The 72,089-nt window shown below is 42.2% G+C and overlaps 2 protein-coding genes across 2 annotated transcripts; one reads left to right on the top strand and one right to left on the bottom strand.

Moving 5' to 3' along the window:
* The first annotated feature begins 19,481 nt into the window (after positions 1-19,481).
* On the top strand, positions 19,482-53,435 carry GUCA1B (guanylate cyclase activator 1B). The gene is made up of 4 exons (XM_075264204.1): positions 19,482-20,287; positions 33,291-33,440; positions 37,567-37,681; positions 52,507-53,435. The coding sequence occupies exons 1-4, from the start codon at positions 20,087-20,089 to the stop codon at positions 52,632-52,634; spliced, it is 594 nt and encodes a 197-aa protein (XP_075120305.1). The 5' UTR covers positions 19,482-20,086; the 3' UTR covers positions 52,635-53,435.
* Positions 53,436-62,795: 9,360 nt separating this feature from the next.
* Positions 62,796-67,473, bottom strand: GUCA1A (guanylate cyclase activator 1A). Its single transcript, XM_075264091.1, has 4 exons — positions 67,068-67,473; positions 64,439-64,588; positions 64,245-64,335; positions 62,796-63,274 (listed from the first exon to the last, which is right to left on the bottom strand). Exons 1-4 carry the CDS (start codon positions 67,263-67,265, stop codon positions 63,096-63,098), a joined length of 618 nt encoding a protein of 205 aa, XP_075120192.1. The 5' UTR covers positions 67,266-67,473; the 3' UTR covers positions 62,796-63,095.
* Between the last annotated feature and the right edge of the window lie 4,616 nt (positions 67,474-72,089).

Raw genomic sequence — 72,089 nt, 5'->3', positions numbered from 1 at the left:
ATCACTTACTAGTGCCCAGTCTGTTGGCATCTGCTCAGAATACTTGACATAATTGACAGTTTGCCCCCGCCACTCGTGTCACATCCTGACACATAGATTTGTGGGAACACGCCTATGGATTTTCTCAGCCTTTTATTATCCGTTTATGGGTTAAACAATTTAACATAATTTTAGGGTCTGTGTGGTGATCCTGTAAGTGTTAAGTCTTTTTAAGGTTGAGTAACTGGTATGCAAATCTAAAGACTTTCAAGAGGTGTAAACAGTCTTTGTTCCTAAGTAGCCTAGAGCCCAACAAGACCTCTTAACATATGTAAAGAGATTGACAATGTTATTAAGATCTTTGTGGCTTCTCAGGCATGTGAACTGCACAGCTGATGTTTAACCTATTGTTTTGCAGATTACTCAAAATTCTTTAGTTTGATATGTACAATTAGAACAGTAACAATACTACTGTCCTCCCTAACTAGAACTTTCCAGGGAGGTATATGTAAAATAGTATGTTACATAGAGGATTGAGGCCAAAAATTCCCACGTGATTCATCTAATCTAGTCTGCCTTTATATTTCCTAGGATAGACACGTGTTTTCTCAGGAGCACTTACTGTCGATTTCCCAACTACATCTGCTGGAAGTTTGTTCCAACCTTCAACTACTTTTTCAGTGAAGTAATATTTCGAAACATGACTTCTGACTTCCCCCTCCAACTAGTTTCAGATTGTATTTGCTTTTTATAAGAATCCTTCAGTAACAAAATCTATTTGACTATGTTGCTTATTGTATTGCATTTTCAGGTCTTTATTCTTTTAAAAAACATAAGTAGCTTTACCTTTTTTCCTTAGGGCAGTGGCGTAACTACCGCCATAGCAGCGGAGGCAGGTGCCACAGGGCCCGGGACATTAGGGGCCCGGTGACAGCCGCTACCGTTGCTATCAGTATACTCGGGGGTCTTTTCGGACCCCCAAGTATAATGATTGGCGGACCGGGAGAGGTAAGAAACATAAAAAAACATGTTACTTACCTCTCCACGATCCTGCCAGGCCTCCTTCCTGATGTCTCCGACGTCACATGAACCTGGCCTGCATCCCGGGTCATGTGACGTCCGACGTCATTGAACAAGGACAGCAGCGCAGAAGACAGCGGAGAAGACCGCGACCAGGACAGGTAAGTAACAGTAGTTTTTTATGTTTTTATTCCCCTGGGTCTCCAATTATTATACTCTGGGGTCTGAAAAGACCCCAGAGTATAATAATTGTTTATGGGTGTCCACTATGGGGTATAATACTGTGTGCAGGGGACACTATGGGGGATAATACTGTGTGCAGGGGCCACTATGGGGGATAATACGGTGTGCAGGGGCCACTATGGGGGATAATACTGTGTGCAGGGGCCATGGGGGATAATACGGTGTGCAGGGGCCACTATGGGGGATAATACTGTGTGCAGGGGCCACTAAGGGACATAATACTGTATGGAGGGGCCACTATGGGGGATAATACTGTGTGTAGGGGCCACTATGGGGGATAATACTGTGTTAAGGGGCCACTATGGGGGATAATACTGTGTGCAGGGGCCACTATGGGGGATAATACGGTGTGCAGGGGCCACTATGGGGGATAATACTGTGTGCAGGGGCCATGGGGGATAATACGGTGTGCAGGGGCCACTATGGGGGATAATACTGTGTGCAGGGGCCACTAAGGACATAATACTGTATGGAGGGGCCACTATTGGGGATAATACTGTGTGTAGGGGCCACTAAGGGACATAATACTGTGTCCAGGGACCACTATGGGGCATAATACTGTGTGCAGGGTCCACTATGGGGGATAATACTGTTTGCAGGGGCCACTAAGGGACATAATACTGTATGGAAGGGCCACTATGGGGGATAATACTGTGTGTAGGGGCCACTATGGGGGATAATACTGTGTTAAGGGGCCACTATGGGGCATAATAGAATGCGCAGAAATGCGTAGGAGGGGGTCGGTCGAGGTCTTCGGTGTCGGTCGGGGGGGAGGGGGGCCCATGTCAAAAGTTCGCCACGGGGCCCCACCATTCCTAGTTACGCCACTGCCTTAGGGTATAATAGATTTCCAGTTTCCAGATTTTAATATCTGCAAGTCAAGCAATTCATTTACATTGCCACAAGGTATTTATTTGTGTACATCATGATACATCACTCAGTATGGTGTATGGAGTCTACAGATAAGATAGATTGCACCTATTTATAAAGGTAGAATTTCCAACTGTAAGAATAAGTTGTAACGCGTATGTTCACATGTGCATTGGAGGCTCCATAAAGGGAATCTGTCACCAGCACAAAGCTTATTATACACAGTTAGATAGGTCAGGCTCACTTGAATGTAAGACCGTCTTATTCATGAAAATGTGTGCCCCAGTTGCCAAAATATTGATTTTTTAACAATATGTAAATGAGCAATATGGAGAAACGAGGTTGGTTCCATTGGTCTAAACTGCTGCTGCTGCCACGCTGCTCTATTAAATCGCAAACACAAAGGCCCTGAACACAGAGGGCAGAGATCATAGGTCCATTGCTCTATCACTCAATGAAGGAAGGGTGAAGAATGGCGTATTAGAGCAATGTGGAATGTAGTCGTTTGGGGCAACTGAGCCTCTGGTGGTGCCCAAGACTGCTCATTTGCATATTGTGAAATAAATGAATATCTCAGCAACTAAATCACAAATCTCAATAGGGGAAAAAAATTACATTCATCTAACACTGACAATCTAGCTGTATTGCTGGTTTAATATTCTTAACCTGGTGATAGAGTTCCTTTAAGGAACCTCTGTCAAAAATTCTGTAAAAAATTACAGACACAATAACAGATACCTGACTAACCCCATTATAACCAGTGAGTCCACTGCTATCGTTGTGTCCATCGTATGATAGATCCATCCCATTTCTGTTATCAGATCCCAATGAACCTAGCCCGATTCTTCTTTAAAAATGCATGTGCTGATATTTTATTATTTAAAGGGGTTGCACTGGATTAGAAAAACATGGCTGTTTTCTTCTAGAACCAGTATTACATCTGTTCATAGTTTGTGTCATGCTGCTCAGATCAATTGAATTAAATGTGAAAGAACTATAATATAGCACACAATCCATGGACATGTATGGCACTGTTTGTAGAAGAAAGCAGCCATGTTTTTCAAATTTTTTCTAATCCTATACAACCCATTTAACATTGCCTTTAATTGAGTTTGTCATGCAAAATCACATTATATTATTGTTTATTTGTAAGAAGTTTCTTTGTTCTTCATCAGATCTTTCTGCAGGAATAAGTAAGTTTATCACTGACGGGTAGTTACTCACATAAAGACTAAATCACTGTAGGAGTAAATAAAATGCTATTTCGCTCCTCCGTCCCCCCGCCGCTGGCTTCATGCAGGGCAGGGCAGCGATGTCTCAGGCCCCGGCACCTGTGCCAGCGTCTATCCCTCCCCGGCATCCGCCTCTCTAGTACAGCGGATGCCGGGTCAGTATCAGCGGCCGCTTCTCCCCCGGGGCCGGTCCCCACCGACCCCGTACCTGTGAAGTTGCAGGCCGGCTCCTGCGCGGCGATATCGCAGGAGCCGACCTGTTCGGGTGACAGCCGGGAGCCTAATGAGTCTCCCAGGCCTGTCACTGCTATATATTAGTATTGCGGCTGGTCTCTATGACCAGCCGTAATACTAATAGACAGAATGTCCCATAGACGGCAATACAGTTGTATTGCCGTCTATGGGACTTGCAATCAAGTGACCGCAGGCTCAAGCCCCGGGGGGGGGGGGGGGGGGGAATAAAATAGTAAAAAAAAAAAAAAAAAAAGCTTTAATTTAATAATTTAATATGAAATAAATAAAAGTTCTAAATCACCTCCTGTCCCTAGAATATATATATCTATAAAAGTAGAAAATCATATATCATAAACCACCGTTTTTTTTTTCAATAAAAGGTGATCTAAGCAATAGATATTCCCCAAAATGGTATAACTAAAAGGTACTTCTGGACCCGCAAAAAAAAAAACACTCTATGCGTCCCCGTACAGCTGCAGGGTCACCTGTCAATGTGGCCTTGCAGCTGTTGCAAAACTACAACTCCCATACATTAAATATTTTACCAGTTTTTGCTTCAAATTTTTTTTTCCCTATTTTCCTCCTCTAAAACCTAGGTGCGTTTTATAGTCCAGTGCGTCTTATAGTCCGAAAAATACGGTAGTTAGTGGGGGACCAATACCCAACACCCATCCATCAAGTGTTTGAAGATACTACAGTGTTTTTGCTTAGGGTCTCTTCAACTTAACACCAAACAGACTTCATACATTGTGTAGAGATGTGTTTATTATTGCAACTCAGCCCCATTCACTGACCTGTAAACAGGTCATTTGACAAATGAATGTGATGTCACTAGTCTGTGAACAGTAGTCACTGGCCTGCAACCAGTAGTCACTGGAGTGCCACTGCCACTTCAAGAAACTGATTTGCAGGGGTTTTAGGTGTTTGAACCCCATCTATCAGATACTGTGGACCTATTCTAAGGGTAGGTCATCAGTATTCACCTTAAGGAAATCCCCTTTCATATCTTACACATATCTTACACATATCTTACACATTTACCTGTGTTAATTTAATCTCCAGCTGTGTATTATCTGTGGTATGCTACATATAGCATTAAACTGTGATGTTAGACTCTGTTCAAAACGATTTTGGTGTGTATGTGTGGCATAAATGCCTCGAGTATTCATCCATAGCTCTTAATAGACCTATGTCATCTCAGTGACCTTTCGGCATGGGTGTGAACTTTATGTAGAATTGTACATGGTGCTCAACATATAGTGTGATCTTCTTTTCCAGCTTTTAGTAGTCTCATAGAGCCATTTTTGTCACCTGGTGTACCTTGACAATTTCCCTTTCTAATGTGTTAGGCTACAGGCTGGCTATAGCAACAGTCACTGACACCCAGTAGTAAGCGGACACATGGTAATGGATCAGGTAATTGACTAGTGAGGAAAAATGTGACATTACACCTTCCTGGGTGGTGGGAAGTGAGAAATTGCAAGGAGGTCACCTGGCAACAGAAGCCGTAAACTGTGACATAACAAAGTCCTGATCTGATGTGTCCAATGTGACAATGTAAATAAAGCATATTTGTATATTCAAGTGAACCTTCTAGTTTAAACGCATATCACACATATGGTATATCACATGTATGCTATAGCTTTCTTTGCATAACCCTTTCTTTATTTCACTTTTATGATATGTAAATATGACATGTTATAAAAGTATGATGTATGATACACACACACACACAAATGCTCACTATAAGGGGGCATTCACACTACGTATACTGAAGCTTATTCTGAACGTAAAACACGTTCAGAATAAGTGGCGTATAAAGCAGCTCCATTCATTTCTATGGTAGCCGGCATACGAGCGCTCCCCATAGAAATGAATGGGCTGCTTCTTTCACTGTGAGCACTCCCATTGAAGTGAATGGGAAGTGCCGGCGTGTACGGCTCGGAATGAGCAGAGCTTGCCGTATACGCCGGCACTTCCCATTCACTTCAATGGGACTGCTCGCAGTGAAAGAAGCAGCCCATTCATTTCTATGGGGAGCGCTCGTATGCCGGCTCCCATAGAAATGAATGGGAAGTGTTCGGCAGCCCTGCTGTAACGCCGGCATGTACGGCTGTGATACACGCTGGCGTTACGTAGTGTGAATGCCCCCTTAGAGATGAGCGAACACCGTTCGATCGAATAGGTATTCAAACGAATATCAGGCCGTTCAAGGTATTCGATTCCAATCGAATAAAACGAGGCAAACACAGTAAAAATTTGTATTCCCTCCCACCTTCCCTGGCGCTTTTTTTGCACCAATAACTGCGCAGGGGAGGTGGGACAGGAACTACGACAACGGAGGCAGTTAAAAAAATTGAAAAAACCCATTGGCTGCCGAAAACATGTGACCTCTCATTTATAAGAACGGCCGCCGGCATATTCGCCATTTTTGCGGTCAGAGATAGGGAGAGAGACATAGCAGCTGAGGGCTAGATAGGGTTTAGCTTCAGATAGGCAGGGAAAAACCGAAGAAAAACAACAGTTCTTTTCAGAGCTATATACTAAAGGGAGAGGAGTATATAGATCTTGCTATATACATTCCAACCAGCTTTTACTGTATTAAGGGTGTCCACACTCAAAATAGCAGGCATCCACAGCAGTTACTTCTTGCTATATACCAGACAAACAGCTTTTATTTGGGGTTCCCACACACACACACACAAAAAATAGCAGCAATCCACAGCAGTTAATTCTTGCTATATACGTGACAAACAGCTTTTATTTTGGGGGGCCACAATAAAATAGCAGCAATCCACAGCAGTTAGTTCTTGCTATATACGTGACACAGTTTTTATTTTGGGGCCCCCCCCAAATTAGCAGAGATACAGAGCAGTTACTTCTTGCTATATACCAGACAAACAGCTTTTATTTTGGGGGGCCACAACAAAATAGCAGCAATCCACAGCAGTTACTTCTTGCTATATACGTGACAAACAGCTTTTATTTTGGGGGTCCACAACAAAATAGCAGCAATCCACAGCAGTTACTTCTTGCTATATACGTGACAGTTTTTGTTTTGGGGTTTCACCGCCCACAAATTAGCAGGAATACAGACCAGTTACTTCTTGCTATATACGTGCAAACCAGCTTTTCAGGATGTGTAACCCCAAAACAGGGATACAGAGCAATTAGGTCAGGCTATGTATGCTCAATCCAGATATCCAGGGTGTGTACCCCAAAAACCTAGGTGGGAGACACCGAAATTCAGTCCAGCTATGTACGCTCTCTGCTGGCAGCTCAGCTTAAGGGCCTGTAACTTAATTTGGAAGGGCTCACGCTAAGGGCCATAAAAGTGAATTTTGGAAGGTCTTACCACATCACACCCACACACACACATCCACAATGACAGTTCAGGGTGGGTACTGTTGGATTTCCCATTGCCTATTCCATCTGTGGAATGTTCATGGGGAACGTGATTTAAAGGGGTGCTTGTTAATGTTTCTTTAGCTTGAATTTAGGTTTCTGTCCAACCAATTGGGGAAGAAAGAAGGTTTCCAGGTATTTTCCCACTTTGATAGAGGTTTTTTTGAGTGTGGAAAGTGTGTAGTTGATTGGCTGTGATGGTGGGGTAAAACTGTGACTTGGGCGTGTTAGATGCCCCCAGGCATGCTTCCCCTGCTGTCCCAGTTGCATTGCAGAGGTGTTGTCATTATTTGCTGAGGTGTCATAGTGGACTTGGTGACCCTCCTGAGTCGAATGGTGGGATCCCCTGAAACGAAGTATTTTTCCCCATAGACTATAATGGGGTTCGATATTCGATCGAATAGTCGAATATTGAGCAGCTATTCGAAACGAATATTGAATATTTTACTGTTCGCTCATCTCTACTCACTATCTAATTTTCTCACAGCTGGCTCTTACAGATACACAGATAAGCAAACACATGCACACCCACATACTAGTAAATATTACATTGCATACAATCCAAGTGTTTATGACCCGTGGGAGGGAAGCGAAGCAGCTGTTACCATTGCCGTATGACCATACAAGAAGAACATAAATGTTACATGCATATGTTACTCCTGCAAGATCTGTAATCAAACACATCAGACTGTTGGGAAGTAGAACAAGTGTCTTTACAGCATAGTCTTGCATATGATTATCATCCAGACAATGGTGGTGCTTTATGTTTCTGCTTAGTTATACCATAACACTCTCCCTGTACTATAAACCTTTCAGGAGGAGTTCCTGATTCTCACATTGTGCTGCACACGTCTTGATCCAATGTGTCCTATTAAAACTGTCCCAATCCTCTTACCAGCAGAATCCCATTTAAGTCCTTGGGCCATTTATAGAAATGGGTCACTTTTTTGCCACCTGACTTGAGATATGATATCTTATCCTATTTTAGTACTATTGATACGTTTACATAATTTCTTTACATAACAATTTATAATCCCTTTCTTGATTCTATATTGTAGTTACATTAAAACAATGTTATATAATAACACTGGATTATAGTAGATCATCCATATTATGTGTCCTAGTATAGGTATTTGCATATAAGAATTTCTGTCATTTGCACCAAATTTATCAAAGTCATACAATGTTTCAAGTCCAAGGTCTCATGCACACGAGCATTGAAAAAAACAAACATTAAAAATGAAATATTGTTTTTAACATTTGTTCATCCATTTGCGTAACATATTTTTTTAGCCATTTCCTGGCCTTCTGGTAATTTTTAAAGGGACTATCATTAGAATACCCTTTTTATAAACTAAATACCCCTAGGAATAGCCTTAAGAAAGGCTATTCTTCCCCTACCTTTAGAAGTCTTCTCCGCATCGCCGTTTGGTAGATAATCCTGGTTTATTCATTATGGTAATGAATTTTCTTGCAGCACTGTCCCCTGTGCTGCGAGAAAACTATCCAACGCTGCCTCTTCTCCGCCTCTTCTCTCCTGTTTGGCCACACGAAATGGCCCACTGCGCATGTTCGTCGGCCATTTTCTTGTGACCGAACGGAGGGGCTATTTAAGGCTATTCCTACGTGTATTTAGTATAAAAAGGGTATTCTAATGATAAAATCCCTTTAACGTCTGTTTGACATCCATTTTTAACACCCCATGTTATTTATTTATTTTTTTACTCAACCTATTTCTTCCTTTCTTAACATCTGCAAAACAGATACATTAAAAGGGCTCTATCACTGGAAAAAGTCATTTTTAACTAAACACATCCTTGCATAGGCTTTAGAAATGCTATTTCACACCTACCTTTAGTATGTAGATTGCATCAGTAGTTTCTGAATAAGTCCATTTTTATTCATATGCTAATGAGCTTCCAGCCAGCACAGGAAGTTCCCAGCAGCCTCCTCTCTCCTATTGTCTCCTATGTGTGTGAGGCAAACAGGAAGCTGAGTCATCATCATCAGCAGCAGTCTCCCATAGGAAACAACAGAAGAGGTGTGCACGATGTATCATGCATCAGACTAATTAGCATATGAATAAAAATGGACTTATTCAGAAACCACTAACGCAATCTACATACTATAGGTAATGTGATTAGTTAAAAATGACTTTTCCTAGTGATAGAGCCCCTTTAAGCCTCGTGTACATCAGTTAAAAAAAAAATGTTAAAAACATCAGTGAGTCACATATTTTTTCAACTTTTCAACTGTCATTTAAAAAAAAAACTTCACTTTAAAAAAAAAAAAAAAATGTCTGCTACACATCTGTCTCTTTGCTGACGTCGCAACACAGAACTGGCATGGGTCTGCGACCATCGTTATTGGACCATGGAACAGTGGTGGCATGTGGCATGGTCTTATCAATCATGGTTACAGTTGTACAGAGCCTATGGGCGTGTGAAAGTGTTGCGTACGCCCCATGAAGCCATGGATCCTGCATGCCAACAGGGATGTGTTCAGACGGGAGGTGGCTCCGTCATGGTCTGGGCCGTGTTCACATGGTTACAACTGGGCCCCATTGTCTGGGTGCAGGGATCAATGACCGGTGTTTGATACATGCAACATATGGCAGGCCATCTGCACCCCTTTCTGGTGTTGGAGTTCCCTGATGGGGATGCTGTGTACCAACAGGACAATGCAACATGTCATTGCTCGTTGGTGGGACGGGATTGGCTTAATGAAACACACCAGTGACTTCACGACCCTCGATTGGCCTGCCTGCTCGCCCAACCTCAACCCCATAGAGCATTTATGGGATGCTCTGAATACCAGTATCTGCTCCATGGACCCAGCGCCAACTACACAGGACCAATTGTGGGGTGCAGTCAGACTGCGTAGATCAATATCCCTCCATAACTCTTTCAACACCTCATGGAGTCTATGCCTCATCATCTTGCTGCAGTTATCAGGGCTTATGGAGGGGTAACCCACTATTAACGGCACATCCAGTACCTTCCCATGACTTTTGGCCACTTAGTGTATTTCAAGAAAGAACACATACCAGCTCATAGCAGATAGAAAAGTTACTAGGAGTCATAGCAACTAAGAAGAAAAAGAAGGACTCAGGATCATTTAGTTCGCTGTGCAGAGTGATCTCCATTTAGCCTGATGTTGATTATACAGCTTGACTGCAGTTGGGAGGAAGGACCTCCAATAGGGCTCCTCCTCACATTTGGGGTGAAGCAGTCGGTCACTGACAGTACTGCCCAGTGCTGTCACGGTCTCATGCATGGGATGGGAGCTGTTCTCCAGCATGGAGCTCACCACGGATAGTATCCTTCTGTCACTCAGCACCTGTACTGGGTCCAGAAAGTTAAGACCAGCAGGGTCTCAGTTGGAAAGGGAGTGGTAGAGAATCAGTGACGCTAGGTTCACATGCTTGGGGAAACCTAATCTGCTTAAAAAAGCGTTTACACGCGGAGACCCGCAGGCCCCATAGACTATAATGGGCTCCAATGGGTTTCTGCCCAATTTCCTTTTGCTTGCAGGACTTTTCTCTCTGCATTTTTAAAGTGGAATGGGGAAAGGAATCCCTGAGCAGAGATCAGGCACATGTTTGAACCTAGCCTGAGGTGTGTGCTGTGGGTTCATGAATATAAGGTACTGCATATCAAAATGTCAAAAGGGGCAGATTTATTACACTGTCTAAAATAAAAACTACAGTTTTTTTTTTTTTTTTTTGTTTAACCCACTCAGTTATTTTTCCCTTGTACAACCTCTTAAATAATTGGTGCCGACTGTGCATCTTCCTATATACAAAGCAGCTGCCATTGCTGGAAATGGAGAGAGCACTGGGCTTATAAATACAGTGAATTCAGAACTATTATGACAGAACTGCTTTATGCTATGGCCCCACATTGCGAAATGTAGCTAATAAAAAACACAGCATTTTTCATTGTAATTTTTGCTATGTTTTTCTCTGTGGTTGTAATATGAGACATTACGTGACAAAGAAATGAACATATCAAACAGTAGAAGTGAGTGTCCTGCTCACAAGAGCTTACATTCTATGAAGAGAGGGGGACACAAGAGGTCAGAGAGCTTGTTTACTACAATACCCCAGCCATCTTTTAATAGAAATGGTTATGCAACTGAAGCTGTATGAGCTTGTCACCAGACGTTATCTGTGAATAAACAGATACTAAGTTCAAGGAGTGCAGTGTAACTTCTAGATGGAGAGGACAGGATCTGAGGAATGGAGAAGGAAGGATAAAAATGTTATTGTTCTAGACCTCCGCCTTCTACACTGTGATGAGGTCACGTGATAATCCTGACTAAACATGTGATTTTAGGGCAGTTTTGAAGCTGCAGTAGTTGGGGATTGTCCGGAGTAAAGCATTCCAGAGCACCGGCGCAGCTTGAGAAAAGTCTTTGGAGACGGGAGTGGGATGTTCGGATAACAAAGGATGCAAGTCTAAGTTCATTGGCAGGATGCTAGAGAGTGACAAGAGAGGAGATAAGGGGGAGGGGGCAGTGCTATGGATGGATTTGTGGGTGAATGTGATAATTTTATATTATATTCTGTGAAAGAGGGACAACCAATGAAAAAGGCGAAACTTATTTATAAGGTGACTATTATTTATAAAGGAGGAACTATTTATAAGAGGCCTATAATAAGGGAGCAATTCTATCCTACTAATATTATAAATGTGAAAGTTTGTGTGTTTGGATGTTTGTGTGTGTGTTACTCAATCACACAAAAACGGCTGAACGTATTTGAATGAAATTTGGCACATAGATACTTTGTAACCTCGATTAACACACAGGCTACTTTTTATCCCAGTAAATGACATGGCTTCACGACTGTTATAAATTTATGTTCACATACTATATTACACTGCACTTGCAGCAGCTTATCTCAGGTTCTAATAAAGCCAGGTCTGTTATCTCTCTATGTAAACACTCAGCTAACCCTCAGTCCATTCTGTACATGCATTTGCATAATATTTGATCTGCTCCAGTCAACATGCTGACACACTGGATGATAAAACACCTTTAATCCAAATTGGCAGTTTGCTACTTTTAAACATGCTGGGAAAAAGAAAATCTAATTTGTTGCACAATTCTAAAACAACGAAAGCTATAAAGTTAGCCAAAAGTCAACAGAGTTCTCCTCAAGCGGAGCTGAGGGGATCATCGGCGCCAACAACACGCAGAAGAGGTCGTGGGCAGAGGCTAGTTGTGTATATTATTACAAACATATGTATATCAGGTGGACATTATAGGAGGGAGCTTTTATTTATAAGGGGAGTATTTTTAAAGAGGCTATTATTTATAGGAGGGAGTATTATTGTTTTTGTTTTTTTATGTAGATTGTGAGCCATATATAAGGGTCACAATCTACATTTTTCCACGCAAACACAGGAAGAACATACAAACTCCTTGCAGATGTTGTCTTTGGCAGGATTCAAACCCAGGACTCCCGCGCCGCAAGGCTGCAGTGCTAACCAGAGCCATCGTGCTGCCCCTAGGAGGGAGTAGTATTGTTAAGAGAACAATTATTTATAAGGGGCGTAGGAATAACTTGACTGGGTGCAGAGGGTACAGTCGCACCAGGAGCCTTAGGGGTCCCATAAGCACTGGCATAAGTGTTGAGATTACAGCTTCCATCTGGCCCATAAACCAAGGAGACCCACAGATTACCGTTACCACACTAAGGTTGATTAAATCTGAAATTTCCCCAATGTGGGACTATTAAAGGATTATCTTATCTCTCTTATCTTATCTTAAACTCCTTAGCTCCCATAACTATCACTATCAAGAATTTGCAGAAAGGATGAGATAGAGGGCCCTGGACAAAAGATTGCATCGGGGTCCTCAAGACTTTAGTTATGCCACTCATAAGAGGGCTAATACTGATAATGGATAATATTTACAAGGGGAACTATTATTTATGAGCAGGCTAGAGATGAGCGAGTAGTATTCGATCGAGTAGGTATTCGATCGAATACTACAGTATTCAAAATACTTGTACTTGGTCGAATACCACGCGGTAAACGCAGTAAAAATTTACCTCCCTGGCGCTTTTTTACACCAATAACTATGCAGGGGAGGTGGGACAGGAAGTAGGACAACGTAGGCATTGGAAAAAAAAACACGTATACAGTCATTGGCTGGGTAAATCAGGTGACCTCCACTTTATAAGAATAGTGGGTGTCAGTTTCGGTTCAGATGTGACTGTGAAATAAAGAGGGATAGACATTCTGCCATGGTTAGCTAGCGATTAGACTTATTTAGGCAGGAATCTTACACCAACAGCTCTTATAAGAGCTAAACTTAGATCTACCACTGCTTGAAGATTGTATATACAACATCTGTATATACAATCTTTTTGCAACTAATTTTCCCAAAAGCCCTTGTTAGGGCTCCAATTCTGTACCATTTTTTCCCTCAATCTACCTTTCCCATCTCCTGTCCTATACCTGTTGTAAGCTAGGTGTATACTTGCTATACAGTACACTTGTATACATCTAACATACAGAGGATTTTGGGCACTATATACCTTGCCCATCTCCAGTTATATATATATGTTTTAAGCTCAGTATATACTTCTAATATACAGAGGTATTTGGGCGCTATATACCTTGCCCATCTCCTGTTATATACTACAAATGCGTAAGCTAAGGCAAAGGGAAGAGGACGGGGGCGTGGAAATGCAGCTGGGGCCAAGGCCGTGGTCAAGCTACTGGGGATCCAATACCTACTGGTGAGGGGCAGCCAGCATTGCGCTCATCCACAATCCCTGGTTTGATGGCAACGCTAAGCAGGGTGCAGGGTACAATGCTGACGAGGCCCAAGCACCAGGAACAGGTGTTACAAGGGCTAGTGGATAATGCTTCCAGCTTCATTACCACCAGCCAGTCACCCACTACCTCTAGTCGTGTTCCTACCCAAGAGTTTGCCCCTCCTTACTCCCAACATGCCCAATCTTCCCCAGCAGAGTCATTCCACCCTTGCCCCATCCCAGGAGATGTTTTCGTGCCTAAAACTCTGCTGGTACAAGGCTCAACTCACCTCAAGGGCCTCAATCTCTGCTGCTACAAGGCTCAACTCACCTCAAGGGCCTCAATCTCTGATGGTACAAGGCTCAACTCACCTCAAGGGCCTGAAGCTTAATTTGGAAGGGCTTACCTCAAGGGCCACAAAAGTCATTTTTGGAGGTCTCACCACATCACACTCACATACACAATGACAGTTAAGGGTGGGTGCTGTTTGATTTCCCCCTTGTCTATGCCATCTGTGGTTGTCATGGGCAACGTGATTTAAAGGGGTGCATGCTAATGTTTCTTTAGCTTAAAATTTGTGTTTCTGTCCATACTAATGTAGAGGAAAGAAGGTTACCAAGTATTTTTCCACTTTCCATATTGAGTTTGGAAAGTGTCTAGTTGATAAGCTGTGTTCGTGGCATAATACTGGAAACTTGGGTGTGTTAGATGCCCCCAGACATGCTTCCCCTGCTGTCCCAGTTTCATTCTAGGGGTGTTGGCATAATTTCCTGAGGTGTCATTGTGGACTTGGTGACTCCAATTGGTCGAATTTTGATTTCCATGAAACGCGCATTTTTTACCCATAGACTATAATGGGATTCGATATTCGATCGAATAGTCAAATATTGAGGACTACTCTAATCGAATTTTCGAATATTTCACTAGTTGCTCATCTCTAGAGCAGGCTATTATTAATAAGAGGGGCATATTTATAAGAGAGTTGTATTATTTATAAGGGGGACTATTACTGATAAGAGGGAACTAATACTCATATGGGCACTATTTATAAGGAGGCACTATAATAAATGATGAAGGGGTGCAAAAATCTATTAGGTACAATAAAGGTGGTCATTTGAATTGTGCGTGGGCATAAGGGGGGTGGTTATTGTTTTGGGAGCAAAAAGGGGGCATTATTAAAGGGGCTGCCTTCTGAGTTCACTGAATATGATGACATTTTTGGTATATCAGTATTTGGGGCCCCTTTTTTAATTTTGCCTAGAGCCACAGTTTGTCTAAAACCGCACTGATGGTCACTCCCGATGAAAGTTCCTGAAGACTGTTAGGACGGCCCCATGTTGTGAAAAATTCTGCATTTTACATTACCTGCAGAGGGGACAGGATTCTTGCTAATTGCATCCACATATTACAGAAAAAAATCCACAGTGGAAAACTCAATATCAATGGAACGCTGGCATTTTCCATATAGGTATAATAGCGGCAGAACTCCGCAAAGGAAAACTCTGCTGACTTTCTGAGAAAAATGGCACAGAAAAAAAACTGCGTTTCCATGTTTTATGAATTTTTTGAGAAACCATTTAAAAAACATAAAACCCCTCGAACCAAACTTGATGTTCTGTAACTTTGATGATCCCTATAGAATTCAGAGTTCTGACTTTTCTGGATTAACTGGTTCAGCAGGAATTTGACCCTATAACAGTTTTACTGAGTGCGCATAAAGAATGCATGGTGGATTTGTTGTCAACTGGAAATTCTAAGATTACTAAAGAGTCCAGTTTCAGTCTTTGCAATAAACAAGGCTTTTTTTTTTCACATATTAAAAGCATGTACAAAAATCAACCTTATGTACCCCACCGCTCCCTCTGCTTTCAGTTAATGTACTATGTATTGTATTATGCAAAGGAAATGGGGTAAATAGAGTAAATGTAAAGTTAGTCTAGTCTCAGAGTACTCTAGTAATGCTGCATTTTAGCTTCTGCATTATAGCTGCCACTGTGTACAAGCCTCTTCTTACCTAGCTTGTGTTATATGTAGTTCTCACCTATCATGTGAAACGAATAGTGCACCACCAAGCTGGGTCCATGCATTGCACATTACATAGCTAGTGCCCCCTGGAATTCATTATTTTGCTTCACATTTCACACAATTCCTTGCTGGCGCCATCACTTGTTCACTTCTGCATCTGCCCTGTAATACAATAATGCACCCATGTTTAAAGGGGCTCTATCAGCAAAATCATGCTAATAGAGCTTTAAAAAGGCTATTCAGGCACCGTAAATCTTATATTAACCCCCGGTCCCGTTTTTAAATTAAAGGATAAAAACATATATGCAAAACTTACCTGAATGTGCACCCTGGGCGGGGGTGCACGATGTGACGTCAGCTTCGGGCACGCCTGCCTCTTCTGTCTTCTTGGAGTAACGCCCTCTTCTCCGTGTCTTCTTCCGGCTTCTTCTCGTGAAATCCCACACCTGCGTAGTAGCACTTCCCTCCGGATCGCTACTGCGCAGGCTCACTTGCCATTTCACTTAATGGCAGTTCGCGATTGTACTGCGCATGCATAGTACTGTCGCGTATGTCTACGGGGACAGTAGATTTATGGTGCCTGAATAGCCTTTTTAAAGGCTATTCACGCATATATGGGGCTCTATTAGCATGATTTTGCTGATAGAGCCCCTTTAATTACCTGTTTGTCATCACATAGAGTGGATGTTTTGGCTGATACACGTACCACTACTTGTCGAGTATGATGTAGTGCAAAACCTAGCTGATTTCTTGTGTAGTGCCTAACCAAACTGGTGCCATATTCCCAGATTTCAGTGCAATGGCAGTGACAGCCTCCTCATATAATACATCCCACACAATGTGACTTTTCTTGAGCTTTATTTTTTTGATGTATTTCTGATTATATGGAGGTAAAGTCAAGTATCTGTATACGGCAATCATTTATGAAAAGGTTTTGGTGGTGTGGGAGGATAGGCTCAGTGGTTGCAGCAGTGGACCCAGACAGTCAGAGACAAAACCCTTAGGGCTAGTTCACACGTGAGTATAAGGGGAGGTTTTTGACAGCGGATTTCGCGTCCAAAACCTCCCCTTATAATGGTGGTCTATGGAGACCGCCAGGCTTCTGTTCTCCGCTAGCGGCGAGCTGCTGCTAGCGGAGAAAAGAAAGGACATGTCCTTTCTTCAGGCGGAAGCCGCGCAGGCTCAGCCGCGCGGCTTCCGCCCCCGGCAGCTCCCTCCTATGTCGGCTCATTCATTTGAGCCGACAGCAGAGGGTTAAGCCGCGACAGCGATGGTCGCGGCGGGCGGGTTTTGACAAGAGAGAGATGCGGCTCGCCGCGTCTCTCTCTGTGTCAAAACCCGCGCGGGCAGTTCACGTGTGAACTAGCCCTTAATGTACATGTGGCTTGCTTAAGCCGCACATGGTCAACACAGAGCACAGTAATGGCAACAGTTTAGACTGGGAACTGCGCAGGACTGAGGTCTTGATAACCTTTTATAGGCCTTTTAATGAGGCCCAGCTCCCACCTATGCTTGAAGGCTCCTTCCTGCTGTGCGACAAGAAATGGTTAACAGAAAGGCTTTCTCACAGATGAGGTTTTGTTACAGATCTGTTATAGTCTTACTTACCACACATAAGTGAGGAATTTAGGGGAGATATAGCGACCTTCCAGAACTTTAGCTGTCACCTTCTCACAGTGGGTATTGTAAGAGATCATTTATACAGCGTGCAACTTCAAAGGCACTTTCTACAATACAACAATCAACTTAAAGCATGTAAAACCTACTCAAAACATCACACTGGATGCCATCAACACTATGAAATCCCAATATCATCAATGGAAACATCCAACAGCTATAAAAACACTATCTTTATTCATCAATATTAAAGTCTTATTAAATTTAACAAACCAGCCATAGAAGAATATTTTGAGATAAAAGAGGAAAACTCCTCAGGTACAGTCAGAAACAAATATAATAAAACTACGGAATATCACACAGCAAATCTCTCTTGTTAGTGCTCCCAACAAGGTTGCTTGCAATAGATTTTGTTCCATAGTTCTTTTCACAGAATCTCTTGGAATGATTAATTGCTTGTTTACAAACTTATCATGAATGGAACAGATACATGTAATCCTCAAATAAAAAAACTCACCAACTGGAATTGCGTTTCTTAAGTATTATGAGAAGAAGTTGCATGTAAAGGTGTATTTGCAAATGTATAACTCTTCTACACAAAATAGAGACTTTGGAACAGATTTACTGTGCCTTGTTTATTACAGGTTCTAGCCCCACCACCGGCAACACAATGGAAAAGAAAAATAACCGGAATGGAAAGGGAAAGTTATTATAGGTTAGGGTCCCACATAGTGAGCTGCAGCCAAAAAGAACTGCGGAGAAAAATATGGTGGAAGCACATTGCGTATTTTTCCCGCAGTACTTTTCACAGAAACTTTCTGTTTCCATTAGAACTATATGTAAACTGACATCTTTTCCGTAGGTATAATTGGCATGCTGTGATTTTAAAAAACCTAGGCGTTTTTAAAATTGCAGCATTTCCGCTGTGGATTATTTTCTGCAATGTGCAGTTAATGTAAAACACTACGTTTTTTGCTGCAGAGTTTCTGCCATGGCCAAGTCATGGCATATGCGCTATGTGGGCATGAAACGTAAAAAACAGACACGTTTTCCCTCCTTTTTTGTTTATATTTTCACAGAAAAAGAAAATAAAACAACATAAAAATAAAGCTCTATGTGTCACCAAAAAAAAGACACAAAAAGTAGTTGAATAACCCCCAAATGAAAAAAACAGGAAGGAATGTTATGAGGGGCAACACGGTGGCTCAGTGGTTAGCAGTGTGGCCTTGCAGCACTGGAGTCCTGGGTTTGAATCCCGTCAGGAATAACATCTGCAAGGAGTTTGTATGTTCTCCCCGTGTTTGCGGGATTTCCTCCCATACTACAAAGACATACTGATAGGGAAAAAAAAGTATATTGCAATCCCTATAGGGAGCTCTCAATCTACATTAGAGATAAAAAAGAAATGTTATGTTTCTGGACCAGAACCAGTGTAACTGGCCCTTTACTGAAGTGGTTACATTAAGGTGGGGTATATCAATTATATAAAAAAGGTAAGTAAAAAACTATACCCCAAACTGAAAAATAACCCTCTCCCTACACAAATTCATGGTCTCCCTCAAATAGAAGTCATGATAGTTCTTGGGGATAAATGTCACAATAATAGAATATAACCACAGAAAAACTGCCACTGAAAAAAACTACAAAATCCAACTGTCCAGAATATTCAGCAAAATATCAAAATAACCACCCATGTCTGCTAATGTTGTATTGTATCTGGGGAAAAGAGGCCTTTCGTAGGTACACAATAAGCATAGCAGCCGCGGTGTCCTGTCTCTGGTACATGTACATGTTTCCCAAAAGTATGGAGAGATGAAAATCACACAGACATGTTAACATTAATTTGTAGTTCTAATGTCATATTCAATTCCCAGAAAGACTGCCTTGATGATTTAGAAAATGTAAGAATATATTTTGCAATATCTGTGCAGTATAATTTAATAACCTGCATTCTATGCTGTACCTTTAATAAAGGCAGCACAAGAGAACATCTAAGTCCTTATGAGAATCTTCTAATGATCTTAGATCTTCTTATCCCTATCTGACAACACATGTTGCATTTAGTCTAATAGAGTCAGCCCCCTCCATTGTCTCCTTGTGCAGATCAGACAGAGCATTATCTGGGAGCAGACACAGGACTACCGAAAAGCGCACGCTGGGCTAACAATTTCTGATTTCTGATCAAGTTTAAGCTTCTCTTTGGAATTCTGTGTTCTAGTCATCTATTATTACAGAAGAAAGCCAATGACAAAGGACAGGTCAAGAAACAGAAGGACAGAAGGACATATTGAACATGTATGGATTTTATATTTACCAAACCTAACTTAATGCCAGAAAGAAGAAATCTTAAGAAACCTGGTGCCTTTAGGACTTTCTAATTTTGTTCATATTTCTTAGCAGACAGTTTTCAGCATACACCAAGTAAGAAAGTTGATATTCATGTAAGAAGCTGTTACATTTTTTACCCGTGAAACAAGTGAAAGAACAATTGGACCTTTATTTTCTATCTTCATTCCACAAGGCAGAAACACTTGGAATGTGTTGTGCGGAGGCCGGGCAACAACGCTGTATGGGTGGCACCATATTAATATTGGCTCACTTTTGAAGACAAGCATAAGGTCATAGGGTTATTCAGTGAAGAAGGAGAGCGCGACTGAGAAGAAGTGAGTGCCGTAGAAGGAATTTGTGAAGATGGGGCAGCACCTCAGTGAGGAGTCTGACAGGGTGGAAATAGATGTTGCTGAGCTCCAGGAATGGTATAAGAAGTTTGTGGTAGAATGCCCTAGTGGGACTCTCTTTATGCATGAATTTAAGCGTTTCTTTGGAGTGACAGACAACCAGGAGGCAGCAGACTATGTGGAACACATGTTCAGAGCGTTTGATAAAAATGGGGTAAGTTTTACTCTTGTAAGCAAGTAGTCTATGTACATATATTGATATTAATGTGGAATACGATTGGGTTTTGAACTGGTTAATTGAATACGTGATCTCTAAGTAATACTGACACTGAGATCATTAATGAAGACCTAGACTCTAATCCCTGAAATGTCTGGCCTGAAAATGGGCCACTAAATAGTTTCCTCGTCTGTAAGATTTATTTGCACACTGCCAAATCTAGCAAAGATTCATCTTATATTTTAATTCAATTCATTTCCTTACTCTGACTACTAAAGATCATTTTACATAAGTGAAATTATAAGGACATTGATACATCTGTATGGCTGGGGTCACATCTGCGCAACGGAAACTCCACCGCAAAAAGTGCAAAAAAATCAGCTTTCAGTTTGAAAAGGGCAGACACCTGGAGGACCACATTATGGCAATGGAGTCCACTGGTGTCCGCATGTAACAGCTGTTTTAGCGGTCCGGCTCTCTGTCCTTCAGTCCTCCTGTAGACCCAAACAGCAGAGGCCCCAGCACAGATTTTAACCTACATGTTACTGAAACTGTAAGGAGTTTATGACCAACAAAAAAAGAACACATCCTTTAAGGGGGCATAAATATTGGATGGAGGTACATTGATGGTTGAACAACTATTGAACAAGCGACTGTCTAGTGAACACTCGTTTCACAGACCTAGCCATACATGACATGACACCCGGAGAAGGACCACTTTATAGGAAAGTTTTATTAAAGAAGGATCACTTGTGAAGGATGTTTCTTGGAGCATTTATCCCCAATCATTGTCCACTAGTTGGATTAACACAGCAGACCACAACAGCCTAGTAAATAGTAAATTAAGATTCTGAAGTTGTTTTTTGATTACTTAAAATGTATATTATATTATTATTATTATATGTATTATTTAAATATGATTTCAGTTGTTCTCTAATTTTACTATTAAAATAGATTTTATGTAAATACAACTTATTCATTATGTAATGAAAAGATATGCAACTTTGTGGTACACTATGTTGTGCTCATAAGGCTTCAGTATCTGTAGGTGTAATTCAGGGCAGAATTTGAGACTGGCAGATATGAACAATCACTTGAAATTTCTTAGCTCTTTTTTTTATATAATGTTTTTCAAAAATGTCTATTTTTGGTTCACAGACTTTGTGAATTATACCATAGGTTTCATATTTGCTAGGGCTTGTTCACAGCATATGCAAACCACACATATAAATGCTTGCATACCTATATTCTCCTGTACATCACCATAAATGAGGGTTCAGTCTAAGGCCCAGTTCACATCTGCGTTTGGGTTTCCATTCAGGGAGTCTGCTTCCCCCGAATGGAAACCATACGTACCCCATCATAGTGTATAGGGTCCACGGGATTCCTTAGGTAACTGCTTTTTTATGCGTATAGGTTTCCGTTCGGGGAGTCCGCTTGGGGACCCCGAACGGAAACCTATAAATGCAGATATGAATTGGGCCTAAGACCTAAAGATTATCAATTTTATTTTGCTATTCTGTTTTTGTGTGGATTACGTTCTGCTTGCATGGCACAGGAAAGTGCCAATAGGTACCATACTATGACAAGGGGCTCCTGGCTGACCTGGAGGTAGGATGATTTCCATGTTCTTGTTGCATGGGAACCGCCCTAGAAGGTGAACGTATGGCAGAGGGATGGTATGGGAAGGTAAAAAAGTGATTATTGGGGCTATAGAAAGGATTAATAACCAAAACCACCACAATCACAGAGTCTTGGTGGTTATGGTGCCCACTCTGTTTCTGAGTGGGCTCCATATTTAAAGTGCTGATATCTACTATACTTTAATGCAAATGTTGGCAAGCGGTTAATGCTTAAGCTGTTTTCTGATGTTAACTATGTTCACAATTTTAGGGGCAATAAATGAAGGAAGTTTCTGACATAAAATCCATGATAAAAGTTATAAATTTTGGGGTATGGTAATTTTTGCACCAAAATGCTGCATTAGCGCTTCGCATGGCGATTTGGTACATAGCGTAGTAGAATGTCATACTCTGTACAACGCATGGCCTTCTGGGGCACAGAAGCACATGAGCTCTTAATAAATTAGATTCACCTTACTACAACACAGGAGAGAACAAGACTGCCATAGGAAATGCCAGTCTTTATAACTCTTGTTCATTGTAGTTTAGCCCTTTTATCCTTGCAGTTTTAATATGAAGCAAGGAATTTAAATGCCGACTCGCAGAGTAGCATTGTAAGACAAAAAAGATGTTGAGATGCACAGATAAGCCCTAAAACACATTGAGGAAGATTTACTGAGAAAAATGTGGCAGAATTCTGGTGTATTTTTTTGCCAAGAAATGATCTAGCATGCTTTGCGCTATATTTTTGGGTGTGGTCTCATTAGTAAGCACATATGGCCTAAGATGTGACAATGCACCAACGTTTTTATTCATCATATGATATACCGTATTTTTCGGACTATAAGACGCACTGGACTATAAGACGCACCTAGGTTTTAGAGGAGGAAAATAGGGAAAAAAAATTTTGAAGCAAAAAATGGTAAAATATGTAATATATGGGAGTTGTAGTTTTGCAACAGCTGCAAGACCACATTGACAGGTGACCCTGCAGCTGTACGGGGACGCATAGAGTGTTTTTTTTTGCGGGGCCAGAAATACTTTTTAGTTATACCATTTTGGGGAATATCTATTGCTTAGATCACCTTGTATTGAAAAAAAACCCGGTGGTTTATGATATATGATTTTCTACTTTTATATATATATTCTAGGGACAGGAGGGGATTTAGAACTTTTATTTATTTCATATTTTTAAAGCTTTTTTTTTTTTTTTTTTTTTTTTTTTTACTATTTTATCCCCCCCCCCCGGGGGCTTGAACCTGCGGTCACTTGATTGCAAGTCCCATAGACGGCAATACAACTGTATTGCCGTCTATGGGACATTCTGTCTATTAGTATTACGGCTGGTCATAGACCCAGCCGCAATACTAATATATAGCAGTGACAGGCCTGGGAGCCTCATTAGGCTCCCGGCTGTCACCCGAACAGGTCGGCTCCTGCGATACCGCCGCGCAGGAGCCGGCCTGCAACTTCACAGGTATGGGGCCGGTGGGGACCGGCCCCGGGGGAGAAGGGGCCACCGATACTGACCCGGCATCCGCTGTACTAGAGAGGCGGATGCCGGTGAGGGATAGACACTGGCACAGGTGCCGGGGCCTGAGACATCGCTGCGCTCCTCTGCCCTGCATGAAGCCAGCGACGGGGGGATGGAGGAGCAGAATAGCATCGCCGCTGCTGGCTTCATGCAGGGCAGAGGAGCGTAGCGATGTCTCAGGCCCCGGCACCTGCATCTATCCCTTGCCGGCATCCGCCTCTCTATTACGGCGGGTGCCAGGCACCACATTCAGACTATAAGACGCACCCTTTTTCCCCCCCCAAATTTGGGGGAAAAAAAGTGCGTCTTATAGTCCGAAAAATACGGTAGTTAATGTGAATACTAAGGCAGAGGCAGTCTAAGCATTAAATTGATTTTCCAAATCTCTGATGTTGATGACTTGCCCTTACAATAGGTCGACAATATCAGATCTGTAAGAGTTTGACACCCAGAACTACTATTTTTCAGCTGCTTGAAGAGGCAATAGTGTTTTTCACTGCTTAGCATGCACAACACCGTACATTGTATTGTGGTTTGTATTGCAGCTCAGCCGTGTTCAATTAAATGCGACTGAGCTGCAAACAGACCATGTAACTGATGATCATGACCTCACTGTCCTGTGACGTACGTGCGGCATTCACTAGAGTTCTGCTGCAGCTTTGTGCAGCTGATGGTGGAGGGAAAGCTGGAACCCCCACCAATCTGATATATATTGATGACCTTTCCATAGGATAATTATAAGTCCAGGAAACAACTTTAAGTCTGGGGCACCACGTGACGTCAACTGCAAAATCCTCTAGCGAATCCCATCCACATATTGCAGAAAAGTACACGCAGCAGTTATGCTGCGATTTCCAAAACTGTCACGTTTTTGGGAATCGCAGCTTGTCAGCTATATCTACTCAAACACTATTGGTTTCTCTACAGGTATAATTGAAGCAGAAAGTCTGCAGAGGAAAACGTGGAAAAAGCTGTGTGGGAAAAACCGCAATGTGTTTCCATTGTGATTTTCCCCACATCACTTTTTTTTGCTGTGGCCCACTACATGGGGTTTTAGCCTAAAGATGGGCCCACATTGCGAAAATGTAGTGTTATGGCTGCGGCCAAAAACGTCGTGTTGCCATCCACACATTGCATTGCCCTTGGCAACAGGTCAGTGGAGTAATTCCCGGGCCTGTGTTTTAGCAGAGACCCAGTTGTTTTTACAGTAAAGACCTCTGCAGGTTGAGGGGGTAAGACCTCCTGCTTTGAAGGTCTCACTGGAGGGACAGCTGATGGTATAGCCTCCATACACCTTCCCTTGCACTCAGGACTCCACTTAATAATCTCCCCTTGCCTCCAGTCTATGACTGGTGAGTGCCGGCGTAACCAAGGGAGACCTACCATTACTGCATCAGATAAGCCCTCCAAAATTTGGAAAGAGAGCTCCTCTCTATGCAGTGTTCCACTCTGCAGAAGCAACAGTGGCGTCTCAAATCAGATCTGCGGCCGAATTTGAGACCCATCTACCACCATAATGTTAATGGGGGTCTTAAGAGCTCTCATGGGAATACCATTTTGCTGGGCGAATTTGGCTGACATGAAATTACCCATGGCCCCAGAGTCTATCATTGCTCTAGTGTTTACCCAACCATTACCCAGCTTAAGGGCTACTGGGAAATGGACACGATTATGGGACTTTTGTGTACCAAGTAACCCACCCCCGATGGACACTTGGCTAGCCTTCTTTTCCAGTGGGGTCGAGCATTGAGGAGCAATATGCCCTGGCCTGTTGCAACGGTAACAAATTACCCCCTTAATTTTCCTACTCCTGCTTCCACCAGGAGTGGAAGCACGGGAGGTGTCCATAGGTTCAGTGGACTCCACAACGGGTGAGGCAGTGGTAGATTTTATGACCCCCTTCTGAGACATGAGGTTACGCTCGAGCCCCCGCTCCACTCTCCTATCAGACAACTGTGTATCCACATGAGTAGCTGAATTTATTAGGGCAGAGAGGGAGGTAGAAGGCTTTCAGCCTGCTAGTTCATCCTTAATATTTGAGGACAAACCTTCCCAAAAAATTGCCACCAGTACCTTGTCTGGCCAATCCAGCTCAGATGCCAAGGTTCGAAACTCGATAGCAAAGTCCGCTACTGAGCTCTGGCCTTGCTTTAAACGTAAGAGCTGCGAGGCAAAGGTGGACTGGGGCACTGGGCCATGAAACACCAGGCGTAGTGCTTCACACAGCGCGGCTAGTGTAGCCAAGTCCGCTGCATCCCGTTCTTTTAATGGGGTGACCCAGGCCAAGGCTCTCCCAGTGAGCAAGGAAACAACAAAGGCTACTTTAGATTTCTCATCTGGGAAGAGACTGGGACAAGCTTCAATGTATGTTTTACATTGGTGAATGAATCCCCGACATCCCTGCGGCTCACCCGCATACCGCTCCGGAGGCAGGAGTGGACACGGTGACGCTGCAGGGGTCGGCAGACTACCAACCAACTGAGCCATAGCCTGAACTAACCCTTGAGACAGGTCAGAAAAATTAATTGGGGCAGCTGGTGGAGATTGCTGCAAGTGTTGCTCCACTGCGCCCAGGCGTGTGTTCAGACTATTGACAAGACTCGCCAATTGTGAAGACGAAGTCATTATTGCGGCGGGGCTCTGGCTTTATGATACTCTTATGGTCAGCAGGGTTTATTAAAAAAAAAAAACTTAAATGAAAACCCCACGGAGCCCTCTGGGCCACTGACTACTAACCAACCTGGTGTGAACAAAGGCTAACAGTTCCTGTCACTGCAGCTAAATTAAATGACCAGGTGTGCTCTGTTACAATTCACTGAGCCCTGTGCAGTCAGAGCAGCCGCACAAATAAACAAACTGGCTAGCCTGAACTCCAGGACTAGCCAGAGACCAAGTAAACCCTGTGTGTGGTAGTTCCACCCAACACCCCAGGCAACTACTGCCAAGCCCGCTCCCAGTCACCCTGTCTGGGAAGTATTGCCAGCTCCCCCTACAGAGTTACACCACACACATACAAGGCAGCATGCTGCCTGACTAACAGTGGCATTGCTATCTCAGGGGTCATTTACTAGCTAGGGTCAATTCAGACACACATCATTTCAGGTTTCAAATGTGATCATAGAGCGCCGGGCGTCCAGACCAGCCCCCTTATATAGGCAAGGGGCGGTCACCAGCAAATAGCCCAGCTGCCCAATCCGAGCGTCTATTGGTCGACTCCTATGTCAATCACCCAGTCGACCACACCCGGCTGCTGCAAGGCAGATTAACCCTTGCAACCCTGGACTGTGCAGAGGAACTGACAGCGACGCCCATATCATGGCCGCAGTTACTGCACAATCCTAACAAGGGGCCACTAAGGGACATAATGCTGTGTACAGGGGCCACTATGGGGGAATAATACTGTGTGCAGGGGCCACTATGGGGGATAATACTGTGTGAAGGGGCCACTATGGGGCATAATAGAGCACACAGGAATGTGTAGGAGGGGGTCGGTCGAGGTCATCGGTGTCGGTTGGGGGGGGGGGCATGTCAAAAGTTTGCCACGGGGCCCCGCCATTCCTAGTTACGTCACTGAGTATCACAATACTCATGATTAATAGCAATCTAATATGAATGCATTGCAAATAATATGTAGATGCATCTAGAAAAGGACTCAGTGTTATCTGTGCATTTACATATAGAGATAATAGACAGGGCTTTATCAGGAAACTGCAATTAGCTGAACAGCAGAGCTGTAGATAACAGTGAGAGCAGTGAGTGACATCACTTGTCCTTCAGGTCCAGCTCTATGGAAACGCTGTTCAAACAATGGGATATATAATTTCACATAGCAGGCAAACAAAGCAGCCTGCTAAAGCAATATATTTAGGAAAATTATTCAGTTTACATAAGCTAGCAGTATAAATAGGATCCTTGAGATGGGAATACCCCGTTAATAAAACTATTTCCATTTGGTTTCCCCAAGATCGTACTGAGCCATAGAATACAGATGATGTGTAAATTTTGGCTGCACAGTAAATGCAGTAAAATCAAAGCCTGTAATAAAGTTGCAATAAAAAAAAAATTGTTTTTCTCCAATTCCACCCCATTCTGAATTTTTTTTCCAGCTTCCCAGTACATTGTACTGAATACTAAATGGTACTATCACAAATGACAATTTGCCCCACAATTATTAAGCTGTCATATGACTCTGTGAATGGAAAAAGAACAAAGTTATGGGGTTTGGAAGGCGGGATTCAAAAATGAAAATAGAAAATCAAAAAAGCCTGTAGCAGAAATGGATTAAAGGGATCCTATCATAGAAACCCTTTTTTATGAGTAACACGTCGGAATAGCCTTAAGTAAGGCTATTCTTCTCCTATAAAAGTAAGCATAATAAGTAATAAATAATACCTTTCGTAGTCTTCTCCGCACCGCCATTCCATAGGAATCCCGCTTCTTGTCAGTATGCAAATGAGTTCTCTCGCAGCACTGGGGACATGCCCCAGCACTCAAACAGAACAGGGGGCGTCACCAATGCTGTGAGAGAACTATCTTCAGCGCCTTGGGCCTAGGCCTTGGGCAGAGCAGACTGCGCATGCCCACAGGCCACGAGAAAATGGTCGCTTACAATACTGTGCAAGCGGCCATTTTCTCCGTGGACACCACAGACTATAACGGGGTCAGCCATTTGTCCGTTGCTTTTATTTTGAAACCACCAAAGAGAAAAGTCCTACTTGTAGGAGACTCTGGTACAGATGTGAACCCAGCCTAACTTATATCTTAGGCCCATAAAAACACAGCAAAATCTGCAACAAAAAATGCAGCTTTGTGCAACATTTGTCTTCAGCTTTAGGCTTTTATGATCATACTTTATTTCAGTATATTTTCCTCAATTGTGGATAATATATGGACCAAGGACTTATATGTATCCATTTTTTGAGTCTTCCAAGAGCCAGAAATTTTAAATTTTATTGCATATAGTCATATGGGGAATTGTTATTTGCAGTAGTAGCTGTGCTAATAATTTAATGATTTTTTTTTTTTTTACAAGAACACTTTCTATTTAACCATTTCTTTCTTTCTTTATGTTGCTATAATTTTTGTGCTACTCATTGTTTGGTCAAGTTAACATTTTAAATGTATTCTTCGGGCCAGTAAGATTATGGTAATTCCTGACACTGTATATCTAGGTTTTTAATGCCTTACTACTTTTGCACAAAAAACACTTTAGGCTGGGGCCCCATGTGCCATAAACAGTCACAGCAAAGTGAATGGAGTGCTAGCGAATTCCATCCCCGCTTTGCGGTAAAATATGTGCAGCTGAAACACTGCAATTTTCAAAACTGTTGCAGTTTTTGAAATCGCAGTATGTCAATTATACCTACGGAAACACCAGTGGTTTCCCTATAGGTATAATGGAAGCAGAAAGTTTTGCAGAGGAAACCTTGGCGAACCTTCTGTGTTCAGCACTGTCGGAAGAACCGCGATTGCCACCGTGATTCTTCCTGCAGTGCTTTTTTGGTGTGGGACGCCTTAGCTTAAAAAAGACATTTGTTTTTGTGTGGTTATACTAAAAGAACCATAATGCAGTTGTGTGAGGGCTTTTTTGTTGGATAAGTTAATGTTTTCATTGTTGTAATTTTTGGATTCATACAACTTTTTGATCACTTTCTATTTGACTTTTCGTGTGGCAGGGTGAGCAAAGAAAACTCTTTTGGTATGGTTTGCTATTTATATTTTTTATCGCGTTCACCATGTGGAAACATTGTTACAGATATGGAAATGAAACTATGTTTATATTGTTTGTATTTAAAAAATATATATTTTCACTGAGGTAAATGGATATGGTAGTCATCTATTTTACCGGCTTCTGCAGTGATAGTGTGGGATATACATTACTTTTGAGTCTGGGTGATCACCAATAGTTACATGTATACGGTGGGCAGCGTAAATTGACTGCATTCCTAGGGTAAATGATTATGCTCCAAGGATGTGCTACAAGCCTCAGAGGCATACCTAGGGGCTGGCACAGGGGAGGCAAACATATCCAAGTGTGCCCCCTGCTGGGTATACCGATATTATCACTATATGGTGTCCGTATAGAGATAGATACTGGCTGTACACAGGGATCTGCAGACAGTTTAAGTAAATACAATACAGGAAAATGTTGTGACTTACAGGTGACATCTCTGACTTAATCTTTCACATTTCTTGTCTCCTCCATCTGGTCTCCTATTACCACTTCTTCCAGCCACAACATGTTGTTGTAAAGTCTGCAGCAGAGACATCTTTGGCTGCTCACTTTTCTAGACACCTGATGCACATTTTCATTGCCTATACAAAGTCTCCATCCTGGTGCTACCCCCAGTTATAAAATACAAGATATAAAATCCCCCATATACAAATTAAAACCCTTTTACCTTTAACAATGCCCTTTTGTGCCCCTTAATTAATACCTCATGTATCCCCTATTGTTCAGAATCAGAAATATTAATACAGGCAGCAGGCCAGAGTTTTAAATAAAATTGCACTGACACCTCCATTCTCCCCTCTGTCCCTGCACTGGGCCAGCCATCACTTTCACTGCACTATTTATATACGAGTGGCTGCAGCATTGATGTCAGGTTGATGAGACTGCTGCAGCCAATAACTGCTCTCTACAGTACAGCAGTATATACTGTTGGGGTTCCGCCGTTGTGACATCTTTCTGCAGTCGCTCTGTATACAAACAAAGGTGACCGACAGCCCAGTGCAGGTAATGGGGGGAATGTACATTATAACACCCACTGCTGAATACTTTAAAATTTATGATAGCACAACCCTTTAATAGGGCTCTATCACTGGGAAAAGTCATTTTTATCTAAACACATGCTTGCACAGTCTTTAGAAATGCTATTTCACACCTACCTTTAGTATGTAGATTGCCTCAGTGGTTTCTGAATAAGTCAGTTTATATTCATATGCTAATGAGCTTCCCGCCAGCACAGGAAGTTCCCAGCAGCCTCCTCTCTTCTATTATCTCCTATCTGTGTGTGCAAACATGAAGCTGAGTCATCAGCAGCAGCAGCTTGTGCAGTATACACCCATAGGAAACAATAGCAAAGGAGGTGCACTTGCATTGTGCACTAGTCTAATTAGCATATGAATAAAAACGGACTTATTCAGAAACTACTGAGGCAATTTACATAATATAGGTAGGTGTGGAATAGACTTTATAAAGACTATGCAAAGATGTGATTAGTTAAAAATAACTTTTCCCAGTGATAGAGCCCCTTTAAATTAATAGTGCCCCTCAATTATTAATGCCCTTGTGCTCTTCTAGTTAACAATACTCCTGTATGCCCCCTTAAATCAATAATGCTCCCTGTTTGACCTTAATAATACTCCTGTAGCGAGTACTTAGGAGAAGGGGACAGCAGAGTAGCGAGTATGTGGTTTTTTTATTTTTTTATTTTAATTCCTGGACAACCCAGTTAACCCCCAGATGTTGCCAATATTCCTACTTACATCACTTTATCTAATGCCCGATGCTGCAATCACATTAATTAAAGTCAGACGCCTGTGATTTATAGCTGCTCCTGTAGGAGCGAGAAGCTACTGTCCGGGAGTTACACTGTGATAAGGGAAGATTTTAGGACTTTTATCATCATTTTTCTCAGCAAAATTGAACCCTTTACAGTGATCATAGTAAAGTGAAACTGCTTCCCATTCACATTGGTGCTAGCAGAATTTGCTCCCTTGCCAGCCCTCACCATCACCTACTTCCTAGATGTTTGCTCTATGATGATTTTTCCCCTCTAAGATGATTTTTCCCCTTCTCAGCATGAAGCCTAGCTAGAGATAACACAAGCAATTTACAGCCCTCTACTATACTAAACTACTGGGTAATTTAGACATGGACAAGGTGTCCAGAAAATAAGCCATGCTGAATATAAAACCATATAAAACCTCATTTTTTATTGAAAAACTATATGTGTGTAGCCCCTGTGATCAGAAGAACTAAGAAAGAAAATTGTAATATGTTTACGTGCAATAGTATATATAAAACCAGTTTTGTTTTAGGTAAAACCAGCAAAATTAAAAATGTTTTCACATTATATACCATTCTTCTACTTGTAGCGGGAAAAAAATATTCAGCTTATTTAACAAACAAGACTAGTTATTTTAAACCTTATGTGTCCTGAAAAAAACATGGTAAAAATAATTGGGATATGCAAAGTCATTAACCCTTTCATGACATCAACCACACTAGAACGGCAGATGATAGGTGTTTAAAGATGGCGACCACTCGAGACATGTTGCTACTACTATATTGGTACCTGTATTTGTATACTCACTAGTGTTTATATGTCTTACCTGGACATTATTGTATAGGGGGGTTTCTTTGCTTTCTTTCCATATGGTAATTTCTACCTGTATTGTTTGTATTTTCGTATGTTTTATTTATGTACAAATAAATTAGATATTTTAATATATTTTTCATTCATTGGTGCATAGTCTTTCCTGTATTATCAGCTCCCATTGAAGTCAATGGAACTTCTATTTTTTTTCAACTCAGTCCTGATTTTGGCTACAAAAACGGCATCAACAAAAAACTCATTGTGTCTCCTTACCCTGAGGCTACAAATGTGCAACAAAGAAGTCACTGTTTTTCTATGGTGTCACACATGACATGCTGCGATTGCCATGTGACAGTCACAGAAAAATCCAAACTTGCTCGACTTTATGTTGCATGTCAATGCCTCATGCAACATTGCTGCAATAGATATCAATTATGTCACATGCGACATCGAATCACTCGCAATTGCAATTCCTGTATTTACAATCTTTGCTTCAATTTTGCATACTGCCCTGCATATTGCTTTTTTAATGTACACTGCTCAATAAAATAAAGGGAACACTCAAATAACATCCTAGATCTGAATGACATATTCTCATTGAATACTTTGTTCTGTACAAAGTTGAATGTGATGACAACAAAATTCAAATGTATTAACTAATGGAAACCTGGATTTGGAGTCACCCCCAAAATTAAAGTGAAAAAACACACTACAGGTTGATCCAACTTTGATGTAATGTCCTTAAAACATGAAAAATTTTGAGGGGACTCCAAATCCAGGCTTCTATTGGTTAATAAATTTGAGCAGTGTATATTTGTGTGGGTGTAAACAGTTAATTTTTATATTTAATGTATATAAAAAAAACATGGAATTGCAGACGCATACATATCGCAGCAAAATATCAACAAAATTGCCTTGTACAACATTGCATTGCATTATTTTAATGCAATTTTTAATCGTGTGACAAATGTCGCTGTGTGGCTGTAGCCTAAAATTCCTCCTGGTCAGCTGATAAGTGAGCTCATTGTCAGCTGACTCCATCTATTATGCAGTATAAGAGCACTGTCATACAATGTGGCTTCAGCTCCATGCCAGCCACAGCCACTCATGTTTTCGATGAACAGAGGCATTTATTATTGTCACAAGGTTTTGTGGGTTTTGTGGCTTGCAATGTAAACACTACCAAATCCCCAAAGATCTCATATTCCATCTTTCTGCATATTCCTAAGTACTGCTTGTCTTTGCTGATCTTAAATGTGCATTGCTTATTTTGTACTACATTGTACTGCACTATATAGTAGAATTGCTCAATATATTATATTAATGATCATCATATACAGCCATATTTAATGGGACATATTCACAACAAATATTGTTCTGAAACTAGGACTAGCTGGCGATACTACGTGACTATGATATTATTATGTACAAAATTTACAACCACACAGCTCATTGTAACTCAGCTACAAAACAAGATATATCATTGTCTCATCTAAAGCATTTCATGTTTCTGTCATTTCTAGGATAACACCATAGATTTCCTGGAATATGTGGCTGCTCTTAATCTAGTTTTACGGGGGAAACTTGAGCACAAGTTAAAATGGACATTCAAGGTCTATGACAGAGATGGAAATGGCTGTATCGACAAGACAGAGCTTTTAGAAATAGTAGAGGTAAAGTATTATGTATACTAGAATAAACTATGACATACTATATGTGCAGTATTAAAAACTATGGATACCTTTGAATATTTTTTTTTGCATGGCGTATAACATATAGGACATTTTAACTTTTTACTTCTGCGACCTCCATGTATTACAATATATTGCAATCTGCTCGGGCTGTTCTGTGTCAATCCCAAAAGGCTTTTAAAGATATAACTGCACCTTTCAATGTCTACAATGCTAGTTATGAAAATGGATGACATCTGGATGTGATCTGTCTTTTTTTCACAAACCAATAGACTTTCATTGGTGTCATACATCCATAATGCATCCACATGAGTGGAAAAATCTAACCTGTTTGTGGTTTGTTTGTTTTTTTGCAGACCTGTGGTCCATGAAAATAATGGATGTGTGAATGAAAACATTGAAATGAATGAATATGTATACCATCCGCAAAAAAGCGGATAACACTTGAAATGTGGATGTGTGAATATAAATCAAAATTAAACTTAGTATTATGTTCAGGGCAAGACAGGAATAGCTGGAGATGGAGGTGATGCGATTGGGAATGAATGGCATGAAGTAGCTTGTGATATATTGTAATATAGGCAAGTGGCAAAGGAGTTTTTAATTAAAACCAATGACAGAAAAAGTTTTTCACGGGGCAACATGGTGGCTCAGTGGTTAGCACTGCAGCCTTGCAGTGCTGGAGTCCTGGGTTCAAATCCAGCCAGGAACTACATCTGCAAGGAGTTTGTATGTTCTCCCCATGTTTGCGTGGATTTCCTCCCATTCTATAAAGACATTCTGATAGGGGGAAAAAAAAAGTGTACGTTGTGATCTATATATGGGGCTCACAATCTACATTTAGGGAGCATTCACACGATGTTACACTCCACTCATTCTGATTGTAAAATTCGTTCAGAATGAGCACATAACAAGCAGCTCCCATTGATTTGAATGGGTGCCGGCATATGTGCGCTACCCTTTGAAATCAATGGGAGGCTTTTTTCCCTATTGCTTTCAATGTAATACGTGCGTATTACATTGAAAGCAATAGGGAAAAAAGCCTGCCATTGATTTGAATGGGTAGTGCGCGTATGCTGGCACGCCGGTACCCATTCAAATCAATGGGAGCTGCTTGTTATGCGCTCATTCTGAACGAATTTTACATTCAGAATGAGCGGAGCATAACATCGTGTGAATGCTCCCTTAAAAAAAAAAAAAAAAAAAAAAAAAAAAAAAGAAAAAGCTTTTTAAGTGTTTGGGATAGGGAAACCCTATCCGCTTAAAAAGCAATTAACCGCGGAAACCCACAAACCCCATATACTATAAAAGGGTCCGTTGGGTTTTTGCTCGAAATGGGCAGAGTGAAAAGTCCCATTTTCAAGATATTTCTCTCCACATATTTGGGGGATGGAGTCTCCGAACAGTCACCCAATGCTGCTGTGACCCCAGCTTTAGCTGTCTTTGCATTCTGCTTTAGGAATTCTTTCCACACATCCTTGCAGAAGATTTATAATTGAGATATAGTGTTTGCTTCCTTTGCCTCAAGATCTACCAACAAATTTTGAGCAATATTCAGAGCCTCAACTAGCTATGTACAGTGAATCTGCAGTGGATTTATATAAATAATGCTTAGTCCTCATATAAAGGCAAAGTTATATGGTGGAATTCAGAAATTCCTGCACTCCAAATAACATAATCTATGGACGTCTTGGAATAATAATAGTCTGATATTACTTTGTCATAAAGATGAAACTATAGTTTCTAAACCTTACTAGTAGAGATGAGCGAGTACTGTTCGGATCAGCCGATCCGAACAGCACGCTCCATAGAAATGAATGGATGCACCTGGTACTTCCGCTTTGACGTCGGCCGGCCGCTTAACCCCCCGCGTGCTGGCTACATCCATTAATTTCTATGCGAGCGGGCTGTTCGGATCAGCTGATCCGAACAGTACTCGCTCATCTCTACTTACTAGTTCCTTATCATGTAAATTTTGTAATATGTTTTTAGTAATTTTTTTCATTAAAAAAAAAGATGTTTCGAAGAGTTTTTTAAGCTTATTGTCACAAAAAATTTACATCACTTACTTTTGAAAAGTTTGTGCTCAGCTTGTCTAGCTGTCTATACACCAAATCTATCAAACACAAATTTCTGCAATCTCACTTCTGTAAGGGTTATTGTAGAAAGCAGAGCAACATCTTAGTACAGAAGTGTTAGATTTACAGATGCACCAAATTTATCAAATGCAGACTCCTGCAAAACTGACTTTAAAAATTCCTGAATTGTAAATCTCCCGTTTTGTGTTTCAGTTCCTCACCATTTTCAAGGTTTTTTGCGGTCAGCAAATTTTAATAAACTTTTGTTTTCATTGAGACATTGCAAGCCAACCCAGACAGTTCTGTTGAGAAATAGATCCAATTTTATCTAGCCTGGTCAATGCAATATAAACTTAATACATCTGCCCCAACTGGGCAAATCTATTTTTAAGGTTTAGAGTAAGTTCACACGGGGTTTTTTGGATCGGAACCTGAAGCGGCTAAAAGCCAGTTAGCCGCGACTGAAAGCTGGTGCACTGCACCGGTATCCAGCCGCGCACTCCGCTCCAGATTAAGCCCAATGAATGGTCCTAGTCCGGAGGAGGGAGTGTCTTCAGGCCGAATCGCGAGGCGACTTGGCCTGAAGAATGAGCATCTTGCTTTTTTTTTCCGGGAGCCGGAAGAAACGGCTCCCGGCAAAAACTCCTGAGTGTCTCCCTTTGATTTCAATGGGAGCCGTCTTTTTGGTCAGGATTTTGAGACGGTGACGACCTCAAAACCCTGACCAAAAAACTCCATGTGAACTTACCTTTAGGAGCCATTCACATTAGATCTCTTGAATGGATGCCCAAAACGGATGCAAATGGATGGCCATCCATTTCAATAGAGTCGGTCACATGCTGCCTGTGTTCTTCTAGTTTGTTACAGTGTCAGTATTCGCCTGGAATCCAAGCTGTTTAGCTCACAGAGCAGTGTCCAGACTAGGTACCATTGCACTTTATGAATGTAAATATGTTCTTATTCACTGAAAGCAAATAACTTGAAGTGAACCATGAAATATATCAGAATGTGATAGAACTTTCCATTTATATAACAACTGAGATAAATTCAACTATTTAAAGAGGACCTTTCACCATTTTGCCCACAGGCAGTTCTATATACTGCCGGAAAGCTGACAGTGCGCTGAGTTCAGCGCACTGTCGGCTTTCCCGATCTGTGCCCGGTGTGAAGAGCTTACGGTCCGGTACCGTAGCTCTTCTATGGTCAGAAGGGCGTTTCTGACAGTTAGCCAGGAACGTCCTTCTGCCTCGCCACGCCAATCGCGCTGTGCTGTGAGAGCCGGGAGGAACGCCCCCTCCCTCCCTGATAATGCTCGTCTATGGACGAGTACTGCGAGCAGATGGAGGGGGCGTTCCTCCCAGCTCTCACAGCACAGCGCGATTGGCTGTGCTGTGAAGAAGGACGTCTCTGACTGAGTGTCAGAAACTCCCTTCTGACCATAGAAGAACTACAGTACCGGACCGTAAGCTCTTCACACCGGGCACAGATCGGGAAAGCCGACAGTGTGCTGAACTCAGCGCACTGTCAGCTTTCCGGCAGTATATAGAACTGCCTTTGTGCAAAATGGTGAAAGGTCCTCTTTAAATAGACTATAATGGGATCCATGTGGTTTCCATTCGGGGCTTCCTGCAAGTAGCACTTTTCTCTCCACATGTTTTGTGTGGAAACCGAGTGGAAACCACACAGACCCCATTATAGTCTATGGGCTTTGCATGTTTTCCCAAGTAATTCCCAAATTCCAGAAGGGAATCCCGAAAGCAGATGTGAACCGGGCCTTATTCCATTTAAATATAGTTTAACAAGTTATAAAGCAATACAGAGACCAAGCAATACACTGTAAAATACAGATGACGCATTATGGGGCTGCCAGTTTACCATTATTGTTAATTCCTGACCTTTCTTCATGGGTAAAATAACTACTGATATTTGTACAGTTAATGGTAACTACACATGCTCCCTTACCTATGTACAACCACTCACACAGATTTTTTTCTTCTTATTTAATATTAAATATATTCATTTTGTTTCAGTCTATATACAACTTGAAGAAAGTTTGCCGCCAGGGTCAAGAAGATCGGCACCCATTGTTGTCACCAGAAGAAGTGGTAGATAGAATATTTCAACTCGTGGATGAGAATGGAGATGGTACGCTGTTATAGCCGTAGATTATTATATAATAGATCTATGATAGATGGATAGATAGATAGATAGATAGATAGATAGATAGATTATGGATAGATAGATGATAGATATATTATTAGATAGATGATAGATGCAATACACCCACAGATACAAATTGATCAGCGAGGGAGCATGTTAACATTACTTTGGTGTCCCAGAAAAGCTGATCTGTACAGATTCTGGCTATTGTACCCCCGCAGATGTAATACTGATATACTATCCTAAGGATAGGCCATCAATATTATAAGGTGGATAAGCCCAGAAATTGGGAAGACCTTTCAAGTGGTAAAAAAGCATACTCATCTGTCTGTGGCACTCTGTTTTCCAGTGTCCTTTCAGTTTCATAATAGCACCTTGTTTCTGAAAGTCCTGCGTCTCACACAGTATCACACCTCCTTTATTGACCCCCACAGAATATTGGCCCTTATACAATATAATGGCCCTATCACTGGTTCCCTTACGGTATGGGGGACCAATGAGGGGGCCACTGTCTGAATGAACCAGTGAAGGGAATACTGTCTGCTCCCTGGTTCTGCTCTATCTTTCTGAATGACATGAGCAGGAAAGAGCAGGAGGGTCCGGAAAGCACAGAGGTATGTAACGGGACATCATCGCAGCTTGTAGGGTGCAGGCTTAAGGTAGCCTGAGGCCTACAATTCGAAGAGTGGTAGAGCTGGTAGCTTGTGGCTTCCTTCTCTACAAATAGCAGAATCAGGTTGAGGATTCGTTTCTCCTGAATTCTGCAATCTGGTTGTATTTTTAATACCCGGATTAGCGGAACTGGGAAGAAGTGAAGCTCCTGGATCACTGATGTCTACATCCTACCCCTGTCTAGGCGTCTACACATAATGTGCCAAAGATACAGTATACCAAAAAGACACACTTTAAAGTACAGTTCACTTGTACAACAGAAGTCTACTGGAATAGTACAGGATTTTTTGTTTTTAGTTCTGTCATTTAAAAAAATATCATGGTTGTCAGCATTCAACCATAACTACCTATTTTTGGATAAGTGTCCAATCACACAGAGTAACGTGCCGCCTGACCTGGCACGTATACAGTGTGTGAGATTTTGAGCGCCGTAAATGCTCCCATTGATTTCAATGGGAGCCTGGATCGTATACTCCGCGTTATTTTGCGGCCGCAAAATCACGGCCGCAAAATAAAGCGGCGTATACGATCCAGGCTCCCATTGAAATCAATGGGAGCTTTTACGGTGCTCAAAATCTCACACACCGTATACGTGCCAGGTCACGCGGCACGTTACTCCGTGTGAATGGACCCAAATGTGATATTCCTAGGACTCAGAACCAGTATCACCATCAGTAATTACATGCCCCGTACTGGTAAATTGCCTGCCCCGTACTATCTATTTTCCTTACAGGATCATGAGAACAGCTCTTCCCAGTGAGCATTTGTACCAAAGATTCATACCTATTACATCCAATGACACAGAGGTGACATTTTCTCAGATTGTAGATACTGACCACTAGAGATGAGCGAACAGTGTTCTATCGAACTCATGTTCGATCGGATATTAGGCTGTTCGGCATGTTCGAATCGAATCGAACACCGCGTGGTAAAGTGCGCCATTACTCGATTCCCCTCCCACCTTCCCTGGCGCCTTTTTTGCTCCAATAACAGCGCAGGGTAGGTGGGACAGGAACTACGACACCGGTGACGTTGAAAAAAGTAGGCAAAACCCATTGGCTGCCGAAAACATGTGACCTCTAATTTAAAAGAACAGCGCCGCCCAGCTTCGCGTCATTCTGAGCTTGCAATTCACCGAGGACGGAGGTTTCCGTCCAGCTAGCTAGGGCTTAGATTCTGGGTAGGCAGGGACAGGCTAGGATAGGAAGGAGAAGACAACCAACAGCTCTTGTAAGAGCTAAATTCCAGGGAGAAGCTTGTCAGTGTAACGTGGCACTGACGGGCTCAATCGCCGCAACCCAGCTTTCCCAGGATCCTGAATGGAATACACTGTCAGTGTATTCCCGTATACCCGATATATACCCCGATACCCGTTCCAACGGTGTGCCCCCCCACCTTCACCCCAGAAATACCCTGCAAGTCCCCTAGCAATAGAATTGGGGCTATATACACCCACAATTTTTACTACTGGTATACAGTGCCATTGTCTGACTGGGAATTCAAAGAATATATTGGGAATACAAATACCCTCATTTCTTGCTACTGCCATATAGTGCCAGTTTCTGACTGGTAATTCAAAGAATATATTGGGGTTACGTGCACCCACAATTTTTACTACTGGTATACAGTGCCATTGTCTGACTGGGAATTCAAAGAGTATATTGGGAATACAAATACCCTCATTTCTTGCTACTGCCATATAGTGCCAGTTTCTGACTGGGAATTCAAAGAATATATTGGGGTTACGTGCACCCACAATTTTTACTACTGGTATACAGTGCCATTGTCTGACTGGGAATTCAAAGAATATATTGGGGTTATAAATACCCTCATTTCTTGCTACTGCCATATAGTGCCAGTTTCTGACTGGTAATTCAAAGAATATATTGGGGTTACGTGCACCCACAATTTTTACTACTGGTATACAGTGCCATTGTCTGACTGGGAATTCAAAGAATATATTGGGAATACAAATACCCTCATTTCTTGCTACTGCCATATAGTGCCAGTTTCTGACTGGGAATTCAAAGAATATATTGGGGTTACGTGCACCCACAATTTTTACTACTGGTATACAGTGCCATTGTCTGACTGGGAATTCAAAGAATATATTGGGGTTATAAATACCCTCATTTCTTGCTACTGCCATATAGTGCCAGTTTCTGACTGGTAATTCAAAGAATATATTGGGGTTACGTGCACCCACAATTTTTACTACTGGTATACAGTGCCATTGTCTGACTGGGAATTCAAAGAGTATATTGGGAATACAAATACCCTCATTTCTTGCTACTGCCATATAGTGCCAGTTTCTGACTGGGAATTCAAAGAATATATTGGGGTTACGTGCACCCACAATTTTTACTACTGGTATACAGTGCCATTGTCTGACTGGGAATTCAAAGAATATATTGGGGTTATAAATACCCTCATTTCTTGCTACTGCCATATAGTGCCAGTTTCTGACTGGTAATTCAAAGAATATATTGGGGTTACGTGCACCCACAATTTTTACTACTGGTATACAGTGCCATTGTCTGACTGGGAATTCAAAGAGTATATTGGGAATACAAATACCCTCATTTCTTGCTACTGCCATATAGTGCCAGTGTCTGACTGGGAATTCAAAGAATATATTGGGGTTACGTGCACCCACAATTTTTACTACTGGTATACAGTGCCATTGTCTGACTGGGAATTCAAAGAATATATTGGGGTTATAAATACCCTCATTTCTTGCTACTGCCATATAGTGCCAGTTTCTGACTGGTAATTCAAAGAATATATTGGGGTTACGTGCACCCACAATTTTTACTACTGGTATACAGTGCCATTGTCTGACTGGGAATTCAAAGAGTATATTGGGAATACAAATACCCTCATTTCTTGCTACTGCCATATAGTGCCAGTTTCTGACTGGGAATTCAAAGAATATATTGGGGTTACGTGCACCCACAATTTTTACTACTGGTATACAGTGCCATTGTCTGACTGGGAATTCAAAGAATATATTGGGGTTATAAATACCCTCATTTCTTGCTACTGCCATATAGTGCCAGTTTCTGACTGGTAATTCAAAGAATATATTGGGGTTACGTGCACCCACAATTTTTACTACTGGTATACAGTGCCATTGTCTGACTGGGAATTCAAAGAGTATATTGGGAATACAAATACCCTCATTTCTTGCTACTGCCATATAGTGCCAGTTTCTGACTGGTAATTCAAAGAATATATTGGGGTTACGTGCACCCACAATTTTTACTACTGGTATACAGTGCCATTGTCTGACTGGGAATTCAAAGAATATATTGGGGTTATAAATACCCTCATTTCTTGCTACTGCCATATAGTGCCAGTTTCTGACTGGTAATTCAAAGAATATATTGGGGTTACGTGCACCCACAATTTTTACTACTGGTATACAGTGCCATTGTCTGACTGGGAATTCAAAGAGTATATTGGGAATACAAATACCCTCATTTCTTGCTACTGCCATATAGTGCCAGTGTCTGACTGGGAATTCAAAGAATATATTGGGGTTACGTGCACCCACAATTTTTACTACTGGTATACAGTGCCATTGTCTGACTGGGAATTCAAAGAATATATTGGGGTTATAAATACCCTCATTTCTTGCTACTGCCATATAGTGCCAGTTTCTGACTGGTAATTCAAAGAATATATTGGGGTTACGTGCACCCACAATTTTTACTACTGGTATACAGTGCCATTGTCTGACTGGGAATTCAAAGAATATATTGGGAATACAAATACCCTCATTTCTTGCTACTGCCATATAGTGCCAGTTTCTGACTGGGAATTCAAAGAATATATTGGGGTTACGTGCACCCACAATTTTTACTACTGGTATACAGTGCCATTGTCTGACTGGGAATTCAAAGAATATATTGGGGTTATAAATACCCTCATTTCTTGCTACTGCCATATAGTGCCAGTTTCTGACTGGTAATTCAAAGAATATATTGGGGTTACGTGCACCCACAATTTTTACTACTGGTATACAGTGCCATTGTCTGACTGGGAATTCAAAGAGTATATTGGGAATACAAATACCCTCATTTCTTGCTACTGCCATATAGTGCCAGTTTCTGACTGGGAATTCAAAGAATATATTGGGGTTACGTGCACCCACAATTTTTACTACTGGTATACAGTGCCATTGTCTGACTGGGAATTCAAAGAATATATTGGGGTTATAAATACCCTCATTTCTTGCTACTGCCATATAGTGCCAGTTTCTGACTGGTAATTCAAAGAATATATTGGGGTTACGTGCACCCACAATTTTTACTACTGGTATACAGTGCCATTGTCTGACTGGGAATTCAAAGAGTATATTGGGAATACAAATACCCTCATTTCTTGCTACTGCCATATAGTGCCAGTTTCTGACTGGTAATTCAAAGAATATATTGGGGTTACGTGCACCCACAATTTTTACTACTGGTATACAGTGCCATTGTCTGACTGGGAATTCAAAGAATATATTGGGGTTATAAATACCCTCATTTCTTGCTACTGCCATATAGTGCCAGTTTCTGACTGGTAATTCAAAGAATATATTGGGGTTACGTGCACCCACAATTTTTACTACTGGTATACAGTGCCATTGTCTGACTGGGAATTCAAAGAGTATATTGGGAATACAAATACCCTCATTTCTTGCTACTGCCATATAGTGCCAGTGTCTGACTGGGAATTCAAAGAATATATTGGGGTTACGTGCACCCACAATTTTTACTACTGGTATACAGTGCCATTGTCTGACTGGGAATTCAAAGAGTATATTGGGAATACAAATACCCTCATTTCTTGCTACTGCCATATAGTGCCAGTGTCTGACTGGGAATTCAAAGAATATATTGGGGTTACGTGCACCCACAATTTTTATTACTGGTATACAGTGCCAATTTCTAACTAGGAATTCAAAATGCGCAAGGCTCCCGGAAAGGGACGTGGACGAGGCCGTGGGCGAGGTCGGGGGAATGGTTCTGGGGAGCAAGGTAGCAGTGAAGCCACAGGGCGTCCCGTGCCTACTCCTGTGGGGCAGCAAGCATTGCGCCACTCCACAGTGCCAGGGTTGCTTGCCACATTAACTAAACTGCAGGGTACAAACCTTAGTAGGCCCGAGAACCAGGAACAGGTCTTGCAATGGCTGTCAGAGAACGCTTACAGCACATTGTCCAGCAGCCAGTCAGACTCTGCCTCCTCTCCTCCTATTACCCAACAGTCTTGTCTTCCTTCCTCCCAAAATTCCGAAGCTTTACAGAACAATAACCCAAACTGTCCCTGCTCCCCAGAGCTGTTCTCCGCTCCTTTCATTGTCCCTCAACCTGCCTCTCCACGTCACGATTCCACGAACCTAACAGAGGAGCATCTGTGTCCAGATGCTCAAACACTAGAGTCTCCTCCATCTCCGTTCGATTTGGTGGTGGATGACCAGCAACCCACCCTCATCGACGATGATGTGACGCAGTTGCCGTCAGGGCATCCAGTTGACTGGCGCATTGTGCGGGAGGAGGAGATGAGACAGGAGTTGGAAGAGGAAGTGGTGGATGATGAGGACACTGACCCGACCTGGACAGGGGGGATGTCAAGCGGGGAAAGTAGTGTGGATGTTGAGGCAGGTGCAGCACCAAAAAGGGTAGCTAGAGGCAGAGGCAGAGGTCAGCAGCTTAGGCGAAGCCAGGCCACACCCGGAATCTCCCAAGATGTTCCAGTTCGTACCCAGCCCCGAAAAACTCCCACCTCGAGGGCACGTTTCTCGAAGGTGTGGAGTTTTTTCAAGGAATGCGCCGAGGACAGATATAGTGTTGTCTGCACAATTTGCCTCTCGAAATTGATTAGGGGCTCTGAGAAGAGCAACCTGTCCACCACTTCAATGCGCCGTCATTTGGAATCCAAGCACTGGAATCAGTGGCAGGCAGCAACGGCAGGACAAAGGCCGCCTGCCGTTCACGCCACTGCCACTGCCTCTGCCTCTGCCTCTGCCACTGCCACTGCTGACTGTGCTGGCGATGCACTCCAGAGGACGAGCCAGGACACCACTTCATCTGCCTCCGCCACTTTGTTGACTTCTACCTCATCCTCCCCTGGTCCTGTCTTATCTCCTTCTCCTGCACCATCAAAGGCACCATCAGGCGTTTCTTTACAACAACCCACCATCTCTCAGACATTGGAGCGGCGGCAGAAATACACTGCTAACCACCCACACGCGCAAGCCTTGAACGCCAACATCGCTAAACTGCTGGCCCAGGAGATGTTGGCGTTCCGGCTTGTTGAAACTCCCGCCTTCCTGGACCTGATGGCAACTGCGGCACCTCGCTATGCCGTCCCTAGCCGTCACTACTTCTCCCGGTGTGCCGTCCCCGCCTTGCACCAGCACGTGTCACTCAACATCAGGCGGGCCCTTAGTTCCGCGCTTTGCACAAAGGTCCACTTGACCACCGACGCGTGGACAAGTGCATGCGGACAGGGACGCTACATTTCACTGACGGCACACTGGGTAAATGTAGTTGAGGCTGGGACTGCTTCCCAAACTGGCCCGGTGTACCTCGTCTCCCCGCCTAACATTCCTGGCAGGGACACGAGAAGAACACCCCCCTCCTCCTCCTCCTCTACCGCCTCCTCCTCCGCCACCGCCTCCTCCTCCGCCACCGCCTCCTCCTCCGCTGTTAGATTGACCCCAGCTACGAGTTGGAAACGTTGCAGCACTGGCGTTGGTAGACGTCAGCAGGCTGTGCTGAAGCTGATCAGCTTGGGGGACAGACAGCACACTGCCTCCGAGGTGAGGGATGCCCTCCTCGATGAGACGGCAATATGGTTTGAGCCGCTGCACCTGGGCCCAGGCATGGTCGTTTGTGATAACGGCCGGAACCTGGTAGCAGCTCTGGAGCTTGCCGGACTCCAACATGTTCCATGCCTGGCCCACGTCTTCAACCTAGTGGTGCAACGTTTCCTAAAGAGCTACCCCAATGTTCCAGAGCTACTGGTGAAAGTGCGGCGCATGTGCGCCCACTTTCGCAAGTCGACAGTAGCCGCTGCTAGCTTAAAATCTCTCCAGCAACGCCTGCATGTGCCACAACACCGGCTTTTGTGCGACGTCCCCACACGCTGGAACTCAACGTTTCAGATGTTGAATAGAGTGGTTGAGCAGCAGAGACCTTTGATGGAATACCAGCTACAAAACCCTAGGGTGCCACAAAGTCAGCTGCCTTAGTTTCACATCCATGAGTGGCCATGGATGAGAGACCTTTGTGACATCCTACGGGTCTTTGAGGAGTCCACAAGGAGGGTGAGCTCTGAGGATGCGATGGTGAGCCTTACAATCCCGCTCTTGTGTGTTCTGAGAGAATCCCTGATTGACATCAGGGATAACTCAGATCACACAGAGGAGTTAGGGATAGCATCCGATCCGTCACAGCTGGAGAGTAGGTCCACACATCTGTCCGCTTCACTGCGTTTAATGGAGGAGGAGGAGGAGGAGGAAGAAGAGTTGTCCGATGATGTGATGGTGATACAGGAGGCTTCCGGGCAACTTCGAATCATCCCATTGTTGCAGCGCGGATGGGTAGACATGGAGGATGAGGAGGAAATGGAGATTGAACTTTCCGGTGGGGCCAGAGGAGTCATGCCAACTAACACTGTGGCAGACATGGCTGAGTTCATGTTGGGGTGCTTTACAACCGACAAGCGTATTGTCAAAATCATGGAGGACAACCAGTACTGGATCTTTGCTATCCTTGACCCCCGGTATAAAAACAACATCTCGTCTTTTATTCCGGTAGAGGGGAGGGCCAATCGCATCAATGCTTGCCACAGGCAATTGGTGCAGAATATGATGGAGATGTTTCCAGCATGTGACAGTGGCGGCAGGGAGGGCAGTTCCTCCAGTAGGCAACCAAGTTCTCACCGGTCCACACAAACGAGGGGCACACTGTCTAAGGTCTGGGACACCTTGATGGCACCCCCTCGCCAAAGTGCCGCCACGGAGGGTCCTAGTGTCACCAGGCGTGAGAAGTATAGGCGCATGTTGCGGGAATACCTTTCCGACCACAGCCCTGTCCTCTCCGACCCCTCTGCGCCCTACACGTATTGGGTGTCGAAGTTGGACCTGTGGCTTGAACTTGCCCTATATGCCTTGGAGGTGCTGTCCTGTCCTGCCGCCAGCGTCCTATCTGAGAGGGTGTTCAGTGCAGCCGGTGGCATCATCACTGACAAGCGCACCCGTCTGTCAGCTGAGAGTGCCGACCGGCTCACTTTGATAAAAATGAACCACCACTGGATAGAGCCTTCATTTTTGTGCCCACCTGTGTAAAGCACCCCAACATGAAACTCCATGTCTGTACTCAACCTCTCCAATTCCTCCGCATCCTCATACTCATCCACCATAAGCGTTGCACAATTCTGCTAATACTAGGCTCCCTCCAACATGATTTCCCCCAACTCTGCTGGTTAGAGGCTCCCTCCACCCTGATTTCCACCAACTCTGCTGGTTAGAGGCTCCCTCCACCCTGCTTTCCCACAACTCTGCTGGTTAGAGGCTCCTTCCACCATGAATTTGCCCAAACTGGGCTGTTTAGAGGCTCCCTCCACCATGAATTGGTCCAAACTGGGCTGGTTAGAGGCTCCCTCCACCATTAATTGGTCCAAACTGGGCTGGTTAGAGGCTCCCTCCACCATGAATTTGCCCAAACTGGGCTGTTTAGAGGCTCCCTCCACCATGAATTTGCCCAAACTGGGCTGTTTAGAGGCTCCCTCCACCATGAATTGGTCCAAACTGGGTTTTTTAGAGGCTCCCTCCACCATGAATTGGTCCAAACTGGGGTGGTTAGAGGCTCCCTCCACCATTAATTGGTCCAAACTGGGCTGGTTAGAGGCTCCCTCCACCATGAATTGGTCCAAACTGGGCTGGTTAGAGGCTCCCTCCACCATGAATTGGTCCAAACTGGGGTGGTTAGAGGCTCCCTCCACCATTAATTGGTCCAAACTGGGCTGGTTAGAGGCTCCCTCCACCATTAATTGGTCCAAACTGGGCTGGTTAGAGGCTCCCTCCACCATGAATTTGCCCAAACTGGGCTGTTTAGAGGCTCCCTCCACCATTAATTGGTCCAAACTGGGCTGGTTAGAGGCTCCCTCCACAATTAATTGGTCCAAACTGGGCTAATTAGAGGCTCCCTCCACCATGAATTGGTCCAAACTGGGTTTTTTAGAGGCTCCCTCCACCATGAATTTGCCCAAACTGGGCTGTTTAGAGGCTCCCTCCACCATGAATTGGTCCAAACTGGGCTGGTTAGAGGCTCCCTCCACCATGAATTTCCCAAAACTTGGCTGTTTAGAGGCTCCCTCCACCATTAATTGGTCCAAACTGGGCTGGTTAGAGGCTCCCTCCACCATGAATTGGTCCAAACTGGGGTTTTTAGAGGCTCCCTCCACCATGAATTGGTCCAAACTTGGCTGTTTAGAGGCTCCCTCCACCATGAATTGGTCCAAACTGGGGTGGTTAGAGGCTCCCTCCACCATTAATTGGTCCAAACTGGGCTGGTTAGAGGCTCCCTCCACCATTAATTGGTCCAAACTGGGCTGGTTAGAGGCTCCCTCCACCATGAATTTGCCCAAACTGGGCTGTTTAGAGGCTCCCTCCACCATGAATTTGCCCAAACTGGGCTGGTTAGAGGCTCCCTCCACCATGAATTGGTCCAAACGGGTTTTTAGAGGCTCCCTTCACCATGAATTGGTCCAAACTTGGCTGTTTAGAGGCTCCCTCCACCATGAATTGGTCCAAACTGGGGTGGTTAGAGGCTCCCTCCACCATTAATTGGTCCAAACTGGGCTGGTTAGAGGCTCCCTCCACCATTAATTGGTCCAAACTGGGCTGGTTAGAGGCTCCCTCCACCATGAATTGGTCCAAACTGGGGTTTTTAGAGGCTCCCTCCACCATGAATTGGTCCAAACTTGGCTGTTTAGAGGCTCCCTCCACCATTAATTGGTCCAAACTGGGCTGGTTAGAGGCTCCCTCCACCATGAATTGGTCCAAACTGGGTTTTTTAGAGGCTCCCTCCACCATGAATTTGCCCAAACTGGGCTGTTTAGAGGCTCCCTCCACCATGAATTGGTCCAAACTGGGTTTTTTAGAGGCTCCCTCCACCATGAATTGGTCCAAACTGGGCTGGTTAGAGGCTCCCTCCACCATGAATTGGTCCAAACTGGGGTGGTTAGAGGCTCCCTCCACCATTAATTGGTCCAAACTGGGCTGGTTAGAGGCTCCCTCCACCATTAATTGGTCCAAACTGGGCTGGTTAGAGGCTCCCTCCACCATGAATTTGCCCAAACTGGGCTGTTTAGAGGCTCCCTCCACCATTAATTGGTCCAAACTGGGCTGGTTAGAGGCTCCCTCCACAATTAATTGGTCCAAACTGGGCTAATTAGAGGCTCCCTCCACCATGAATTGGTCCAAACTGGGTTTTTTAGAGGCTCCCTCCACCATGAATTTGCCCAAACTGGGCTGTTTAGAGGCTCCCTCCACCATGAATTGGTCCAAACTGGGCTGGTTAGAGGCTCCCTCCACCATGAATTTCCCAAAACTTGGCTGTTTAGAGGCTCCCTCCACCATTAATTGGTCCAAACTGGGCTGGTTAGAGGCTCCCTCCACCATGAATTGGTCCAAACTGGGCTGGTTAGAGGCTCCCTCCACCATTAATTGGTCCAAACTGGGCTGGTTAGAGGCTCCCTCCACCATGAATTTGCCCAAACTGGGCTGGTTAGAGGCTCCCTCCACCATGAATTGGTCCAAACTGGGTTTTTTAGAGGCTCCCTCCACCATGAATTTGCCCAAACTGGGCTGGTTAGAGGCTCCCTCCACCATGAATTGGTCCAAACTGGGCTGGTTAGAGGCTCCCTCCACCATGAATTTGCCCAAACTGGGCTGTTTAGAGGCTCCCTCCACCATTAATTGGTCCAAACTGGGCTGGTTAGAGGCTCCCTCCACCATGAATTTGCCCAAACTGGGCTGTTTAGAGGCTCCCTCCACCATGAATTGGTCCAAACTGGGTTTTTTAGAGGCTCCCTCCACCATGAATTGGTCCAAACTGGGCTGGTTAGAGGCTCCCTCCACCATGAATTTCCCAAAACTTGGCTGTTTAGAGGCTCCCTCCACCATTAATTGGTCCAAACTGGGCTGGTTAGAGGCTCCCTCCACCATGAATTGGTCCAAACTGGGGTTTTTAGAGGCTCCCTCCACCATGAATTGGTCCAAACTTGGCTGTTTAGAGGCTCCCTCCACCATGAATTGGTCCAAACTGGGGTGGTTAGAGGCTCCCTCCACCATTAATTGGTCCAAACTGGGCTGGTTAGAGGCTCCCTCCACCATTAATTGGTCCAAACTGGGCTGGTTAGAGGCTCCCTCCACCATGAATTTGCCCAAACTGGGCTGTTTAGAGGCTCCCTCCACCATGAATTTGCCCAAACTGGGCTGGTTAGAGGCTCCCTCCACCATGAATTGGTCCAAACGGGTTTTTAGAGGCTCCCTTCACCATGAATTGGTCCAAACTTGGCTGTTTAGAGGCTCCCTCCACCATGAATTGGTCCAAACTGGGGTGGTTAGAGGCTCCCTCCACCATTAATTGGTCCAAACTGGGCTGGTTAGAGGCTCCCTCCACCATTAATTGGTCCAAACTGGGCTGGTTAGAGGCTCCCTCCACCATGAATTGGTCCAAACTGGGGTTTTTAGAGGCTCCCTCCACCATGAATTGGTCCAAACTTGGCTGTTTAGAGGCTCCCTCCACCATTAATTGGTCCAAACTGGGCTGGTTAGAGGCTCCCTCCACCATGAATTGGTCCAAACTGGGTTTTTTAGAGGCTCCCTCCACCATGAATTTGCCCAAACTGGGCTGTTTAGAGGCTCCCTCCACCATGAATTGGTCCAAACTGGGTTTTTTAGAGGCTCCCTCCACCATGAATTGGTCCAAACTGGGCTGGTTAGAGGCTCCCTCCACCATGAATTGGTCCAAACTGGGGTGGTTAGAGGCTCCCTCCACCATTAATTGGTCCAAACTGGGCTGGTTAGAGGCTCCCTCCACCATTAATTGGTCCAAACTGGGCTGGTTAGAGGCTCCCTCCACCATGAATTTGCCCAAACTGGGCTGTTTAGAGGCTCCCTCCACCATTAATTGGTCCAAACTGGGCTGGTTAGAGGCTCCCTCCACAATTAATTGGTCCAAACTGGGCTAATTAGAGGCTCCCTCCACCATGAATTGGTCCAAACTGGGTTTTTTAGAGGCTCCCTCCACCATGAATTTGCCCAAACTGGGCTGTTTAGAGGCTCCCTCCACCATGAATTGGTCCAAACTGGGCTGGTTAGAGGCTCCCTCCACCATGAATTTCCCAAAACTTGGCTGTTTAGAGGCTCCCTCCACCATTAATTGGTCCAAACTGGGCTGGTTAGAGGCTCCCTCCACCATGAATTGGTCCAAACTGGGCTGGTTAGAGGCTCCCTCCACCATTAATTGGTCCAAACTGGGCTGGTTAGAGGCTCCCTCCACCATGAATTTGCCCAAACTGGGCTGGTTAGAGGCTCCCTCCACCATGAATTGGTCCAAACTGGGTTTTTTAGAGGCTCCCTCCACCATGAATTTGCCCAAACTGGGCTGGTTAGAGGCTCCCTCCACCATGAATTGGTCCAAACTGGGGTTTTTAGAGGCTCCCTCCACCATGAATTTGCCCAAACTCTGCTGGTTAGAGGCTCAATCCACCCTGATTTTCAAAACAAATGTTGGTGCCAACCTCAACTTACTACAAGGGCCAAATTCACTGCTGGTGACAAGCTCTCCTCACTGCAAGTGCCAAATACACATGTTTCAAGGTGTTTTCCTACTGTCAGAGAGGTGGTATTGAGTGTGTAAAGTGTGTAGTTGTTAGGCTGTGATGTTGGGGTAATAGAGGGTCTTTGGTGTGTTAGATGCCCCCAGACATGCTTCCCCTGCTGTCCCAGTGTCATTCCAGAGGTGTTGGCATCATTTCCTGGGGTGTCATAGTGGACTTGGTGACCCTCCAGACACGGATTTGGGTTTCCCCCTTAACGAGTATCTGTTCCCCATAGACTATAATGGGGTTCGAAACCCGTTCGAACACACGAACATTGAGCGGCTGTTCGAATCGAATTTCGAACCTCGAACATTTTAGTGTTCGCTCATCTCTACTGACCACCATTAACTCTTCCTACAGCCAAAAGTCGTCTCTTCAGAGTTTACCACACATCTTAGGTTCATCACATTTCCATCATTACGTCCATCCTGATGCCCTAAAAGTGTCATACAGTTTCTATCCCTAATACTGTAATAATACCAAGATGATAGACCCCCTAGTGCCCCCTACAACAGTGACTCATGGTTCCCTCAAAAAATATCTTCGCTCAGGAAATAGTGTATCCAATAGCAATAATGTTCAGCAAATATGGCAATGGTTACCTTTTTCACTCAAAGTTTTCAACCAGGATAAAATAAACAAACAAAAAAATGCTGTTGCAAGTTTATTAGTTTAAAGCGAAGTTTCTAACCCCACCTATGCCCCATGTGATTCTACCCAGTCTTTTAGTGCCCCCACACACAATATCAGTGGTCGTTCACACAGTATAATGCCCCTCAGTGGTCCAGACACCATATAATGTCCCGTCATTGGCCCCATAGTATAACACCTCCACACAATATATCACTCCGACAGCCGATTACGTTATTGTACTACCTGAGCCAACTTCCTCATAGACTGTAGCCTTAAAGGGGCCTGTAGCGTATAAAGGATATAAAGAAGAACAGCATGGCAGGGAGCCATAGGGATATTAATGCAAGCTGTGCCACATGAAAATCATGAATATTCATCGATCCTGGATTCATGCTTCTGAATATCATGGGCAACAGTGAGAGTGGTGGGTAGTGGCAGTGTTAACCTTTTTTACTCCCCTAATAGGAGTACTACCAACACTGCTAATATACACTGAATATCATGCCTAGAACTTAGAAGCCATATTTTTTTTTAACCAAGAAGTTTTTTTGGGTAACATGGCTATGTCTTCTGATGTATATATATGTGATTGTAAATGTTTTACTACTTTTTTTTTGCAGGCCAGCTATCTCTAGATGAATTTATAGATGGTGCTCGCAAAGATAAGTGGGTGATGAAGATGCTTCAAATGGATGTGAGTCCAGGCAGCTGGATTAGTGAGCAGAGGAGAAAGAGTGCTCTGTTTTAATGTTAACCGGTTGACTTCCTTCTTGTTACTTTTCTGAAGACTTGAAGAACTCTACAGAGTTTGGGACTTCTCAGAAAGAATTTGGCCTTTGAATGCATACAATCAATTGGATGATACACTGGATGTCTGGGTTTGGTACTAGTAGCGAGCACTACAAATCAGAAATTATTATAAATTGTGATATAACTTTCTGATTCATGATGGCTGCTATCACGTTCCTGAAATGTATATGTTCTGCGCAATATTCTGCAGTGTGAACGGGCATATTATGATACCTTATCCTATGTTGTGGTGGTGGTTGTTCAAATGCTATTGCTCTGCAATCTCAATTGATACTAAGTGATTCTGCAATGTGGATTCAATTGGAAAGTGAAATTTATTTATACTTTTTATTATTTGCTTCTTAATATTCCATAGGAATGATAAAATCTGTGTCCAACTATGCAGCTTTTAGCTGGTCTGGGTTTTTAAAAGAAATTCTTCACACTAGAAGCGAAGCAGACAGACAAAGAAAACGTGGCTGAAAACAATGAGGTGGATTTACTTAACTAAATTTAAAAGAATTCTGTTGGAATTTGCTCCAAAAAAAACTGGCCTGCATGCTATGCACCGCATTTATTATGTGTTTAGGAGTTTTTCCTGTGCTTATCCTTCCCCTCTTAAATATATAGGGTGTTTGCACCCCCACTGCCAAAATTAAAATGCTGCATTTTTCCAAAACGCATGTGTGTTTGAAAATGTAGCTTTTCTGCAGATTTTCACCAAAATTTTGATGCAAACTCAATAGCAAGATAAGCCAACTAAGGGTGCGTTCACACGATGTAACGTGTCGAGTGATGTGGCACGTATACGGCATGTGAGAGTTTGCGCGACGTATACGCTCCTATTGATTTCAATGGGAGTTAGGATCGTATACGCCGCGTTATTTTGCTCCCGTGATTTTGCGCCCGCAAAATAACGTGGCGTATACGATCCTAACTCCCATTGAAATCAATGGGAGCTTTTACGGTGCGCAAAGTCTCACACGCCGTATACGTGCCACATCACGCGGCATGTTACATCGTGTGAACGCACCCTAATAGATGGTGTAAGCTACCACTAGACGGTCTAAATGGTACACCAGATTTATCATTTCACACATTATTGGACAGTCTAGTCTAAGTTTGCATTGACTAAAAATTAGGCAGGATTAATACCGGTAATTATGCTCCAAGATTTTCAACATAATGGCGCTTTTTCACACAGTATTTTATTTAGCTTTTTTCTTCAGAACTGAACTGAAGAGAATTGAAGAAAAAAAGTATAATAGAGAAATAAAGTACAGTCCAAATTTTCGGATCCACAGTATTTGGTCAGAAATGTGACTCACTCACTTCTGACTACATACTGCAACAGACTGTAATACTGCTGTCTACATTTGGCTTAAATCTCACTTGATCCTTAGTGCAGGGAACGCACTCCTCCATAGCTAACTTGCACTGTATGGCCTCTTCTACATATGTATGTACAGAATCTGTCTTCTATTTGATGCATGAGGGCTTACTAAGAAGACATCAGTTAGTCTTTTGCTAAGGAGCAACTGAAAACTTTTTATATTTGTGGAAAATCTGTGCAAAAGAGAGCCTACTGTACATCTTAAACTATTTAAAATTCAGTATATATTCATTGTATGTGTATATATAATATCATTTGTTGTCTTATGCTTTGCACTTGCATTCAACATAGACACCTGTTTAAAGTGCCCCCGGTAACAATACACATGTGGCAGCAAACATATGGATTAATCCAACAACGCATGCAATGGCTTTGTGGGTATCGCACATGGGTTTCTGCTAATTGGACCAGCCATTGTTTCAAACTTCAAGAACAAGTGCAAAGCCACATTAGTGTACAACCACTGCGGCCACTACCATGTAATAGCTCCCTAATAAGTGATGTATCTTATAATTAATAATATCGTTTTCCTGAACATTGTTTAAATGGCTGCCTCTAAAATGTCTGGTAACCAAATATGGTTTAATCTGCACATGTATACAGCACTTTAAAACCTTGTACAGATATAACACAAGAGTTTAACCTCTTCCTTGTCAAGGGGTCTTTCAGCAATGCAGAACCCTCTGGCAGGGAATTTCAGAAGACATGTATAAGTGACTGGAAGATAAATCCATAATGGACGTGGGTTGATTCCTACACACTTCTTTACATAACAGCAGTAATGTCATTGTATTTGAGCATCATTTTGTAAATGTTCTAATCTTTATTCAATTTATTTAATAAAACTAACAGCAAATGTGATAAACAACGTCTCTACATCTGGTAAAAGTTTGCTGGACAATAAAGAAAAATTCACGGTCTGTTGGACTAAGGAGCCATGTGCTATGACTTGTACGGAACCATTACGCCATCTCTTTGATACCTCCATATGCTTCCAGTTTGATATCGAGTCATACAATTTTTTTATTTGTCATATGTAATTCTTGGTGGTGTCCAAGGTGTAGGCAAGATGTTTGTAAAGCTGCCTATCCTAAGTGTCATGATATGTGTTCAAGTAATGACATTCAAAGACTAAGGCCGGTTGCAGACGACCGTGCTGCAACCATCGTGCCATGAATTAAAAGCACGGGCTGCACACGGGGATGTCATCTGTATGCCGCCCATACATGGGTTGTGCTTCTGCAGCTCCTTTCATTAAATGAATAGGAGCCACGGAAGCATGGGCTGCAAAATAGGACAGGAATAGGATGTGTCCTATCTGATGTGATCAGACTGTTGACCCGCACACGGGACCATGAAAATCCCAGTTGTGTGTACGGGCCCATAGAAAAAAATGGGTCAGTGAGCTATCCGTGAAATACTGGAAGGAGCCTAAATATTTGTTTATGTAGTTTCAGAAAGACATATTGACAGGTCCAGATCACCACTGGTGCTGATGCAACTACAACTGCAGTGCACAACTCTGCCAACATCTTATAACAGGGGTAGGGAACGTACGGCTCTCCAGCTGTTGCAAAACTACAACTCCCAGCATGCATACTTGCTCTGCTGTTCTTGGAACTCCCATGGAAGTGAATGGAGCATGCTGGGAGTTGTAGTTTCACAGCATCTGGAGAGCCGAAGGTTCCCTACCCCTGTCTTATAAGGATGGAGATTCTGCTTCTTTTCGTGGTTATGTACTATAGCTACTGGGAGGAGAGAGTTTGCTGCTCTAGATAAACTGTACAGGTAGATTACAGCGCAGTTTCTTTAAATTGGAATATCGGTCACGTGACCGGAATCCCAATTATATTATCATTGTTTGTTATATATCACACCATAGCTCTATTTAGAAGTACTAAAACTAAGAGGAAAGATTATGCTATATAGCATGTAAGCATACTGTAGTTGTTTTAATGAGGCTTGGAATAGGATAGGAGACATTGTGAAGATTTGCGCAATATTAACACAACCTGCAGCACAGATATTAGGTAAATTGACTGCTGATTGTGCTACCTGGAACATTTTGCAGAGTAAAACATTGTGAATTATATTTATGTCTAAATTCTGCCCAATATTGTCGTATAAAAAGAGGTAAACTGCTAAGAGCAGGATTGCTGGGGCTGAACTTTCCGTGGAGCTGGGGATTAGGCTGTGGTCATGAAATGACTTTAAGGCTATGGCCCCACATAGCGGGCCACAACAAAAAAGCGATACATAAAAAACCGCTGTGGCAATGCATCAAGGTTTTTCCCGCAAGCACTTTTCACAGAAAGTCTGCAGAGGTCTCTTCGGTGGACTTTTTGCTTCCATTATACTTATTGGAAAACCATCAGTGTTTCATTAATTGACATGTTACAATTTCCAAAACCACAATGTATTCGATGTCTCTATTTTTCCGCAATGTCTTGTTGATATTGAAATGTTTACTCCATGGGGAGCCCCAGCCTAAAACTTTTCACCACCATTGGCACTCTATAAAGAATCCCCCAACCTCTTTATTCAGCCCATTGTTTTACTCAATTAATCTTTACTTTCTCAGTCTCCTTTCAAATACCCAAATCTCAACGCCCATGTTCGTATACAAAGTCGTCTAATTGTACCATTTACTTTCTTACTCTAAAGCACATGGTTTTCTTTCTATGTAAAGAGCTGCAGAATATTTTGAATTTCGGAGAAAGTAACGCAAATTGAGAGTTTACTATATATTTCCCATTCCTTTTGCAGCCATTATTGGCTTTAGTTCAAAAACTACTGCAAAATCTGCAACAAAAAAAGCTGCGTTTTCACAATGCAGCGATGAAATAGGAAATAGACCAGAAGTGGCATGTGGAATAGGTTCATGGACTCAGGAAAGGATCTAGGAGTGTGGAACAGAATTTTGGTCTCAGGAGAAAAATGTGGTCACAGAGCAAGAATAGGAAGTCCAGGGCCAGAAAAAAGTTGGAATCAGGAACACAAAAACTTAATGAGTAAATACAAGGTGAACTGTGTGATACAAGGAACAATTTCCAGGGGCAGACTGATGTAAGAACCTCGAGATATCATGTACAATGTTCTGAGCAGGCCAGAATACAGCCTAGAGGATTTCAGGAGTAATGTCCAGGAGAGGGTCAGGAAGAGAAACATAAGATAAAAAAATACATCATCCAGTTGCAGGCCTTGGGAGACAACAGAATTACCAGGAACGGCTATTAAGATCAAGCCCCATACCTTATGAGAAACAGAAAACAGGAACATGTGTTGGATGGAGCCAAAGGTATCAGGAACAATGACCAAGAACAGAATTGGGATAGAACCAAGAGATACCAGGCACGGCAATCAGGAGCAGGCCTCAGGTGGAACTAGTAAGTAACAGGAAAAGTGACCAAGAACACATCATGGATGGAACCAGAAGGTACTAGGAACAGTGACCGAGAACAGGTAGGAGATAGGGAAAGACAGAAACCAGAAGTTAGGAATTGAGCCAAAGGTAATCACCAGGTAAGCATACAGGATGCAAGAGACCAAGGGATGAGGCAGAAACATTGTAAGGAACAATCCAGAGGTCAGGCACAATTGATCAACAGGACCATGAGTATATGGAACCAGATCAGGGACTGCACCTTGAGTTGTCACTTGACAGACCTCATTGGGTTTAAACAACAGGCCTTGATAATCTTCTTAGCCAAGGAAAAACAATTGTGTTGCATAGCAATAGAGCCAGAACCAGGAGTAATGATACTAATAGTTTAAAGTTGGAAAATAATTTTATTTCGGTTAGTTAGACAATTTGTATAATTTTCCTGTGTCAGCTACTAGATGTTAATCTACTTTCATCTTCCAAACTTAACTTCACCTTCTACGAGAGATGTAATCCAATGGCAATGGATTTCTTTTGATCGGATTTCTTAACTGCCCAAATTAGAATCCTAAAGAGGAAGGCAGGAGCATAAAAGGGCACATCCACTAACAAAGGTCAGGTAAACCTGTACACAGCATGGATATTCTTAGCATTGAGTAAGGGATCTAATGATCAGCATCAGTGAGTCTATAGCAGAAGATAAAAAATAATTGATGCTTTATTGCAGAGATCAGCAGCCAAAGGCATTTCAGTTGTGGCTGGTCTCCTGCTCTTAATTTGAGATTCACAATTATATATATTCACAGGTATATAAAACACAGGGGGTTAGCACCTACCCTCTTAAAGTTAAGGCTAAGGCCCCATTTTGTGAAAACGTTGCTTTTTGTGTTGCAGATTTTGCTGCAATTTTTGCATTAAACGCAGAAGTTGTTAAAGAAGGAATGGGAAATATCTAACTCTTATACTTCTCTCTTCTGCTCAATCCACTCCTGGCTTTGACTCACAAAAACGCACACAAATCTTTAACTAAAAAAGTATTTTTTTTGCAACGTGGGGATTAGCTTTAATAACAAAATGACATGCACAACAAAGTCTAGTTCTCTGCAGAGGTGTAGGTAAGGGTTCAGAACGTCTCCATTGCAGCTGCTCTGTATACTAAAAGAGCAATGGTGGAGTGGCCAGTGCAGTGCTTGAATGGGAGAAGTAATTATAAATGTATTGTTATTTTATACACCTTCCACATAAGGGGATGTTCACACTTGCGCCCATGTCCGCCATTTGTCATTCCGCCGGGTTTTCGTCCTCAGCCGCGGAGAAACTGGTCAGTTTTAGAAACCATTCATTTGAATGGGTTTTCAAAGCAAACCCCAGGGGTCCTCCTGCAGCCTCTGCACGGGAAAACCATTTTTTGGCTGTACATAAAGTCGGACACGCAGGACTTTGTGTCCATCCAAAAAAAAAAGTGTCCATCCCCCAAAAAACGGAGAGGCTGCATACAGACACTGGCGGTTGGCTTTTAAAATGAATGGGTTTTAAAACTGACTGCCAAGAAGCCGTCCCCTATCCAGTTTCACTGGGGCTGAGGAAGAAAACCCGACGGAATGACACAGGGCGGACACGGGCACAAGTGTGAAGCCCCCACAGTGATATACATATCAAAGGTATATTATTTATTACTGTAGTGTGCGCTGTAATGTAGCCACTGTATATGCTTGGGGAGGCGACAGATTTCCTTTAATCCCTAACAACTTCTTTAATAATGCCGCCAAATATCTCCTCTGCTGGTTTGAGTGTTCTCAACAGTAAAAATTAGGAAAATTAGTTGTTCCTACATCGGATTTCCTTAGACTACTGCACAGACCCTAAGATAGCAGGAAATGTCAGCTCTGAAGGCTGTAGAATAGTGAATGCGGCTTTGGACTTTAATACAGGCTGTAACTCAGAATCTGGACAGGAATAGCAGTGTAATAAATTTATAAAATTGCACAACTATTTATGCAGATTTATTCTATAAATCGTGTTCAGCTACACATACTATATGCTTAACTGTTAGGCCAGAAGTTACATTTATTAAATGGGATGAATTTATTACCGTATATACTCGAGTATAAGCCGACGCGAATATAAACCGAGGCCCCTAATTTTGCCACAAAAAAGTGGGGAAACTTATTGACTCGAGTATAAGCCGGGGAAGGGGGGGGAGGGGGAATGTAGCAGCTACTAGAAAATTTGAAAACTTCAAATGGTGGGAGTTTTTAGGTGCAGTAGTTGCTGGGTGATGGGGAAGGGGAGGGGGTGTTTTGGTTGTCTGTCTGCCCCTTCCCTGAGCTTGAGTTTTTTCCCCCCACATGGTATTCAGCCTGGCTGAATATAGGGTATCTGCAGTGCTCCTATTAACCCCTTCCGATGGAACAGGAGCACTGCAGATACCCTATATTCAGCACTTTCAGACACAGGGATACCTAATGTGTTTGTGTTTCACAGTCTTTTTCTACTTTTATATGTATTCTAGGGAAAGGAGGGATTTAGAACTTTTATTTACTTTATTTTTTTATTATTTTTTTTAAAGCTTCTTCTTTTTTTTCCCACTATTTCATGGGAGATTCTATACATTACTATTGCGGCTGGTCATAGACCTTTTTTTTTTTTTTTGCTTTACTTGAGTATAACCCGAGGGGGGCTTTTTCAGTACAAAAACTGTGCTGACAAATTCGGCTTATACTCGAGTATATACGGTAATTAAAAAAGTGAAGCAAATGACTTTTTTCTAATCTGCTTTCTGATTGTAAAATGTTTATTCTATTTTCTATACATTTTTATCACTATGAGACCCAATATTTTTTATTCTCCAGTCTTCAGTGACGCAGTAATTCCTTCTGAGTGACTACCCTGTTGCAATTTCAATATTTAATTCTAGATTTACAGACTAAAGATATCGATGACCTGTTCTTAGGATAGGTAATTAATATCAAATTGGTGGGAATCTGACACCCAACACCCCCATGGGTCAGCTATTCATTGCAGATACCAATGTTGGAAACTGAAGCAGACAGCAGATGTCTTCTGTATAGGACCTGAGCTGAGACACTATAGCTCAGATCCCTGTTGAGTGAATAGTGGCTGATCTGCAGTAACCCGGGCTGGCCACTAAACAGAGAACGTAACTGACTCCAGCTATGAACAGCCATGAATGTCGGACCCCAGTAATCTGATACTGATAACCAATTCTAAGGACAGATCAATATCTTTAGCTCAAAAATTTTGTATAGAGTCAGATCATACAGATAAAATATTAAAAGACACTGTTAGGCCATTATCTGTGCACATTTATAGTATATTTCTGGTTATTCATTGAATATTTCCTATAATGCAGAGGACATGTAAGTTTTGTTTTATGAGCATAGAGCCAGTTTTATCATTAATACATATTCAAGAGTAAATTAAAGAAAACGTATTAAAGAAAAGAGTAAATTAAAGAAAACTTTATTATTTGCATATGACACAATAGAGCAGACAATACAACGTGGCTGCAATACACAACATGAAGACAGACATGGTCAGTCACAAAACTGCAAAAGTGTTATGAGCTAAACAAATAACTCTAATCCAATGTCCTTGCTTTACATACCCACAGGTATAAGGCATCTGCACAGTATGTCTTATACTCTACCTTTATAGTGATCCCTTACAGGGTTCTATGGACCTTAAAAGCATTTTAGTAGTGTGTAATGATAAAAAGAAAATTAAAAGTAACCATGTGCAAATAACAATGTATTCATGTAGATAAACTGCATTTTTCTGTCCTGAGGGTCTAGGTCATTCATATTACATTCCCAGGAACCCCTTGCCCTTTATGCTGTTTTGTGGTACTTTTGCAGCTCAGCTGCCAATCACGTGAAAAGAACTAAGCTGTAATAACATGACTCGGCAAGTGCGCAGTATACCGAGCTGTCTGCTTCCTACTCCATACACTATGCTCAAAGCAGCTGACGGATGCTGAACCCCCATCATGGTGATGAAACCCCCATGATCCTAAATTATTGACGTGTCCTAAGGATTGATCATTTGTTTTTTTTTTATATTGTCAACCCCTTTAAGGCTCTTATAAAAAAAAACTGAGCTCCTGTTCATTTAATATCCCTAATACCGTGTCTGCTCTTCAGTTTCTTCTGTAAATACTGAGTCGGTAAGTGTATGTAGCTCACATCTTTTCTTACAACCTTCCCTCGTATTGTTGCCAACCTGTATTTCAATTATTTCTAGACCCTTGAGCAGTGGCGTATGAGTGACTATGGGGCATAATAGAGAGCGCAGGAATGCGTAGAAGGGGGTCGGTCGAGGTTGGTCGGGCCCATGTCAAAAGTTCGACACGGGGCCCCGCCATTCCTAGTTACGCCTTGAGGTATAACAATATGAATGGATCATGAATGGGCTTCATCATTATGACTCCATCAAACTCCACAACTGATTCAGACCACGGATCCCAGAATTACATTACACCTCCTTGATGCATCCTAAAAGAATTTTCTTCTTTTCTTAAAACTTTCCCTCCTAAACCCTCTTGGTTACAGGCAGTCTGCCATTGCAATGGGGAAATTTAGAGCTTCCATTTCCTCCCTTCAAACAATTCAGACTGTCCTCCTTGTCTTTCCAATATACCTGCTCATATTCCACCAACAAAACCTTCCAAGACCCCGGCCTAGTAGCCTTGCTTTTGGTATTACCACAATGTCATCCTGAAGTAAGTGCAGTAGTCAGAATGAAAGCTAAGTGGCCAGTATGGCGTGTAGTGTATATACACTATCTTAGCTTCCCAGTTATTGCTCATAGTCCTTACAGCAGGAAAAGATCTAGGTGAAGAGCGAGTGAATGAGAACAGAAATAATCATTACAGTGAGGAAGTGAAGACATAAGTAATATAAACCTATATATTATAAAGCTATAGCAACCCCTCAAAATGCACAAATAACAGAACAAATGGGGGAAGATGAACATAACACTATGTCTGACTAGGAGCAGTGAGATCATTCATTGAGATATTTCCCAGATGTACATGACATGACACTGACACATATATCTTATATCAGTGTATATATTATACATATCACCAATACCTACAAGGTATATAACATCCTTTATGTTGTGCTAGCCACTATAGTTTCATCAATAAATCCTGTCAGCCATTCTGCCATAACTGCCCTGTGGAAGACACCATTACCTAGTACCTAGTAAGTTTCATCTGGAGTCTGATAGAAATGCACAGGTTACTGACATATATAATATCAGGTTAATGGAATGACGCTGATTAACCAATATGACAATATATGTATATAAACCATGCACTATAAATGAATACAAAATTAACCTTTTACTGCTACAAGTCCTTGAAGTATACCCATGTAGCATACCGTATACCAGTGCCTGGGAGTGTTCTTCAGCTGTATTCTAAACCTCTGGGTCCTAAACTTAATTTAAGGTTCAGAAGGTGCACGGTTTACCCACTGCATGGTGCCAGGCCATTTAATGTCGCCACTTGTGTCCTGATGTAGGTCATTATGAAGAATCCTTCATGGGCATGTCATAGGCATGAGTTCACAGAAAAAAGGATGAAAAGTAATGGAAACACAGATATTATTTCTTCTGGCTCAGGGAAGTGAGTGCACATTTGTAATTTCTTTACAAGGGCGATCTGTCATGTCCATCCTTTTCCCATCATTCTGAATCATATAGACGATGTGTTTCAGGTCTAAACTGCGGGTTAGTACCTCCAGGAGAACCTCATCCTTCTGTACGCCTCCAATGAATTCCTCCAGTGATAGTTCACCTAGGAACAATATAGACACAAGTTAATAAAATAACATTTACACCAGGTCTTAACCATACAGACCAGGGCTGGAAATAGGTTAAATAAAACGGTAAACGTGTTTTACTTGTAGAAATCGTAACCCCCTTGAAATATACAGCAAAAATGTATTTTCAGTTTTCCTTATATTTTTAATTAAAAAAAATATTACTGTGTGAATATACCCATACAGAGGAGTAATGTGAAGTCCCTGGCCCCAGTGCAAAACCTGTTATGGGCCCTATTCTTACCTCGTACCATTCACAATAGTGGTATATTTTATACATGTGGTGCCGGGGCCTTTGGGGGACCCCAGTGTCCAGATTCAGGTAGCGATTCCAACCTCTGCACCCCCTATAAATACACTAGCTACACCCCTGACTGTACTGTACATTGTATAGTGACTGTACTTTATATTGCAGGTCAGTCCGACTCACATGAATAAGACTGAGCTGCAAATAGGCCATGTGATAGCTAAATGTAATGTCACAGCCTGTGCCTTTTGAGGGCCATATTTTTAAAATTTTCTGTTGACTTAAGGGTAGAAAGGCTTTTTCACGGCTGTTTTTTTACCTGAGGAGTGGCTTTTTTCACAGATCTGTCATATATTACAGTGTATTAAGAGATCCGTTAAAATGGACAAAAATAGAACATGATTTACAGACCATCAAAATATTGGTCATGTAGCTATACCCCATGCATACACAGTGAAATTAACGCGGCCGTGTGATGGCCATTAAAAAAACATGTCAATTTTCACGTCATGTGGGTATAGGCTTACGTTGACGAAAAAATAAAAAAAACTTTAGGGCTCGGTATGTGTCGACTGAAAAATGCTTTAGTCTTCAAGGTCTACAAGAGGCCAGTCATTATAGGGTTAAACACCATTGCCATTGAACACAATAGGCAGCTCATGTGATGCAAATACAAAAAAATCCTAAATATTACTTACCATCACCATTAATATCAATTTTGTCAAAAACCATATCTGTGAATTCCTCAGCGGACATCTCATCATTACATCTGTTAATAGCCCTGATAGCCTGAAAAAGCAAGAAAGATAATGGTTAGTTTAAGTTGATATTTAGGAAAGGGGGAATATAATGTAGAGATTTACGGGTCTGATTTATTAGAATCCTCCCTCACCTTTATTATATTGAGAAGTTCTCCTCTGTCAATGCAGCCATTTCCATCCACATCGTAGAGTTTAAAGTACCATCGCAACTTCTGCTCCACTTTGCCTTTCAGGACTAAGCTCAAGGCAGCGACATACTCCATAAAATCCATATAACCATCCTGAAAAAAGAGGGTATGTGAGTATCTGTCTGTCCGCCTTTCTATGTATCTATGTTCTGAGAGTACATATTCAACCACAACTTTACTAGGCATGCTTTCTATCAATGTGCTGGATACATTCCAAGTATCTTGTCCTTGTTGGCTTGATACATACAGATGACCATCATGTTACCCTCGCAGAGAATCAAGGATTTAGACCTTTGTATCAAAAAATTAGCACAATGTTTTAGATGTATGAATTAAGATTAGATTTGGTAGTCTAATACAAACTATGGCGATAATTTATCAACCCCTGCACTCTAGAATGCAGATGTAGAAAATGGATCAACATGTCAGGAAACACATAAGTATTAGACTTTTAGATGCGCAAATTTTATCAAACAACATCATAAATTTGGCACAGATCACACCAATGCAGACTCCAGTGAAATAGAATTGTATTCGAGGCCATTGCCATCTGTTGTCTTAAATAATAGCCTTATTATCCTTGTAAATATATCGTACATTCGTAGCCACTTGTAAGGTTAGGGGCTGGTGAATCGCTGCAATTATACCATTAGACAGCCATGTAAAAGAACAATTTGGAAACACTTAGAATTTTTCTCGCTTTCATGTTTAAACATATTAAGTGTCATTCTGGAAGTTCTAGTCAGTGACTTACTGCTGCATACTGATATCAAACCACACGGTGGCGCCATTTTATGGGGATATTGTCTCAAAACCAGCAAGCTATGACAGTGGAATAGGCAGTAAAAAAACTTCAAGCCTTTCAAGTTTTTGGACTGTCAAAGAGGGACACTTACAATCTACTGGGTGAAAGTTTAACGTTTGTTTGTATATCTATATGTTTCAATAGGTTTTTATTAAAATATTAGTGCAAACAATGTATGAATATAAATATTTCAAACATTCACTAAATGATGACATAATATATAAGTTGGAGTCTAATATATAGTTAGGTACAAGAAAGGATAGTTTCTGGAACAATAATGTTGAAAAGTAGGGACTGCCCCCCAAGAGAGGGACACGTGAAAGAAAACCTATCACCAAATGACCCGAAATATTGCCAGAACAATGCGTATGACTACCTAAGATCTTTTTATTTCTTATAAGCACACATGCAAAACAGTCACAAAATATGACCATTGATTTGGGGCAACACGGTGGCTCAGTGGCTAGCACTGCAGCGCTGGAGTCCTGGGTTCGAATCCCACCAGAAACAACATCTGCAAGGAGTTTGTATGTTCTCCCCGTGTTTGAGTGGATTTCCTCCCATTCTACAAAGACATACTGATAGGAAAAAAAATGTACATTGTGATCCCTATATGGTGCTCACAATCTACATTAAAAAAAAACTATGACCATTGATTTGTATGCAGTTATTTTTTGGCAACATTTATTCAGAATTTTTTTTAAAAAAACACGCCCCATGCCCCATTGGATGCTGTATTATAGCAGCATTCTCCTTCCTCAGTGACATCACATGTACAGGCTATATTCACATGGCTCCGCATGAGCCCTTACTAATACTATAATGAGTAGATAAAGCCTTTAGATTCACAGCACATGGTCCCATACACACTATCTGGAACTTACAGTGTAGCAAACCAGTATATATTTGTAGTACAATGTAACCATAAATAGGGGGTTTAACTGATAAAAGATTTTTCAAGAATGGCAAACTTACAAAGTAAAATTACATAGAAATATAGTATTTAGACGGGTGGGTCCTGCATGATCGGAAAACATCTTTTATCCCCAGCAATAAATTGCTTATCACCACTGTTTCCTGAAATAACATAGGTTTGGCTGAGTACAGTGTCCTTGGATAAAGGTTGGGGCTAAACCATGGCACGGCCAGCTAAAGAATTCTGCAGAATAAGTCACTGTGATTTAAATGGGAAGTTCTTCATAGTTTCCTCAAACTAGTAATTTCACTCCATGAAAACATTGTAAATAGGGAGATTTCTATTTCATTTTCTTTCTGTTGCCAGTATAGCACGAACTTATTCTGTACAGAGATTGCTATTGCTCACATCAGTCACTCTCCAGAATAGGCTCACAATCTCATTGTCCTTAGGCGCCCACTTATTAGAAAGCCAGATCACAAGATTATAATATCTGATTACTGCTTAGATTGATGTCTATGCCATTTAGAGTGTGTGACAGGGCACAAATGTGGATCTCTGACCCTCTATGGCAAGGCAAAGTTTTGGATGTGTAACCTACATATCTATCTATCTATCTATCTATCTATCTATCTATCTATCTATCTCAAAATGTTATATACAAAATGTTACTAACTATATATATGTATATAGTTACTAACTATATATATATATAGTTAACAACATTTTGTATATGACATTTTGATATGTACTGTATATTATTATACCCAAACCACATTACATAAATAGACAATAGTGAAATAGAAATAGACAATGGTGTAGAGTATCAGTAGTAGATACAGACAAGTTACCTTATTAAAGTCAAACGTGTCAAACATTTGTTCAATGTATTCGTTGGATGCTGGACTGAGGTTCTTGAGTCCAAAGAACTGCTTGAATTCATGCTGGGTCAACTGACCAGACGGACACTCTGTCATGAACTTTTTATACCAACGGTGGATTTCAGTGGAACTTAGTTCTTCTACTGCCTTTCCATCCATATTCCCCATTTTTGAGCAATAAAGTCTTATTGTTCTGTATCTGTGTATAAAATGTGGCTCCCAAAAATATAGAAAAAGTTGTCAGCAAAATATATAGTTTATCCAATAATCGGGGTAAATTGCTTTAATCCTTTAAAGAGTCTACGAGAAATAAGATCCCACAGCTTCAAGTAGTTCAGTGTATGTTCTTCAAAGGTCTACATGTAAAGACGTTCAAAAAGCACAAACTTGACTTAAAGAAGTCCGCAACTCCTCTGCCAGCCAATCACAGAGAGTCTTAGTGGGGAAACCCCTCGTGTCCATGCAGGTGAAAATCCAAATGTGATAGAAGAAATACACCCCCCTCAATAAGCTATCTTTAGTGATTAAGAGAAACAAGATTACAGAAGGAGGTGGTTTAGGATGCCCCTGGAAGGATTTGTAATCTTCTAATCGCAGATCTGACTCTGACATTGTTATGACCTATGAGCGCTCTAACAATAGCATCAAAAATAAAATAAGGGTTGTTTCATTTCTGTAACAATAATCGGATTGGCGCACAAGTACACGCATGCTTTCCATAAATCGCAATTGTAGCGTTGGCCATTTATTAAGGGATAGTCAAAGTTTATAAAATATTTGTTTTATTATAAAATCCTTTTCTATTGATTTTTTTTTTTTAGGTGACATGCATATAAAGAATGACAATAGTGTTACTAATATACAACAACAAAAAGGCGCTGATGTTTATAGAATATATTTTAGACCATTATTGTCTACTAACCACTGTAATGTATTGAAGCCTTTGAACAAAGAAGACATGTAGCTAATAAGGTAATAAAATAAAATTCATAAAAACAATGAGAATGCAAATTTTTATTTTCAGACTTTACACTTTTACGAATTGAATTAAGATTCATTTGTGAATCAGCCATCCAAATCTATGTCTAAACAACATAGAATTTCTGTATTTGTATCTTAAACTTTGACTTACTGAAATAACTTCTTTACATTTTTATCTTGTTTGTACCCAGCACAAAGGATGACACTCTTGTGTCCTTCATACTTATATATATACACTTCCTTGTCATAACAGATGTCAGGATCGTGCAGGTATTATTGCTGAGGTAAGTCATCTGGCTGCTCTCATATATAAAGCTGTAGATAAAGAAAACAGATCTTATAGAAGACGGCTTCTGATCTTATACAACTTTCACCCTGGAGTAGCAATAAGAAGCATTTCTGAAAAGCAAAGTACAAAAGTACAGTTTGTCAGTGTATTTCCATGACAGTAAAGCATACTTGTGTGTGTCCTTGTGGGATTTAGGCCTGTTTGAAGGCCATTTTTGCAATGTCTGTCATACGGCCATGTCAATAAACATTGATTTCAATGCATCTATTTGCATGTCAGTTTTTTTACTGACCCATTTTAACAGCTGTCAAAAAAAAACCCCTGACATGCTCACTCTTTGTCCATTTTCACCTAATAGAAATCAATGGATCTGTTTTTTAACTGTTTTACATCTATTAAAAATGACATAGTGGATTGGCTGAAAAAAGAAAACCAATGAAATTCATCCATTTTTTCTCACTGACAGTTAAAAGCTGATACAAAATGGATGATACTTGGAGATCAAAAATTGGAAAATGGAATGAAAACAATGCAAAATGGATGCAAATAGGTTTTTAAAAATGGACATGTACACCAGTAGATCCGTCAAAAATCTTGCTGTCATGTGCATAAGGCCTTAGTGACTATGTTTGCATTTTTGGAGGCAGCAGAGTAAAAACAATAGTTCTGTCTCATAAGGGCTAAAACATGACAGCATAGTACAGGCTACTTGTAGCACCTACAGAACTTGTCCCATCCTTAAGGGTCCATATTGCAGCTACAAACTTTAGCCTTATGAGCCATTCTGAAACCATCTTAGATCCCCATAGAACCTTATGGTGACCTGTTTGGCTCAGTAGAACCGATGCTGTGCAAGTGTTGTAGTCATTGTATGGATCCTAAGATGTAAAATCCTGTAAAAATTACAGTTGTGTAAAACTGACTCTTTGTGTTAGAAAAACAAATACTCTCGTCATCAAAATCCTATCCTACTAATATTATAAATGTGAAAGTTTGTGTGCTTGGATGTTTGTTCCTCAATCACGCAAAAATGGCTGAACGGATTTGAATAAAAGTTGGTACATAAATAGTTTGTAACCTGGGTTAAAACATAGGCTATTTTTTATCCTGGTAAATGACATGGCTTCATGACTGTTATGAATTGTTTTCACATACTATATTACACTGCTCTTGCCAACAGCTTATCTCAGGTTCTAATAAAGCCAGGTCAGTTATCTATCTATGTAAACACTTAGCTAACCCTGTCCATTGTGTACATGCATTTGCATATTATCTGATCTGCTTCAGGCAACATGCTGACACACTGGATAGGAAAACACCTTTAATCCAAATTGGCAGTTTGCTACTTTTAAACATGCCGGGGAAAAGAAAATCTAATTTGTCGTAAAATTCTAAAACAATGACAGCTATGAAGGTAACCAGAAGTCACCAGAGTTCTCCCCAAGCGGAGTTGACGGGAATCATCGACGCCAACAACACACTCATTATATGGCGTCCCAGCGAGCTGCTGAGATGCCGGAACAATCACGGGCACAGCACGAGGAATGAATTCAGTGGCAGGCCAGCTTGAGAGCTGCCGAAACGCCAGAGCAGGCAAACCATCGATGGCAGCAATTTGCGGAATACAGGCGGATCATCAATGTCAACAACACGCAGACGAAGTAATGGGCAGAGGCTAGTGAACAATAATTATAATATCACTAATATATATAATATATACTCGTATATATATTTATTTATATTCTTGACCTGTCATAACTTTCATGTTGACAACAATATTAAGGGTGCTTCATTTATGTCATATTTATCTCATTTATGTTTCATTTTGCTTTGAGGATTATTATTCACATGTCGGGTACAGTCCCTACTCTATCTAACTGCTCAGAAAGCCCGCACCATGATAGCCTGATAAAAAGCAGTTTACATGAAAGAGGATTAATCTCCTTAACAGTGTGAGCCAAGGGTCAGCAAGCTCTTCACTAGATTGCATAGGTATTTTAATCTTGTTGAACCTTGATTCCCTTGACTGATCATTTATACAGTAAGTGGCATATAAGTCTATCTATATATAAGTCTTGATTCAAAAGGGATTTTTCTTGTCTTATCTGGGCATCTACTCTAAAAAATCAACAAAGCGCATGTACAGTCATGTGAATCGTAACTTACTGCTCCTGCGCTTTAATGCAACATCCGTAATGGGACCCTTAACTAACTTGTGCCATTTAGTAAATTGGTATATTTTATGTTGGAAGGGATCTTGGGGGCCATATTGGGGGCTCAGTAGAAACTGTTACCGCTGTACCCTCTATAGCTACACTCATGTCACTTTCTATTTCTTTTCCTGGTCATAAGGCAACGTGACATTGTACTTTAGTTAGTTGTGGGACATGTGTTCTTGGCTGACTATAGGATCAGTCTGCTGATCTATTTATAGAAGTGACATATTTCTATAGTTATATATAGTTAGTTATTGTCACATGTAGAGTGGGTTCAACTTTGGAACTAAGATAAGATAAGATAAGATAAGATAATCCTTTAATAGTCCCACCTTGGGGAAATTTCAGCGTGTTACAGCAGCATAGTAATACAGATACAGGATAATACAGAGTAATATGTTACAGACGTAGACACAGATAAGCTGAGAAGAGAAGATATACTAGGAGTCCATGGCAGCTAAGGAAAAACAGAAGAGAAAGAGGAAGACCTCATGGTCATCCTCATAATCATTAGTTCTCTGTGCGGAGAGCTCTTCGTTTGGTCTGATGTAGATTATACAGCCTGGTCGCGGTTGGAAGGAAGGACCTGCGATAGCGCTCCTTCTCACACTTGGGGTGAAGCAGACGGTCGCTTACAGTGCTGCCAAGTCCCATCAGGGTCCCATACATGGGGTGGGATTTGTTCTCCCGCACCACAGACAGTATCCTTCTGTCACCCACCACCTGTACTGGGTCCAAGGGGCTCTCCAGGACAGAGCTGGCCCTCCTGATCAGCCTGTCAAGTCTATTTCTGTCCCTGGTTGATATACTGCTTCCCCAGCAGGCCACACCGAAAAAGATGGCTGAGGCAACCACAGAGTTGAAGAAGGCCCTAAGAAGTGTCCCCCGGACTCCGAAGGCCCTCAGCCTCCTGAGCAGGTAGAGTCTGCTGTGGCCCTTTCTGTGCAGCGCCTCCAGGTGATCAGGCTTTGAAGTCACATGGAATGGCACAGAATCACATGAAATCTGCGTCATAACATTTCTGCAAACATTGGTTACAGTGTTTTTCTAACAATTGTACACATTTATTAGTTCATAAAAACTCTCATATATATCATTTACTACTTTATCAATGTAGTGCACAATTTGTCTGTGCGAGGTAAGAATGCAAGAGAAAGTTTCTCTCTATAAATTTCTGCAGGGGGATACACTGTGTAAAGGTAAAATTCACATCTTGATTTTTATCCATGATTTGACTCTCAGGTCATTCTTCAGCTTCATTAATGTCTTCTTTGCAACAAGAGACTTGGGTTATTTCTGGCAATATTTTAAACCTAAGATACTTGATACAAATTGGTAGGATATACCTGTTACGTTATGTATATTGGCCTATATTAATATCCTAAAGGGGTGAATAAGAGAAAGAGTGAAGATTCACCCCCTTTGGTTTACTGTCTGTATGCTAAATCCTGAAAACAATGACATTTGCTGTTATTGTAATTTTTATAGACTCTCTCTCAGCCCCTG

This window comes from Leptodactylus fuscus, chromosome 2 (genome assembly GCF_031893055.1).
Source record: "Leptodactylus fuscus isolate aLepFus1 chromosome 2, aLepFus1.hap2, whole genome shotgun sequence".
In the NCBI taxonomy this organism is placed as follows: Eukaryota; Metazoa; Chordata; class Amphibia; order Anura; family Leptodactylidae; genus Leptodactylus; species Leptodactylus fuscus.
The sequence above is the reverse complement of the archived record's forward strand: the minus strand, read 5'-3'. Positions and strand labels throughout refer to the sequence as shown.

Bases quoted from the DNA above. Each gene is read 5' to 3' on its own strand.
- GUCA1B (XM_075264204.1), top strand. From the start codon at position 20,087: ATGGGGCAGCACCTCAGTGAGGAGTCTGACAGGGTGGAAATAGATGTT. The intron at 20,288-33,290 runs GTAAGTTTTACT...TGTCATTTCTAG, and splicing joins GAGCGTTTGATAAAAATGGG to GATAACACCATAGATTTCCT. The intron at 33,441-37,566 runs GTAAAGTATTAT...ATTTTGTTTCAG, and splicing joins AGCTTTTAGAAATAGTAGAG to TCTATATACAACTTGAAGAA.
- GUCA1A (XM_075264091.1), bottom strand. From the start codon at position 67,265: ATGGGGAATATGGATGGAAAGGCAGTAGAAGAACTAAGTTCCACTGAA. The intron at 64,589-67,067 runs GTAACTTGTCTG...CTCTTTTTTCAG, and splicing joins ACACGTTTGACTTTAATAAG to GATGGTTATATGGATTTTAT. The intron at 63,275-64,244 runs GTAAGTAATATT...TATTGTTCCTAG, and splicing joins AATTGATATTAATGGTGATG to GTGAACTATCACTGGAGGAA.